Source organism: Phallusia mammillata, chromosome 3, assembly GCF_965637545.1.
Source record: "Phallusia mammillata chromosome 3, kaPhaMamm4.hap1.1, whole genome shotgun sequence".
Taxonomy (NCBI): Eukaryota; Metazoa; Chordata; class Ascidiacea; order Phlebobranchia; family Ascidiidae; genus Phallusia; species Phallusia mammillata.
Genome location: NC_137254.1, coordinates 15,962,506 through 16,031,043, shown reverse-complemented (window position 1 = coordinate 16,031,043; position 68,538 = coordinate 15,962,506). Strand labels below are relative to the sequence as shown.

The 68,538-nt window shown below is 38.9% G+C and overlaps 3 protein-coding genes, 2 long non-coding RNA genes and 1 pseudogene across 10 annotated transcripts; 4 read left to right on the top strand and 2 right to left on the bottom strand.

Moving 5' to 3' along the window:
• The first annotated feature begins 10,084 nt into the window (after window positions 1–10,084).
• LOC145219253 (uncharacterized) lies at window positions 10,085–14,767 on the top strand. Its single transcript, XM_080086637.1, has 6 exons — window positions 10,085–10,170; window positions 11,913–12,076; window positions 12,303–12,440; window positions 12,522–12,697; window positions 12,940–13,090; window positions 13,777–14,767. Exons 1-5 carry the CDS (start codon window positions 10,110–10,112, stop codon window positions 13,043–13,045), a joined length of 645 nt encoding a protein of 214 aa, XP_079942763.1. The 5' UTR covers window positions 10,085–10,109; the 3' UTR covers window positions 13,046–13,090; window positions 13,777–14,767.
• A 12,454-nt stretch (window positions 14,768–27,221) lies between these two features.
• LOC145218686 (uncharacterized) lies at window positions 27,222–28,006 on the bottom strand. Its single transcript, XR_013857693.1, has 3 exons — window positions 27,671–28,006; window positions 27,539–27,598; window positions 27,222–27,475 (listed from the first exon to the last, which is right to left on the bottom strand). It is a non-coding gene; the product is annotated as an uncharacterized LOC145218686 (long non-coding RNA).
• Window positions 28,007–34,947: 6,941 nt separating this feature from the next.
• LOC145220362 (uncharacterized) lies at window positions 34,948–37,533 on the bottom strand (annotated as a pseudogene).
• Window positions 37,534–39,330: 1,797 nt separating this feature from the next.
• LOC145220424 (uncharacterized) lies at window positions 39,331–48,912 on the top strand. Of its 6 annotated transcripts, XR_013858164.1 has the most exons (6): window positions 39,331–45,950; window positions 46,006–46,138; window positions 46,365–46,394; window positions 46,457–46,486; window positions 48,158–48,248; window positions 48,405–48,912. It is a non-coding gene; the product is annotated as an uncharacterized LOC145220424 (long non-coding RNA). The 6 variants fall into 6 exon arrangements; XR_013858163.1 differs by having other exon boundaries at window positions 46,365–46,486; XR_013858161.1 differs by having other exon boundaries at window positions 39,331–39,640; window positions 40,065–45,950; window positions 46,365–48,248; window positions 48,405–48,907.
• Window positions 48,913–57,928: 9,016 nt separating this feature from the next.
• LOC145218066 (uncharacterized) lies at window positions 57,929–62,081 on the top strand. Its single transcript, XM_080085454.1, has 3 exons — window positions 57,929–58,203; window positions 58,284–58,362; window positions 58,427–62,081. The coding sequence occupies exon 3, from the start codon at window positions 58,674–58,676 to the stop codon at window positions 62,079–62,081; it is 3,408 nt and encodes a 1,135-aa protein (XP_079941580.1). The 5' UTR covers window positions 57,929–58,203; window positions 58,284–58,362; window positions 58,427–58,673.
• A 3-nt stretch (window positions 62,082–62,084) lies between these two features.
• Window positions 62,085–65,093, top strand: LOC145218065 (uncharacterized). The gene is made up of 4 exons (XM_080085453.1): window positions 62,085–62,108; window positions 62,150–63,450; window positions 63,515–64,753; window positions 64,834–65,093. Exons 1-3 carry the CDS (start codon window positions 62,085–62,087, stop codon window positions 64,377–64,379), a joined length of 2,190 nt encoding a protein of 729 aa, XP_079941579.1. The 3' UTR covers window positions 64,380–64,753; window positions 64,834–65,093.
• Window positions 65,094–68,538: the final 3,445 nt, after the last annotated feature.

Sequence of the window (68,538 nt, the reverse complement as noted above, 5' to 3'; positions counted from 1 at the left end):
CTCTGACCTTCGATGTAAGGAATATACACTGCACGATAAAAATACTGCGGTCTAGATTCTGCGTTGACGTTGTCGCGATAAACTTGTTTCTCAGCTATTCTGGGTGTAGTCAGCTGTTGTAAATTTAATACTTCGCAAGCTTCTTTGTAAATATCCAACGCAGTGTCCGAGTTTATGCGGTTTTGCGATAGAACGTTCTGAAGAGAAGTGACCAAGTTTTTCACATCTGACACACATACTCCGACAATGAGTGCCGAAAATCGCCCAATCAAACACACGGCGTAAGTAACTCCAGACTTTTCCAGAGCACATTTTAACGAAAATGCTTTTGCTCTTGTATCACCGCTGGAATCACGCTCCAAGGTGCCAAGTGATTCGAGTATACGTTTAAAATTACATTTGAAGATTCGGATGCTTTTGTATTTTTCGGACCATCTGGTAGGGCAGAACAACGGGATGTTAAGTCCTAAACATGTGCGTCTTTTAGGACTTTCTCTAAAAAAACGGATAGTCTCTCTAATAATATCGCAGGAGTTTCTAATGGTTGGAACTTTACTTTGATCATTTATAGCCAAGTTTAAACAGTGCGCAGCACAGTGAACAAATAATGCACGCGGGTACTTGTCGCGAATTCGCTTCTGCACACCACTCACGTGACCTGCCATTGTTGACGCTCCATCATAGCCCTGTCCGACAAGTTTCTGTAAATCCAATCCTGTGCTGATAAGGTGAGACAAAATACTTGTAGAAATCGATTCTGCTGAAACCGAGTTCATTTCAACAAAACCGATAAAACTCTCATACACTTCTGTAGCTTTCGTGTATCTCAACACAATGCTTAGCTGTTCCTTTCCTGATATATCACAAGACTCATCGGCTATTACAGACAAAAAGGATTGGTTGGCATCAGTGACTATGTCTTGAACAATTAGAACTTTTGCTAAACCCAGAATTTCATTTTGTATGGTCGGGCTAGTGTATTTAGCATTACCAGCCATGTGAGTAAAATGCCTTTTTAAAGTTTCGTCCCCGGCGTCGATGCGAAATTTAAGAAGGTTCATAAAGTTTCCGTTGTCTGCCGAATGGCCTCGCAAAGATATGTTATTTGAAGCACAGAACATCACCGTTTTAACGATGGAAGCCATTATGTTTCGATTTTCCTTTATTTGTCTGGAATATACTGAATCCAGGCTCGCAGATACATTTTGGTTAGTTTCCATGCTTCTAAGAAAACTTTTTGCTTCTAAAGTTGCTTGTCGATGGTAACTAGCATCTCGATGAGCAACAGCCTTTTCGATGAATTATTTGAAGTGAGTGCAAGGTTTGTTAACAAAAGCAGCGTTAGTGAGATTGCCATGTTTTAAACGTACTTGCATTAGAACACATATCTTGCACAAACCTCCCCCATCCATGGGCGTCCGCAGGAAAAAATACAGGGGAGGGCAATACTATCGTCACATCGCCGTTCGATAAACGGTATTTCAGAACAAAAATCATCTGACTGTGCTACTCATTCTTGTCAATCCCAATGTAGCAAAATGATACAATAAACATAATATTAAACATCACTGAAGTATGTGGTAGGTTGGCAAATACTTTTTTAACGGTAGGATTTACATACACGAACCTTATCAGATGTAACAACAGACACAGTGAAGGTATCACATAATGGCTTTTTGACACATCCATCAATGACGTAATAATATGCTTGTCACCGAGCTATTGTTAAGTAATAATGTTCGATTCATTTAATCTGTTGTAAAACATCATCCTGTTCTGTTACAGTTACAGCTTGTATTGAGTGCGTTTATCGGGGTGGAGATCGGCCACGACGTCTTCAGTTTACGTTCAAGGAATAGTTTTTGTATAACACTGTGTGAATGTTGATTGTGTTTTGTTTTAAGGTGCGAATTTTGCGACCGTTTGCGTTTTTCTTTTTTCCAGGGGGGGGCACGCGCCCCCTCTTGCCCCCCGCTGGGGACGCCCATGCCCCCATCAGAACATTGAGTGTAGACCAACCAATCCGAAAACCTATCATCATCGAGCCAAACTTTGAGAAACTTGCGGCGACCTTGCCTAATAGTATCAAGAAGCGGGACGTTTTTTATACCATCAGATGTTAGAAGTCTGTACCTCTAACCGCGAATGGTGTTTCATAATAAATCCAAGATCGTCTGTTGTTCTTATTTCCTGAGTAACTCTAACACTGCTAACACTGGGCGTAACAGGTGTTTCCTCTAAGGACTGCTGATCTTTATTTTTGGAAGAAAAAAATGCATCCAATCTTGCTTGTTTTGGTTTAGACATCGCAATATACTATAATACTTGGTATTTACTAATAATACTATCTTGCTATGTCTCGTATGTTTTGCGAAATTACTTCAACAAGACTATCACCAAAGCCAAAAACTGTTTGAAACTAAATACAAGTCAATACTACACTCATTAATGCCAAAGCCAATGTGTAAATGACCATTGTTGTTCGATAATAACCATTGTTTGGCAATTTAGTTAATATTCCCTCGGTTATTCAGTCATAAATAAACAATCAAAAAATCGAAATAGCACATTTATTTTTGAAGAGTACAATTTCAAAAAAACTTTGGGGGGGGCCATGGCCCCTTTGCCATTTCATTTCCATTCAATATGCAATTTCCTGCAAAAAAAAAACATGCCTACACAACACTCCAACACTTAAATTCTTTCTTGCAAAACAGGAATGAAGGCAACGATTACAAATGCACTATATAGCCAAGTTCATACAGATATCCTGCATTTATTGTCAGATGCATCACTATTATTGCTGATCCCATTATAACAGATGGTGCATTCACCAGATAAAAAACCCTCAAAGTTGTTAATTAAGTTTAAAATGTGCAGCATATCATGTTACAGGCTATGTTTCAGAGATGATTACAAGACATACTTAGTCCTAGTAAAAGAGTATACACACAAAAAATATTTAATGTAATTCCAATTCCTTCATAGTGTATTTGTTGTAGAAAAAGGCTGTATTGTAATCTTGCAGTGTCGTGAAGCTTGAGGGTGTGGGAAGAGACTAAAACATTTCCAGTGGACTTTACCTAAGACAATTAATGTTGCTTATTGGAGAAACATAAACCCGATTGTGTCTGAAATGTTTAGAAACAACTTCATGAGAATTTTTAAATTTTATAATAACACCAATTTTATAATAGATAATAAACATCCAAATCACATGCACTCAATCAAGAAAAAAAGTCAAATACTGTTAAAAATATTTTGAGCAAAATAGTTGAAATATTGTATTATTATTTTGTGTTTTTAATTAAAACGTTCAAACCACTTGTTCCTCAAAATTTCCTGGAGTTTGATGACAGTCAAAAACAGCAGTTTGGATAAGCAAGGTAATGTCACACAAAGTATCACATCACCTCGCGTGAAAAAATAGCCATCTTGTTGGATTTAAGTCCTAAATACTTAAAAAAGCACGGAAATTACTTATATTGCACAAGAAACATTGATTACCACTCAGTAAAGATTTATTTCAACACTAACTTAAAAACGTTTTAATTTCCAGTACACATACATGCACCTCACAGTCAATCTACCAGTGGCGGCTCGTGCCTGAAATTTGTGGGGGTGCTGCCCCCCCTCTACTGAATATATATGAGTTGGCAATATATTGAAAAGCTACATTTCTAGTTTTCTAGCCATTTGTTTTGTGCAGAAAAACAAGTAATACAAATCTTAATTAGCAACTCCATTGTGACGTAATTTTTGTTACGCAATAATGTACACGAGTGTAAACAGCAGACGGCATCATTTGTGTATTTTGTTTACTTGCACAGCGACGGGCCAAACACAATAACGTTCAGTAATAATGTGAAAAACAAAAGCACACGTGGCACAGCTTCGAAACGAAGCGGTTGTAAATACGGTAAAACACAACAGGAATATAGAAAAAAAAGTAATAGAAAAAATAGATATAAATGAGTCGAAAAAGGTCGAAGTATTTCAGTTCGACAACAAAAATTGTCAGGTTTCATTTAAGTAAATTTAGCCACAGTCAGCGTTTTCAACATATTCTATGACACTTCACAGATTATTGTGACAAAAAAAAACTAGCCATACAGCTTTTTATTGGTATCATAACTAACAAATTTAACAACCACATTACATTGGTTTCAGAACTTGTTCATTTAAACATCTTTCTTGAATTTTTGTGTACAGACTATTAATTGTATTTTAGTTTCTTAACTGCTATAATTGCTGCTTGCTGGCAAATAGCTTATAATTTCTTTTTTAAGTGCAAAACGCCTTCAAGCTTTAAAATTTACAACACTCTCACTTAAATTTAAACCATATTATTAAATCTTGTGCTTCCTTTTTCCAACCAAAATGAATCATGAAGTTATAGTTTGGGCATGATAATTGATAGCTTCTTCCTTAATCCCAAATGATAACTAAGAAACTGTTTTTCTATTTAGTACTAGCACTGCAAGTGCAAGTCTTTTGGAAATATTGGTGTTCCCCAGAAAAATTGGCATCTTTTTCAGTGTTAAAAAGAACTGTTTTGCCTTTGAAGGAATTATGAAAACAGCAAAAAGGATTTTTCATCCTAGTAATTTAACTTGTCAAAACATCATCTCTAGATTAATTATTTTCAAAGTAATCATGAACATCAGATCTACAGAAACATTTTCATTTGAGTAACTAGCTTTTCTTTGTCAACAATAGGACGTGCTTGGTGTCACTACTATCTTGTCTGTAGAATGTTCATTCTTAAGAAACACTTCCTGTGAAGCAATTTAGCAGCTACTGTTTAGATTAGACAAACAGTACATGTCCATTATATCAATACACATGATTGCACTTGGTTGCAAATACTGTCCACATGGTGTGTTAAGAAATCCACACTTTAAATTGTCTTCACTCTTTTTTTGTCTTCATTTCAAAATTCCTGTTGCTTGCAGTTGTTTGTTCTGCATTTGATATTGCCTGAATTTCAGTGAGGCATTTAACTTCACAGTCACAAATTTAATTTTTTTTGGTAGCATTAGGAACTAAAACTGAGTATTTCTTGTTGTTGCTTATTCCTGCATGACATTTGAGTAGCAGATTTTTTGTCCCATACTTTCATAAATCTTTTTAATTCAGTTATTTATTATAAAGGTTAATTGTGACTTTAAAAGGTGTTAGATGACCTTTTTTCTTTTTCAAGGTGTGAGATACACTTATTCAATTCAATGATAACTGTAAAAACTGAAACCCACTTACAGTCATCTTAAAAAGTCACGACTAACAGTCAAACAATAAATTTAATGATAGCAAAATAATTATTTCACTGCACTCACTGTCGAACTTAAAAACACAGTACACGGGTTTGGCTTTGGAGCTCACTGACGCGAAGCAGACAACACAACTAGCGCTACGTCACGGGAGGGGCTGCGCGAGCCACAGCCCCCTCTCGCCTATTTCGCCCGGCATGTAGCTTTTTCAAGTGCGCATGCGCACAACTGAAAACGTCATGAAACGTCACGAAACTGGAGCTGCAGCTCCGCCATAGATAACTTATTATTATTATTATTATTATTTTTTTAATTTTTAAATAATACAAAATTTTTATTAATTTTATTTTAATAAAATGCCAATTAATGCCATAAAAGTTATTCTTAGTATACACTGATCAAACATAAAAACTATATGTAAAGATTGTTTGGTATAACAACTTGGAATAGGAATGTCAAGTAAAAATACTGGGGGTGCTGCAGCTCCGCAGCCCCCTCGCACGAGCCGCCCCTGCAATCTACGCATATTTATTGGTTATTACACACTGGAAGACATGCGTCCTATTAAACTACTGATCATATCTGAAAAAATCGGTATAAAAATGCCTAAAACAAAATTTATCGACATTTTTCCACTCTCTCCCCATTGCCCGCAATGCATTTTTGGGGCTTCCTTTAGCAGCCGCCATTACGCTTCAATTTGCTTCAACCGTGACGGCCAGTAGCGCAATCCAGGGTTAATAGAGATCAGTGGTCGCGACGCCCTGGTGCGTCGTTTAAATTTTCCAAAGGCGTCGCAGAATATTTCCGTTTCGTGGCTGAACTCAGTTTATCTCATAAAAAATGAGGTTTCAGTGCGGTTGACGTATATCTACGTCCAAATACTCTTTGCGCAGAGTGCGGATTGACGTAAATTTACCTTAAAAGTTTTTGAGCAAAAATGTGGGTGTCCGTCAATGTACGTCGAGACCAAACAGTACAAGCAGCAAATGCGTGATAGGCGCGTGTCTGGGGCGACGCTTGGCGGGCATTAAACTTGATTATGTGAACGGAGTCTTGCTTCATAACAATGTAACAAAGGCGACTTTTCTAGCAAAGGCTTGAGGTAGGTATATCGTATATTCGTATAATTGTTAGCAAAGTTTGAAGTAGTTATTGTGCGTGAGTTGCAGCAGTAAATTTTTGTGCATCAGTTTATATTGTGCGTAAGTTGAAACATTACTTTGATTGTAATTCGTTATTGATGCTGTTGAGGCCTTGCAGCAGACAAGACAATGCAATTGTGCGCAATAATTGAAACAATTAACAAAAGCCCGCACGTGATTGTCGGGTGCACTGAAAGTGTTGAGTGCAGTTTTATAACTTTGTCGAAAAACAGTTCGCTTAAAATTGTTCTCTAAGTGCTGTTTAATAGATTTAAATTAACTGTTTATTGATAAGTTTCCTCATTAACTTTTATTTGCTGGTGCGTCGCAAGTCCAGAAAACTTTTCCAGAGGCGTCGCAACAAAAAAAAGTTTGAGAACCACTGCTTTATACTAATGCAACAAACTCTAAAGCAGTGGTTCCCAACCAGGGCCCATGGCCCCCCAGGGGGGCCACAAGCTGTGTTCCGGGGGGCCACAGGTGTAGGTTGACCAGAAACACCCACCAAAAGTCATTTCCTTTTTAACTTTATTACCTAATTTAATCGACTATTTCACATAATATTTGTCTATATTGAGTTTTTTTACAATTAAGGATTCTTGTTTACTCTATTTGACCTTATTAAAGTCGAAATTAGTACCGGATTCCAACGCAAGATTGTCGTTTACATTTTTAAGGGGGGCACAGGTCCTACAGAGTTACTCGAAGGGGGCCATGAGGCCAAAAAGTTACTTTTAGGGGGCCATGGTCCACGAAAGGTTGGGAACCACTGCTCTAAAGCAATATTTACAAAAACTTTAATCTATCACAAGCAGCCGTTTTAAACCTCGTGTGTAACTTGAAACGCAATCAACAAACACAATACGAAATCTTATGGTCTCTGCGTTTACCCTTTTATTTGTGATTATTACAATGACCAAATGACTGAAGGAATTTAGTTAATATCGTACGTTAAATGTGTAGGTTGGAGAACTGTTCAGTCTTATTCTTTCTCTCTAAACTTCATCCAGTTTCGTTGCACTTTTTTCAAGTAGCGCATATTGATTGCTCTAGTACAATAAATTTTAACCTTATATTAATCACGTATCACCTGACGACTGTTTCTATCGCTGTGTAGCCACGAAACCCTGTTTAAATTCTAAGACCAAGATATAGGCCTATTTATGTCGACCAGGCTAGCATATTTCTGAAACCAGCAAAGTTAGCGATTAAAAAAAAATCTGCAAGACACGAGTTTCGCCTCAACCAGGGCTGACATTTCGTAAACTAACTTGCATTAGGTACATTACTGTGAAATAAAACCTGGTCCCGCAGGTGTTGTTAGAATAATTGCCCTTTCTTTCCAGCGTGCACTCTGTCGCATCACCTCGCGGACAGAGTTTTAAGGCATTTTTCTGACATGGACTACAAATAGTAAAGACAGAATGCCTGATTCGTAGTGTTGTGCCGAATTTGTAGCTCTTTCACCTTTCTTTAATATGTGCACTATTCGAATATTTTATTTTTTATGTCTTTAATCGTTTTACCTAAACCAGGCGCCCCATAGTGAAACCAGCTTGTGATCTATCTTTGGCTTAGTGGTGAGCCGTTATTGCAGTGTTCTGGCCATTTCCGATTTACCGAGGCAGTTTTGATGTACGATATAGAATTAGACTTAATGCGTCGATTGGAATTTAATATCGCCACTCGAAAGATCTTTTAGCCGAATTCCCAAAACTGCCGAAATAATTCCGTAACAGTGCTACTGCACATATTTAATTATTTAAATTGAAAACCAAAATCTAAAAACTCAGAGGTTGGGAACCAATGCTTCAATTAAACAGTTTTCTCCAAACTGTAGCATCACAGCGTTTTGTACCACATTCAAGGGGCCTAATTAAATGATTTGGTTGGTTACTTCATTGGTTAAATACCTCGTACTTTTTTCGCAAGCAAGTTACCGGGTCAAGCAAATTTCGAGTAAGATCCCGACACAAAGGTGCCACGCAATGTGTGATTGGAATGGTTTAAGAAACGGAATGTTAACAAAAGCACGTACCACGTAATCTGCTACATCGACGCCTCTAATGCACACAAATAAATAACTTGATTGGAAAGGAGTTCCTCGATATAAAATACCGCTAGCATTTAACTTAATGTCGTTTATTAACCTAATATAAATTATTAGCTTTTTTTCTAGTGGCACATGTTATTCGACAAGTAAATTATTTGCTGTTAGTTCCATGTAATCGGTCCACCAGATGACGAAACGAAAATGTTTGTGTGTTGGGATGTTTTTGATTGTGTAATTTTTCCCTCTACTTCAGATTTTGTGATGTTATGCGTAACTGTTTTCTGGTTTTCTAATTTTTCATCCTTAAGCAGACAACGGTTACAAAATACTGTCTGGCAGATTAATTGTTAAATGAATTATAAGCTGTTGTAAACGCCAGTTCATACAGCGGATCTAACAGTTCTTATTCTGATTTGATGTTTAGTGCATAAATATACTCGAAGTTTTTCATGTAGCAAAATACGTTACCACAATTGTCAAATACTTTAAGGTTGACCAAAGGGAATAACATAATGATCTTTACAAAAACAGTCAAGTTGCTACAGGTTTACGCGACGACACTGTATCGGTTCAGTTTAAATCACCTGCATTTGCCATGGCATGCACCGGCAAGCTCTAAGTCAGGGGTAGGCAAACTTTTCAGTGCAAGGGTCGCATTCAAATGTTTCCAATTTTATGAGGCCGCATGGTTTATTTAACTCAAAATATTAACATAGCGTGTTTTTAGCTAAATTGAAATACGTTTGTTGTCACTTTACTGATCGTAGAAACATTGGTTGAAACGCAACAGTTGTAATTGTTTCAAAATAAACTGACATTTGTTGCAACATAGGCTACACTACGTTTTTTTAATAATTTTTTTGCGCGAACATAAAACACAGATACCGTACAATGTACATGGTATAGGTATTGGTAAGTCGCACTCTGGTATCTTTTAAACTTCTATGCCTTTGCTCATAATACTTTTTAGCGTTGCTTTGTCTGTCAAATTTACTAACATTTGGCGGGCCACATGAACTCCTTTGCCGGACCGTAGTTTGACCGCCCCTGCTCTAAGTAGACCACAATGTGTTCGGATGTATATGGAAAACTTAAATTATACGAAGCATTTTAGTTGAGAGGCACCATTTGTAATGTTGATGTTGCTGAAGCGATTTTAAGTAAATGTACATTGTCTGCATCCTGTTTCAACACATTGTATCGAAAAGAACGTTAGAGACTCCAACACAGTTAGATATAGCGGAATCTTCACACAGGATAAGCGATGCAGCTGATTTGTTCCGGTTTGAATCACCTGCATTGTGTTACGGGGCTTGCGGTGTTTCCGGCAGTAAGTCTTAAATAGGCCGCAGTGTGTTATAATGTATATGAGGGAACCCGCTTGCCGCATACGAAGGGTTTTAGCAGGTAGGTAGGATTATAATATCAGCTCTGCCGAAAGCAAATGTATTTAGTTGTAAGAAATTAGATATTACCTTTTATACTGTAAAATTGGTATCTCAGTTATATATTCCAAATCATTTGCAATTGCGCATCATAATTGAAGCTTTTGTAGTGTAAAATTGAAATATTTTTGTTATATTCTGGTAATATATTCGCAGTTGATAGTTAGTACAGTTAATCATTTTAAAAAGGTAAAAAATGTCATTTCCACTTTTAAAGTTTGCTCTTTTTGTCTGCTCGATGAGTTTGCTGCACAAAGGTAAGTGGTTTTCAAATTTTGTTTCATCAAAAAGTTTTCTCGTTTTAAGTGTAGTTCTTATCGTTTAGATCAGCGGTTCCCAAACTGGGGTCCGTGAGGCAATTTTGGGGGGAGCGCGAAGCGGTTGAAGCAATTCTATAATCTTATTTGGCGTCAGTTTGTGCCACTAAATAAGTTTAAATCTAAGTAGAATTGAGAATCGACTGTTTCCATTGCTAAACAATGACCTTTATTGAATGACAACTATCAAAAATGCAACTATTTGCGCACAATCGCAATGTTTTTGTCCTGTTTGTGATGTCACAAGCTGTCTTTGGATGATTGTTATGCGCAATTTTGCATAACTAGCTAAAATCCTTCAATCAACTTTCGTTTTTTATGAAATGCACATTCAGGCTTAAGGACCGCGAGCCCTCGAAATAATGGCAAAGGGACCGTTTTGAAAAAAATATGAAAAAGTTTGGGAACCACTGGTTTAGATTTAAGTAACTTACATGAACAAAATGATGAAAAGTCTTTCGCCGTTAAGATTGTAAGCTATATATGTATATGTGTGTGTATATATAACATCACCACTATCTACAAAAAAACATAAAAATAATAATGGCATGAGCATTTGCCAAAACGTTTTACCATAAAACATAAAATCCCCGTGGTAAAACAATACACATAATATATCTTACCATGTAAAATAGATAACAAACAAAAGACTGCAACAACTGAAGTCAGTACTTGGTAAAACTTTACGCCGCAAACCGTACAATCAGTTGAAAACATGTGGGTGAAACAGTTGAGTTGAGTTTATTTCGCTTTGTCAAATAAAACATAGCGACACAATCGCACTGAATAGACGCGTAACGTTAAAACCTTATGAAACGCAAAACAGTATAGGGAACAATCGGTAGATAATGTCTGAACGCGCTGCAGCTACACCGTGTAATACGGGCTCACAAGAAGGAGGTTGGTGCATTGTGGGTATGCACGAATGGGGGAAAACGTTTGACACTCATTTAAATTTGTTAGATTGCAGTTAACACTTGCCATATGTTTTCCGTTATAACTTACGTTAAAACAAGGGGGCTACGTTAAGCAAGGGCGAGCCGACTTGTGAAAATTGCCCTTTTTGTCTTTAGTCTAAGTTTATTACACGGACGTAAGTTAATTTGTTGCAATTAAGTTGCAAAATGTTGATCTACTACATTATAATGATACTTTTTATGGTTAAAACTTGGGTTGCCATAATTACCATCTTTGTCAATGAGTATCATAATCCGATCAAACTTTTCGCACTCCAGAATCTTGACAGATTAACACTGAAATAAAGTTCTGGTTTGGCATTTAAAAAAACTTTGAGTATTGGCCTAATAATTGCTTTGAAATAAACTGAATATTTTAGGCAAAACAGCTACTATATTTTTTTGCCACCGAGTAACCGGTTATTTATTCCTTCTAAGCAGCGGCATTTGAAGGTTTTTAACCTCCCGGTTGTGTGGCTTACAATCGAGTAAATACGGTACATTTTAACAAAAATCGTGTAATTCGGTCGGAATCGCACCGTGAAGTCACATTTGTTTCGGTTGATTAGACAATTTTAGCGAAGGTTAATGTTCATACTAAACCAGTCAAACTTTAGATAAGTTAATGCTTTGAAATACGTGTATGCTTAATTCACATGAGAGTTTAATGAAATACTTGTTTGTAACATACATCATGCTAATTCCCACATTGTAAATACTTTTTAGATTCTGATGCTCAATGCGGTGGGACGAGTATAGCCAATCAGTATGGGGGCTACATTCAACCATCATGTGACAGTTTCATCCTTCGATTTACTTCCACGTATGGATTAGCCAGAATGGTCGCTTATATACGAGAAGCCGATTTGGCAGCAAATAACTTCTGTAAGGTAAATTTCCCTCTAATGGAGTCCAATTGCCTATACATTTTTTTGTTAAGTTTCGACTTATCTGGGGTTAATAAGAATCTTATTTTTAAAATGCCATACATGACATGAGTGACTTCATATAGCTGCAACTGTACTTTTACTTTTGGCGCTCATCGAGACCCCGTAACCCCCGCGAACTTGTGTATAAATCCAATTTAAAACACTAATCTCTTTTCTTATTATGCAGGTTGCAACTCAGGCAATTTGGCCGGGATTTTGCAGGGAGGAGGTCCGTCTTTTCCAGTGGTCTTTAGCGGCCCGAAAGCCTTCATCCAATGTGCAACAAACTATACAACAGAAAGAGTACATTTCAGAATTATTCGAGGTAAGCAAATATATAGTAACAGAGTAAGAAGTTAGGTCCAAATCAAGCCCGTTTCAGTCAGTTTATTCTGTTATATTTCAGCAACTCTGTGTGGCGAAGATGCAACCGGAACAGTTTTTAATTTCATGTCTCCAAACTTTCCGAGCAACTACCCATCTAATCAAGTGTGCACATGGAATTTTCAACTCGATACCAGGAAGTCTTTGTTGTTCCAATTCTCAGCTTTTTATCTTGAATTCACCTATGACATGTTATTCGTAAGTTCAGTTCAAATAATGAGAGCGGTTTCTTTACCAATAACTTTCAATTTAAAAAGCATACTTTATTTATTTGTGATATCTGGCCTAAATCTTGTTTGTATGAAACAAGAAAGACCTTACATCAAAATAACTGTTATTTCAAAAAACGCACCGCAACTTGGTTACAAATTGCAGCCCAATTGGGCAAGAAAACCGCCACTTTGGCAACTAAGCTTTCTAATTCGCAACTTTTTAATCAGTTCAAGATCGACAATAATCGTGTGGAGACACTTAATGGGTCGCTTCAAGGATTTGAACACCGTGTCGACGCAACAAGTCTCACCGCTATGTTTCTCAGTGACATAAATTCTAATAGAATGGGGTTTAATGCAACAGTGGTCCTAGAAGAAGGTATACAAAAATTGTTTGTTTAATTTAAAAAAAGATAATATGTGCTTACAATAATTACCGCTCTATAAGCTGTAGGCATTGCATTACTTGGAATGCAGAGAAAGGGATTTGACCATCACGTAAGTTTATTGTGTCGTTAACTTGTAACAATACAGATAAGACGTTGTTTACAAAAACGCAAATTTCCACTTTACCGGCTAAATCAACGTTAATGGGGCGCTTATGCACGGCAAGAAAGCCATGTTTTGCAGAATGAAACAGATAAAATGTTTCACTTGAAACTACATGTCACTGCAGCGCAAAGTGTGACGTCATATTTCGTAACTGTCGTGGAATGGTCGAGATAAGTTAATAAAAAAATGCATAGCGACACAATTGCACTAAATCAACCAACTAGCCGGAAACAGCTGCGCAAAACAGCGGAGGGCACAATTGGTGGATGAGCGCTAAACGCAATGCAGCTCAACAGTGGCTACATAATGTTTAAAAAAGAATAGCGATGCACACAACTTACAACATGGTACACATTTAAAGTAATAGCAGCGCCACCTTGTGCTTAGTCATTGGTTCTCTCTTATTTTTAGTCGTAAGGTTCTAATGCAGGTATTGCTATATATTCCATAAAAAGAATTTTAGTCATGTTGAATTGAACTGATCTGCAAATAGCAAATACCTGATCCTCGCAGAGTCACAGCTGATGAACAGACGACATTAGATTACGAACTCGGTGACACACTGTACATAGCATTTGGCAGGGAAACTCCTCTTTCTCAACTCAATGACAGCTGCAAGGTCACGGGGTCAGATCCGATGTTCGTGTTTGACATAAGCCAATGCGAAGGGCTCTATAAGGTAACTTATATATTATCAAAATATAAGTTGTTCAAATATATTACGAAAGAAAAATCAAAATGCGATAATGAAAACGTCACTTTCAAAAGCTTAGAGACATTACATGGTAGGTATACTGAAGACACCGCACAATGTTTTGATCTGTGAGGTCTTATCAGCTCGTGGGGTTTTAGCAAGTTACTCGCAACAAACTGGAGTACCGTAATTTGACTACACTAACCTATTGAGACAATGTCTTGTCTCCAGCTGCACTGATGAGAACACTTAGGTCGGAAAATGATATATTGTCTGCAGCTTACTAAAACGCGTCTGTTTGTTTGCGAGTTGCTGTATATGAACAGACACTGCTTCTAAATTTGCATATTTTGCAGAATGACAACGGAATGGTGTCGGTGTCTTTCTTTATCTGTAGCAGTGGCGGCTCGTGCCTAAAATTTGTGGGGGTGCTGCTCAAAATTTTAGCCTTTATTGAACATATATAAGTTGGCAATATATAGAAAACCTACATTTATAGTTTTCTAACCATTGTTTTGTGTAGAAAAACAAGTAATACAAATCTTAATTAGAAACTCCATTGTGACGTAATTTTTGTTACGCAATAATGTACACGAGTGTAAACAGCAGACGATATCATTTGTGTATTTTGTTTACTTGCACAGCGACGGCTAAACACCATAACATGCAGTGATAATGTGGAACAAAAACACACGTGACACAGACTCGAAACTAAGCGGTTGTAAATACGGTAAAACACAACAAGAATATAGAAAAAAAAGTAATGGGTCGAAAAAGGTCGAAGTATTTCAGTTCGACAACATTTAAAAAAAATGGTATCATTTAAGTAACCTTATGGTCACAGTCAGCGTTTTCAACATATTATATGACACTTCACAGATTATAATTGTCACACAAAAAACTAGCCATACAGCTGTTTATTGGTATCATAACTGACAAATTTAACAACCACTTTACATTTGTGTCAGAACTTGTTTATTTTAACATATTTTTTTAAATTTTTGTGTACAGACTATTACTTGTCTTTTAGATTTTTAACTGCTATAATTGCTGCTTTATTTGCTGGCAAATAGCATATAATTGCTTTTTTTAAGTGCAAAACTCCTTCAAGCTTTAAAATTTACAACACTCTCACTTAAATTTAAACCATATTATTAAACCTTGTGCTTCCTTTTTACAACCAAAATGAATCATAAAGTTATAGTTTGGGCATGATAATTGATAGCTTCTTCCTTGATTCCAAATGACAACTGAGAAACTGTTTTTCTATTTAGTAGTACTAGCACTGCAAGTGCAAGTCTTTTGGAAATAATGGTGTTCCTAACAAAGGTTTGCATCCAAACTGCTTTGCCTTTGAAGGACTCATGGAAACAGCAAAAAGGATTTTTCATCCTAGTAATTTCACGTCAAAACATCATCTAGATTATTTCCAAAGTAATCATGAACATCAGATCTACAGAAACATTTTCATTTCAGTAACTAGTATTTCTTTGTCAACAATAGGATGTGCTTGGTGGTCACTACTATCTTGTCTGTAGAATGTTCATTCTTAAGAAACACTTCCTGTGAAGCAATTTAGCAGCTACTGTTTAGACAAACAGTACATGTCCGTTATATCAATACTCATCTTTTTCATCATGTCCACGTAAGGGAGTTTCAAAGTTTCCACAGAACAAAATGCAGTCTATTATTTTGCACAAAATTTCACGATTTTTTTCCACTTTTTTGTTGTGTTCAATAATTGAAAGTCTATATAGGCCTCACTAAGTTTTTCCTTAATATTTACAGTTCCCAAAAGTGAAAGTGAAACATCATTGTCCACATGCTTCTTTGACTTCTCATGTTTTTCTGCTTGCTCACCTATTTTGGCTACATTTGTAAAACCATCTTTTGTCCAGCATTTTTCATCACCTCCAAACAGCAAACATGGAAAACAGAACAGTGCATTTTTAACTTCACAACCACAAAGCCATTTTTTCTTTTGATACCATTCAGAATTAAAACTGCGTATATATTTCTTGTTGTGGCTCATTCCCGGCTGACAAAGTTGAATATCAGGCGTTGGACGCCCTTTTTTCTTTATACTTACCTTTTCAACACTTGATAACTGCTAAATCTTAAGTTGCTGAAGCTCACTTACAGTCACCGAATTAGAATCTTGAAAAGCCATGATTAACCTTTCAATCAAAAACTGTAAAAATTAATTAAAAAAAGAATAACTGTCGTACTGTACTCATTGTCGAACCTGGTGGTACACGTGATTTGCTTTGGCACACAATAAACGCGGAACAGACAACTACTTCCGGGTGCCCAGGTCACACGCTACGTGATTGGTGGAGCTGCGCGAGCCGCAGCACCCTGGCTCCTATTTCGCCCAGCATGTAGCTTTTCAAAGTGCGCATGCGCAGAACCGCAAAACGTCACGAAACGTCAGAAAACTGGAGCTGCAGTTCCAGCATAGATATACATTAGTGTTTCCCCCAAAAAAATTTTTTAATGAAAAAAAAGGTGATTAGGGCGGAAATTATGCTTATCATATATTGCTAAGGAATAAAAAAATAAAAATAATGAAAGTTATTTGTAATATTATGGTAGGTGTATTAAGTAAAAATATCTAGGGGGTGCTGCAGCTCCGCAGCACCCTAGCACGAGCCGCCCCTGATCTGTAGATACCTGGCTCCATCCTCTGCCGTGATTCAATGCGACGTTCAAAATAAGTTCAATGTCACTTGTCTGTTTGATGCAGACCTACTTCTCTCGTCATCCAACATCCAACCACAAGCCGGGTGAGAAACTGGAAAACAAAGCACACCACATCTGAAATATGAACATGACACATGTCATTCGCTGCGGGAGCCCATGTCACATGCCACATATGTCACACATCACAAGCACATCATAGGCGCCGAGTGGGCGTTGGCGGCCGCCGTAGATATTTTGATTTGTTTGTAGCGGTATAGTACGAAACATCGTAAAATCTGAAGAAATTTGGGAATAATTTTGATTTAAACAAGCATGCTGGCATTAGCGCTTTGTTTATGACGTCAACACACAATTGTTGGCAGTGCATGTATGGCCATTATTGTGTACAACACGATTGTACTGTAATATGGTAAAATATATTTTAGGTGATACAAGAGCAACAATTTGAAGAAACATTTTTTACTTACCATTAACAGCGTAAAAAAAGCTAAACCATTTAATAGCGTTAAAGCAAAGTGTTTCAAATGAACATTAGTTAAAAAAATTAAGAATTTGACGAACGTTGCATTCTATTGAAAGTTTATTGTGCTTTGAATTGGAGCTCATGTGGATGCACGCATCAGTGACGTCATAATTTACGTCCGCCACCTTGCATTTTTTGTAAAACTCGGCGCCTATGAAGCACACAATATGCAAAATACAAACATGACAAACGTCACTTGATGCGAAAAACATGCCACATTATTAATACAATTTGGCAACCTAAAAAATGTGGTCGCGGGCCGGACGAAATGACCTCGCGGGCCGTAGTTTGGTGACCCCTGGTCTACACCAACACAATCCTTGTCTTGTTGTAAAAAGCCTTTACCTCTTCTTCTAGTTCAGAAATTCTATAACATAGTTAACTAGAAGGGTGGCTTAGCACATATTGCCATTGCATATACATTATAACCTATTTTAAAACAATAATATATTACCTATGCTTATTTTATATTGGGTCCCATATTGGCCACCGGCTTTTTTAACCTTAGTTGTTTCTGCAAGCAGAAACTCATGGGTCCCCACACATGCAAAGTTGTAAATAATGCATTTCAAGAGATAACTATGAGAAAGTTTGGTATTGTACCGTCAAACCCAGTGATCGGACCTGTGCATCAACAAATGTGCTATATGGAGTACAAACTATTCAAATTCATTCCATTCATACATTTTTGACGGTTTTTCTATTATATGGTATATCTGAGAAAAAATATGAAATAGTAAGAAAATGGGTTAAAACACAACAATCAGCTCCCAATGGCGAATTGCTCATGATTGTCGGTGGCTAGTGCGGTAAATGATAGGGCTGCAGGGTGAAACATAACCATCGACAATTATAAATAGCACACTCTAGAAGTTTCAAAATTTCATTCAATTCAGGCATTGTATAAAAAATTCACCCTTTTTAGGGGGCTAGAGGGGTAAATAGTGGGGCTACAGCGTTAAACAAAACAATTGACACCTATAAATGGCAAATTGTACAAGCTATCCAATTTCCAGTCAATTCCGACACTTTTTATAAATTCACCCATTTTAGGGGACTAGCGGGGTAAATGCTGGGGCAACAAGGTTAAAAATAACAATCAACAATTATAAATAGCACACTCTATAAACTGTCGAAATTTAATCCAATTCGGACATTGTTTAAAAAATTCACCCGTTTTAGGGGGCTAGAGGGGTAAATAGTGGGGCTACAGCGTTAAACAAAACAATTGACACCTATAAATGGCAAATTGTACAAGCTATCCAATTTCCAGTCAATTCCGACACTTTTTACAAATTCACCCATTTTAGGGGACTAGCGAGGTAAATGCTGGGGCAACAAGGTTAAAAATAACAATCAACAATTATAAATAGCACACTCTATAAACTGTCGAAATTTAATTCAATTCGGACATTGTTTAAAAAATTCACCCTTTTTGGGGGGCTAGAGGGGTAAATATTGGGGGCTACAAGGTTAAACACAACAATTGACACCTATAAATGACAAACTCTACAAGTTGACAACAATTCATTCAATTTTAACACCGTTAAAAAACTCACCCATTTTAGGGGGTTTGTGGGGTAACTGATGGGGTTCAACACCCAAAAGTATAAAATATGAAACCACAATGATCCAATATACAGTCATGTTAAATTTTATCCAAATCGGACAAGGTTTAAAATTTAGACCGCTAGAGGTGTTATTAGCAACATTTGTTAACCCTTCTGACGTCATAAGGCTGTTAATACACCTCTGATTGGCATGTGCAAAAACGTCCTCAAGTAATGCACCAACACAACTACCAAGTACTATGTTGTCTTCATTATACTATTCCACCAGAGAAATCTTTCGTTTGTGGTGCGCAGCAACTTTCAAAAACGTTTTACATTTTGGGGGCTAGCGGGGTAAATATTGGGGCTATCAAGTCAAGCGAAGCAGATGGCACATCTACATAACTATATCTACCATCTGTGAAAGTTTTATCCAAATCCACCAAAGATTTCATGCCAAAAGTGCATGGACAAACTTCGGCAGAAAAAAGAAAAAAACAGAAAAAAAGAAAGAAAAAAAACAGAGTGAAATCAAGATGCGTCCCCTTCAGGGAAGGGGACCCATAATTACCTGTGGTAAACTATCAGCTTGTTTTCAAAAAAGTGTTACCTCTTGGTTTTTACTCTTAATGTGCTCTGCACTCTTTCTTTCAAACAATGTCCTAATTGCACTTTTTGTAATGTTTACGTGTTTTTCAGATACTTCTGTCTTCTGTTATTGTTATGGTTATCGTTCATATCTAAGGATGAACAGTTGGAACACTGCGTTGAACCAGTAACAAAAATGGAGCAAGCTGATGAACTGCAGGAAAATGTATTTTAAACAAGGCAAGTTTTAATGTTCTACACAAAAGAGAATATTAAACCTCACCGATTTGCTATAATTTTTACACAGGGAATCAAGCTTGTACTTAGTGGGTCTCCCTGTTTGGTGGTGTTATGTGGGCGAGAACCTACTCCTGTGCTTCCTTGACAAATATTTGATGCTGCTATACTTTCAAGAAGTTGGCTCATGGTTACACTCCTGACACACTACTTGTAACGCAGTCCTTTCGGAAAAGTGGCCAGCTTCTTCGGACGGCGTAACAGGTCACCTCTGCAATCTCCGTAATTACCGCATGTACGTAACTACTCCCCGTGTACTTCACCAAAACACCGACAGCACACCCTCAAATGAAATGCTTTAATCAGCGAATATGAGAAAAGTCAGTCACGTAGCAATGCAGTTTTTTAACTGTGAGAAATGGCCCACAGAGGTAACTCAGTGAGTGGCAAAGCTGAAATAACATATCACACATGAATAAGGCATTATGACGTCACAGCACATACGATTCACTCACCAGCAATATGTACTTGCAGTCAACACGACTGTGCAGTTTATAGGCGATCGGATGTCACAACTGTAATATTTACATTCAAAATTAGATTAAATTCGAACACTTTAAGTTAGAAACATATGCAAGAAAGCTTATCACGACAGCAATGCACAGAATCACAAGATCGCCAATCGAATTTCAGTTAATACAATCCAATATTCTTTACAGTTTGCCACTATAACTTACAGCTGCAATAATGTATAGACTAGGTTAGATTACACAACTACGACAGCATTATACATAAATCCCAATCGCTAACCAGTCGACACGGGCAGAAAGAGACAAACCCTGACACACAAACTTGGAAATGATATCAACCACGCTACAGTTCGCGCATGCGCAGGAGTGACGCAACAATCAAACGCTTGTTGTGCAATGCGCAATGAAGCGTGTAACATGAGGTTCTATAAACAACTTACAAGAGCGCAGAGAAATTCTTACACTCCCCCCCAAAATTGACAAGTGGTTCACATTCACGTTCAATTTTGCAACACACACAAATATTTTGACGCGCTCGTCGAGTAGACACCACAACCGCAAAATGTCATTTACAATTCGTTTACAGGCGAAGCAACAGCCATTGGATCGTCATGCGTTTGCGCATGAATTTTCTCATCAGCAGGAACGATTAAACACAACTTGTGTATAGGCCTTCGAACACAGTTTCCCTTGGATCGAACCATGACGTTTCGTACAACTCCATGCTCATCAGGATGGACGGCGACGATTCTTCCTATCGACCACGACGATCTCGGGGATGCGTTGTCCACCAAAAGGACAACGTCGTTCAATTGGAGATTATTTTTCTCATCATGCCATTTTTGACGTGAGATAATAGTACGCAAATATCCTCTCGACCAGCGCTTCCAGAACTGATCCGAAAGGTATTGGACGTGGCGCCAACCTTGGCGGGCATAACAGTCACGGTCATTCGTAGCGGCCGGCGGAAGGCCGCCAAAAGGGTTTACCCTGAGCAAGTGGTTCGGGGTAAGTGGAGTTTCATCATCAACGTCCCAGGTGACCGGTGTCAGAGTACGAGAATTCAGAATTGATTCAACTTCCGACAGCAGAGTTTGCAGTTGATCATCAGTGAGCGTCCGTTCGTTTGTCAAGGCTGAAAGTATGCGTCTTGCCGAGCGGATCATCCGCTCCCAGGCTCCTCCCATATGACTAGCACTGGGCGGTTTAAAGTTCCATTGTATTTCCTTCTGCTTCAAGTGTTCTTCGATCTGGTGCTGGTCCCAGTTTCGAATTCCATCCTTTAGAACACGTTCCGCACCAACCAGGTTGGTGCCGTTATCCGAGTACATGTGCAAAACCACACCTCGTCGCGCAACAAAGCGGCGGAGTACGTTGACGAAGGCGTCGGTGCTCAAGTCACATGTAACTTCCAAATGAACTGCACGTGTTGTGAGGCAAGTAAATAGACATCCATATCTTTTCACTTCGCTGCGCCCTCGTTTGACTAGCAGAGGGCCAAAGTAATCAACACCAGTATAAGAGAATGGGTGGACGTTCATTTGTAAACGAGCAGGTGGGAGTTCAGACATCAGCTGCTTCGCGGGCTTGGCATCGCGGTGTCGGCACTTCAGGCAACGACTTAACGCGCGGCGAACGGCAACTGCTCCCCCCACGATCCAGAAAGGTTGATTCAGAGTCGTCAATGTGTGGTTTAATCCAGAGTGACCAACACGCTGGTGGAAATCAGTAATGATTAGATCGGTCAAACACGAGTTGTGAGGGAGAATCGCTGGATGGCGTGCCTCGTACGAAACTGGGGCTTTCTCCAGTCGCCCACCAACGCGTAAAACTCCCTCAACAAGAAATGGATCCAATCGAAATATTGGTGATGCCTTAGTCATCTTTTTCAACCTCCCTTCTCGGGACATGCCAAACATCCATTGAGCAAAGTGACATCTTTGCACACACTTGACCAACTCCATCTCAGCAAGCTTTAACTCATGAACTGTCAAAGGCGTGTTTGAAACTGGCTGAGGTTGGCGTCGCACTTTTTGCAACAAATAAGATTTAAAGCGCAGCATCCAAGCGACTGCAGACTTTAATTTGTACAGAGAAGAAAACCTCATTAACATTCGGTCCATTGGGCAAGCAGACTCCACAACCGTAAATACATCAGCAGGTTTCTTCTCAAAAACATTAGCATTGACCTCGACGTCCTGTTTCTCGAACATATTCGGCCACTTTGCAGGCTCATCTTTCAGAAACATTGGACCAAAAAAACACATATCCGACTTTGCAAGAGTATCAGCTGGTGCACCCCGAGACGCCAGGTCAGCCGGATTCTGTTTTGTCGGCACGTGCTTCCAGTTCCGAGCGCACGTATTTTTCTCAATGAAAGCAAGCCGACGGGATACAAAAAGCGGAAATCTTCGTCGATCGTTGTGTATGCTTTGCAAGACCACAGAAGAATCCGTCCAAAATATTGACGGACGCAGATCTAACCCTAGTTCCCCCTTGATTGTCTGCTCCATCTTCACAGCAGTAACAGCAGCCATTAGTTCAAGCCGATTAATGGAAACTTCTCCTTGAGGGGCCAGTCGAGATTTACTCATGACAAGAGTACATGTGACAGAGTCCTTTCTTGTAGATCGCAGGTAACACACTGCGCCATATGCCTCCTTCGATGCATCGGAAAATACATGCAATCGGCTTTCTTGTACATTGTCGTACGCGTGCAAGTTAAATGAACGCGGGATACTGATGTCGCGTAGACTTGACAACCTGAATAACCATCTTTCCCATTTCCGTAGGTCCTTTGGGGGCATTTCCTCGTCCCACTCGATTTCTTGCTGACATAAACTTCGGTAGATCAAACATGCTTCCACTAACACTGGAACAACAAACCCCAGCGGGTCGAACAACGAATTCATCGTTGACAGCAATCCCCGACGAGTGCGCGGTTTCACCGGCAAAGAAACCGTGAAATTAAACTCATCGGCTTGAACGCTCCAATGTACACCAAGCACACGCTCCTGTAGATCTGCATCTAGAGCAGGGGCGGGCAACATACGGCCCGCGGGCCGGATCCGGCCCGCGACGGGATTTTGACCGGCCCGCAGACAGTTTACGGGTCTTACATGGTAATGTGGCCCGCGGCCACAGTCTGCCGCAATCCCCACTACTTGCATACTACGTCAAATTATAGTTGTAACGGACAGTAACGCTCCCCAATAGCAAAAAACTTTCCCGCCGTTACTATCTAAGCAAAAAAAAACTATCTAAGTCTGTGGTGTATGCATTAAATTGGTGTATGCACTATGTATGGTGACCGGCTATACCTTTTTAATATAACGGTAACGAGCTTTCCCTCAAACTTGTTTCACTTTTACACTTTCTATAGGTCTGCTAGCGCTTCAAAAACTGCGAGGTTTTTGTATCATCCTTAAATTTGATAAATCTAGTGTAAGTTATTAATGAGGAATGTATGGGTTTCTCTTTTGCCGAGTAATGCCCCATTACTTTTAATCAAAATAACAAAAATAGCTATAGTTTGCGCATAATCGTATGATGTTATCTTGTCTATGACGTCACAAACTTTGCTTGGATGCGTTAGAATTGCGTGAAATTGACCCTCAGTGTTGTTGTAGCAATTAAATTGGGTTTTAACTGTTAACATAAGCATTCGTTGGTGCTGGGTAAATCTAATTGCACGCAAATGCTCAAGAGTCAAGAACTTAAAAAAAAAACGATATAATGGGGGGCGATATTGAGTCAGTGCCCTAGCAAGGGGGCGATTTCGCTAAAATGGTTGAAGACCACTGGTTTAGGTGGTCAAAAATCCGTTTTAAATCACTGGATAAATACGCGATTAATGTATCGATTCGGGAATCTGGCCCGCCAAGTACTTTATTTTCCCATATCAGGCCCGCCGACTGGAGAAGTTGCCCGCCCCTGATCTAGAGGGTGCGTCAACAGAGACTTGGACAGTTCCTCAGTCGGTAAACTATCCAAGATTTCCTTGCTGTTGGATAGCCACTTGGTCAATCGAAACCCGCCTTTCGCAAGCAGGGAGCGCAGTCCTGCAACGAGTTCCAGACCAGTGTTAACATCCGAAACCGACGTGAGGCAATCGTCCACATAAAAGTTTCTTTCCACAGTAGACGCGACAAGCGGTTCAAATTCACTGCCAAAGTCACTGGCAGCTTGTCGCAAACAAAATGCAGCACAGCTTGGAGACGAAGCTGCGCCAAACAGGTGAACCTTCATTCTGTGCGGAGTTGGGGCCCTTGACAGATCGCCTCCTGGCCACCATAAAAAACGTAGGCAAAATACAACGCGGAGTTTACCTGGCTTGTTGGGATTTACAACACCGTGATGGGGAATGTACCAAACGCGTTGATTAGTACTTAATTCCTCTGTGGAAATTTCTTCAGCATACCCCTTGTCAATTGTGGTTTGCATTTGCTCTCCATATTTCGACATCATCACGTCATCCCTTGCTAGACGGCGTCTTAGGCAGCCTAACCGTTTTGTCGCCATTTTGAGGTTGTCGGGCATGATTTGGTGGTCGTGTCTCCACGAAAGTGGCAATTCATAGTGTCCATCAACAAATTTAACAGAATCCTTCATCATCCGAAATGTTTTTCTATCCTCAGTCGAAAATGGAGTACCCAACACTTCCCCATCCGCTCCGTCAGTAGGCAAAAAATCTCCTTCATCGCTCAAGAACATGGCGTGAGCATTTTCAACAGCAGATGCGAAATGGACACGGGCGGTGGGATTTTTTGATTCAAAGGTTTGTCCAAGCAAAGACCAACCCAAAGGCGTCCTCACTGCATCCGGGCAATAATCGTCTCCCGGGCGGACAGACTTCACTCGATGTGCGACGGGGATATTGGCGCCAATCAGTAATGTAACCGACCCCCCTGGAACGCTGCATAACCTCACGTCTTGCAAAGAACGATGCGCCCTTAACGTCTGTATGTCGGGCACAACGTTTGGCATCACAGGAATTTTGTTGACCACAACAACGTCGGGAAGGTCAATTGGTTCTCCGCCACCCAGCGGTTCAACTGCAACGGATATAGCAACAGTGTTCAAATGACGGGGCGTCGTTAGAGTATTCAAGACTATTTGTTTAGGTTTGCCACAGGCTCCTAATTTATCCATTAATTTACGTTCACAAAACGTAGTAGTGGACCCCTGGTCCAGAAAGGCATATGTCGCGATTGCTGTGTTTCCATGTCGCACAACAACTGAAACCACATTCAAGTATACGCTCGCAGCATTCACACTGGCACTGTACTCCTGCGTCTGAATCGCAGTACAAGTAGGATTTCCGTTGTCGATGAAATGCGGCTTAGCACGGAAGGCCGGATCGTGTAAGAGATGGTGATGGGACGTTGCATTACAACCCTCAACCTTGCAGGTACTTGTTGCGTTGCAATCACTGGCAATGTGATCTCCCTTAAGACATCTAAAACACAGTCCCTTTGTTCGAACAAACTTACGCCGCTCTAAGTATGTCTTTTCCTTGAAGGCAGGACAGTCGTACACTTGATGTGGGTAGCCGCACAATACACATCTTACAGAAGACGAGGGTTCCGAAGTGACGGTATTGTGTACTGTAGCCTTTGTATGTTGATTCGCGGCCTTGGATTCCTTTGGGGTAAACAGAGCCTTCCCAAATATTGAATTCGCTTGTTGACTCTTTTCACCAATAAACTCGGTCAACGCAGCAAAGTTCGCTCTTCTCCTGTCTTCTTCTCTATATCGGTGACCCTCGCAATCCATTCATCACGCAGTGGCACGGGAAGCTTTCTTGCGACGGTTAGCATTATCTCCATCGAGTCTACACTAGACGCATATCTTATATCATGCAAGGCCGTGCAACATTTATCTAGTAACACAGATAGTTTCATCAGTCCTTCCGGATCGTGGGTCTCAACGACCGGAGACGCCTTGAGATGTTGCTCGCATCGTTGTGCTATTACATGCGGTTGGCCATATTCTTCGTGTAGAGTTTGCCACGCCAACTTATATCCTTCAACGGGATCCTTGGCATTAAAACGTTCTAATTTTTCGCAGATATGCGGTTCGCAGTGCTGCTGCAGAAACAACAAACGCATATCATAACTTCGTGACTTTTTTGCAATATACACGTCAAACTGGCGCACGAACGACCAGTAGTTCATGGGGTCTCCATCAAATTTCTTCACTACAGGCCTGGGCAAAAAGCGTTCACATTGTGAGGGCTGCTCGTGGGATGGTTTGGAAAAGCCTACAAATGGCTTTTCGCGTTCTAGCGAGTGCTTATTGCCGTGAGGTAATTTAGGAAATATTTGGGGCGACGCACCCATGTACTGCTTATCTTCTGTTACAGGTATTGGTGACTGCGTACTGCCTGATTTCATCAGGGGGAACTGCGAATTTTGAGGAGATTCGCACGTTGATTCTTCCTCCCAAGCATGAGCTTCAACCTCAGCTAGTTGAAGTTGACAGCGCCTATCTTGAGCATTTCTTCGAGCATCCTCTTCGATACGATCAGCCTCCATTTTCATCCTTGCGACCTCTTCCTCCGCAGCACGCTGGACTTTTGCAATCTCTTCCTCATCAGCACGCTGGGCCTTTACAATCTCTTTCTCATCAGCACGCTGGGCAGCTTCCCTTAGGCGACGCGCCTTGTCTTCTGCGTCGCAGTCTTTCAGCTTCTTCAGAAGCTCGTCGCTGGTTTGCTACTTCCTGATCATGGGCGAGTCGTGCAATTTTTACCTTCACGCGACTTCGGCGAATCTCACTTCGAATCGAACTCGTAGTTGAATTTCGACTCGATTGAACAGACAATCTGTCATCGGGAACATGGTGACTCGGTTCTGGCGTTGGAAATTGCTGCACCCTTTCGTCAAATTCTTCCTTTTCCCAACGGCAATCGGCTTTACGACAAACTGTTTCGGGTAACGTATCCGAATCTGACATTTTGTCGCACAAGTCCATGACGACTTTAAAATCCAAATCAAGCATAGGTAGAAAATCCTTTAGTGGAATTGCACCTTCGGGTTTAATCATTAGGTTTTCAGCACGCAAATAACTATTTTGCAGCGCCTTCAAGGCGGACACAATTTTCGACTTGTCGGCAGACATTGCGACAGTCACAGTTAAAAAACGATGTAACGCAGTCCTTTCGGAAAAGTGGCCAGCTTCTTCGGACGGCGTAACAGGTCACCTCTGCAATCTCCGTAATTACCGCATGTACGTAACTACTCCCCGTGTACTTCACCAAAACACCGACAGCACACCCTCAAATGAAATGCTTTAATCGGCGAATACGAGAAAAGTCAGTCACGTAGCAATGCAGTTTTTTAACTGTGAGAAATGGCCCACAGAGGTAACTCAGTGAGTGGCAAAGCTGAAATAACATATCACACATGAATAAGGCATTATGACGTCACAGCACATACGATTCACTCACCAGCAATATGTACTTGCAGTCAACACGACTGTGCAGTTTATAGGCGATCGGATGTCACAACTGTAATATTTACATTCAAAATTAGATTAAATTCGAACACTTTAAGTTAGAAACATATGCAAGAAAGCTTACCACGACAGCAATGCACAGAATCACAAGATCGCCAATCGAATTTCAGTTAATACAATCCAATATTCTTTACAGTTTGCCACTATAACTTACAGCTGCAATAATGTATAGACTAGGTTAGATTACACAACTACGACAGCATTATACATAAATCCCAATCGCTAACCAGTCGACACGGGCAGAAAGAGACAAACCCTGACACACAAACTTGGAAATGATATCAACCACGCTACAGTTCGCGCATGCGCAGGAGTGACGCAACAATCAAACGCTTGTTGTGCAATGCGCAATGAAGCGTGTAACATGAGGTTCTATAAACAACTTACAAGAGCGCAGAGAAATTCTTACACTACTTTTCAATGTGACTGGCTTTACCTCCCCATCCATAATAACTGGCATTTACTGAAAATTTTGAATTAACAGCAACTAAATATTTGGGCTGATCATGGTCATCTTTGAAGACTAAACAAAGTTTGTCTTCAAAAACTTTTTTCCCAACCATTTGGGATTTTTGCTCTTTTGAAAGCTGAAAAGTTTTTATAATACAACTGAGGAGTCACTTTTCTTTCTGATGGTGGTTGCCTGACACTTTTTTCATATTTAAAACTTTTCTGGGGCATATTTTGTGTTGAAAGGCTTCCAATCTTCAGCTGGTTGCGGCTGGCTTCTATTAAATAAAGCAACCATTTTTTGTAAAAAAAATCTTTTAAAAAGTGGATTTGACAAATTCGGGCGCTGTCTTTTTTGTACAGCTCCTTGATGTGTTGATCGCTTCTATACCCAAGAATAATTTTTTCAAGGCTATCGACCCATTGGAACTGTGATGAATTTGTATATTTTTTGTTTGAAACATGAAATAATGTGAATTGTTGTGTCCGGTTGTGGCATTGCGGCAGACAGCAAAGCTTAGACATATTTTATGAATAAATTATTACCTACAAATATAAAGTTGTAGAACTTTTTCGCTCTGTTAGAGCTCATCAGATTGCCTGGCAGGCAATGAAAGTTCAAATGAAATGGTCAAAAATACACTTACCTTTGCTGCTTTCAGTGATTTGTAGCTATTAAAAACCATAGCTGGGTTCCATTGAAAATAAAAAATGCTTCTTGTTTTTGGTCGGAATTCTAAAATTCATCGGTGAAAACTTTATGAACCTGACAAATAGGCTCTGGCCAAATTTGCTTTTTATTCACAAAAAAATTCTCTTTCTTGTTGCACAAAACCTGTTTCAGTACCACTGTGAACAATCTTTTATAGTTTGTTTCTTTTGCAACAGAGATGGAAACATGCGATGACAATTTCGTATCGTTTTGCGCGCTATACGCTTAACCGTTTACATTTTTAAGCAAAAATAACCCATAGAACACAAGCGAACTACAACAAAATGCTGACAAAACTTCTATGCACTGAACCGTGACGCAGGACGAAGGAAAAGCCCTAAAAGTCCATTGTTACGTCAGAGGTTCCACTCATGTATTTAATACTCTTTGAGCAGCTGCACTGATGGAACACTATAGGTTGTAACCAGTGGTTCCCAACCTTTTTTGGTGTCAGGGCCGAATTTCAAATTTCAGAGTACGTTTGGAGCCGCACGAATATACTCATTAAGTATAACAAAAATTATAAAGCATGAAAGCACGTACCAACGAATAGCAACACTAACAAGAAAAAAAAACACAAATCAATTTAATGTCCAACTTGGCATTGGCTTTGAGAAGTGTGTCAAAGCGAGGCGTAATTGCAGAGGATGCAGTACGCAGTAGCTGCTTGAGGTGGTCATCGGTCAATCGATTGCGATATTGATTTTTGATTACGACCATTTTGCTGAAAAGTGCTTCACACACATAAGTTGATCCAAATAGAGAGGTGTTTTTCTGGGCATTGGTTATCAAGTTGGGATACTTTCCCTCTGGAACTTGACTCCAAAATTCAAGTAAATCTTCACTTTTAAATAATTGCTTGAGCTCGATATCTGACTGCATGTCTAGCAACTCCAATTGAAAATTGTCAGGGGCAGTGGCCACATTAATTGCAATAGGATTTGAAAACATTTTCATCATGGGCAAAAAAGCATTCATTCCGTCAATGCGGCGGTTGAACTCATAAATCAAGTTGCTGATAAGCCTGTTGTATGCATCAAATGATCCATTGGTTTGATGGTCAGATAGCGTTGGAAAATGTGTTGTAACACCACCTGCAAGCTGCGTTTTCCAAAGACAAAGTTTGTTAATAAAAGCAGTTGCTGTGCTATACAAATCATGACAAAGCTTGTTATTGCCTTGTAGAGTGCGATTTAGAGAAGAAAGGTGTGCGGTGATATCCACAAAAAACGCCAAATCAGCAACCCAATCTTCGTCGCCAAGCTGAGGAATATCTTTCTTTCCTTCAGCAAACATTTTAATCTCTGGAAGAAGATCATAAAATCTTTTGATACATGAAGCGCGGCTTAGCCATCGTACGGCTGTGAACATGGCTACGTCACCATACTCAGCGTCAGTATCTGCTAAAAACTTTTTGAACTTCCGATGCTTAAGTGCGTTTGCTCTAATCCAGTTTACTGTTGTTATTACCACATCCATCACATTAGACATGTTGAGTGACTTAGCAACCAGACTTTCTTGGTGTAAAATACAATGATGCCATGTCACCGGAGCAAGATGATACTCGTCTCGCCATTTATTGATGAGCCCTTGAAGCCCTTGATTTGCTCCAAGCATGGAAGGACAGCCATCCGTTGCCACTCCAACCAACTTTGATGGGTCCAAATGTGCTTCTTCAAGAGTAGCATGAAATTCACGAAACATATCTGTTCCTTTAGTTGAGCCATGAATAGAACGCAAAGTGAGATATTCTTCACAAATCGTAAAATCCGGCATGACTCCCCTAATAAACACAGCTAATTGCTCTGTGTCGGTGACATCTTTTGAGCTGTCTAGCGCGACAGAGTAGCACACAAAATTTTTTGATTTCTCAAGAAGCTGATCATGTTGGTCGTTTGCTATACATTCAATGCGCCGTGTTACTGTAGTATTACTCAGCTGCAACTTTTTTGCCTTTTCTTTTACGGAACTTGAACAGCATTCTGTTGCAAACGTAACTATAGCCTGCTTCATAATTTCACCATCCGAGTATGGCTTCATATTGCGAGCAATTAGATGGCTCACCTTGTATGATGTTTTGGTAATATCTTCAGATTCATTACTAGCCTTGAACATATTTGTTTGCTTATGCCGTGCCGACTTAAGAGATTCCAACTTCCTTTTCCTTGATTCTCCTTGGTAGCAATCATATTCTGAAGAATGAGTTTTGTAGTGCCTCTCAATGTTAAAAGATTTTACGCTACTTATCACCACAGGACAAAGAAGGCAATGGGCTTTGTTGTCTACCTCAATTTGAAAATACTTTGCTTCCCAATCACTTTGAAAAACACGATTTTCCTGCTGAAGTGTACGTGCTTTCTTTGAAGGCTGTTCTGACATAATTTAAAGCTTGAATATACCTAAAACTTAAGTAAATGACTGATTATCCTACTGCAGTTTTATAGCGGTTGTAACTACTTTAGATCAAGTTCAATAAAAAGTTCACAAAAATAGAGTATCGAGAAGAACTGGACAGCTGCTGCTGGGTTTTGCCTTAACTATAGCTGCTGCTCGTTCAAATGGAAAGTTATGACACATTGCTTTGAAACAACAGTGACGTAACAATAGCAGTCTATTCACAACTTTCCTCTCATCTTAATTATAAACTCCAAGCCAAGCAAGGGTAATTTTTGAATATGATTTTTATTTTTTTGTTATAAATAGATTTTTTTAAATATTTTTGTGGGATTTTCAAACGTCAATGAGAGCCGCAAGAAGGCTAGCTGGGAGCCGCGGTTGGGAATCACTGGTTGTAACAGTTAGCACTGTCTTCAGCTCAAACAAGTTGGACAATATGGCGCTGACGACTTATGTAAGTTGCTCATTACAAGAACGTTGACGACTCACTTGTTACGCGTTTAAAACTGTGGAATAGGGCGTTTAAAACTGTTGGATAAACGTGTCATTTACACTCGTTTTTTGTCGATAAGGTTAATAAAGATAAAGTTAACTAATAATAAAAATAACAGGAAAACTACTTAGTCAAGGTTATTCAAACTTACGGATTTAGGCAGTCCTTTTCCAAATGCAAACACAAAATACGACATAACTAAGGTTAGACAAAGTTCTTCTTTTTTTAATAATATTGAAAAAAGTCTTTTTTCAATAAGTTTTCAATAACAGACAAAAGTTCGGATCTTCACATTACGTTTAGGACGCCGCGCTTTAATGGAACATCATCTTCTTTACCACAAGGTTACAGAGCCGGCCCACATCAAACAAAGATTAACATCAAGGTGGCCCTTTGCACTGGCTGCTCTCGAGCTACTCGGCGACAATAACACCTCAGACGCAACCGTCTGGATGACCACCAAATGGAAAAAGAGATGGGGAAACAGTAGCCCCCCCACTTCACTTCTACTGCCCCGATCCATCAAACAAGCCATCAGGGTTCGGTCTGCCTCGGCGGGCCTGGACCCGCCTGACCAGGCTGAGAACGGGGTTGGGGCGCTTTAGGTTGTCTATCTACAAGTGGGGCCTGGCTACACCTGCGGTATGCGAGTGTGGCGTGGAGAAGCAGACAGTTGACCACATATCATCACGGTGTCCGATATACAGTCCATTAAATGGAAAGAGCGGCCTGGCGGCCTTGTATGATAAGATTGTCCGCTGGTTGGTCGACAACTGCCCGGACATTTAAACGGCAATAACAACGTCCAACAGAAAGAAGAAGAATTCAATTTATAGCAAACCCAGAAAAAAGTTTAGGCGACCTCACTTGCGGTCGCGACCCACAGGTTGACAACCACTGGTTCAGAATATTACATGTGCGTTAAAGTCCTGTCACTGTCGTTTTGCTGACAATCACACTGGTTAACAGTGTAATCATTACCTGTTTTTGAGGCTAAAACTAGTCAGCTATATTAGTATCTCAAACAATATGTACGGTCAGCAAGTTGATATATTCGGGATTACGGAGACGTACATGCGTTAAAACAGCGGAAACAAGTGAAGGCATAAACAATACTCACCAAATAGCGGCTTGATAGAAACTTCACCGCCTTTATACAATTGTTAAATTTAAATTAATATTGATTCCAACATAAAACGTTATGATTATTTAAAGCAGATATTAAAATATACAAATTAGTAATTTGCGTGAGATGACATCTCTCATTAATATTTTCGTGTTACAGACGATTTCTTTGGTCACATAAGGTTTCCATTAGCAACGTTATGCGTTTCTTTTGAACCCCATTTTCTAACTTGGAAAAACGCACACACAGACAGATTTAATTCAAGGTCATATGTTTTTGAAATATGTTAAGAGAAATACAGTTCTTTTTGTGTTGACTTATTTAGTTTGTTAAATGATTTTTTGTACCATTTTTTTCTTTACAACTTCATGTCATACTTTATACTAATGCAACAAACTCTAAAGCAATATTTATAAAAGATTTAATCTATCACCAACAGCCGTTTCAAACCTCGTATGTAATTTTAAATGTGGTGAATATTACAATGACTAAATAACCTGAGGAATTTCAATTACTGGGTCAAGCAAATTTTGGGTAAGATCCCGACAAAAAGGTGTCACGCAATGTTTAACAAAAGCACGTACCACGTAATCTGCTACATCGACACTTCTAATGCACACAAATAAATAAATTGATTGGAAAGGAGTTCCTTGATATAAAATACCGCTAGCATTTGACTTTATTAACTTAATGGGTTTTATCCACTAGCAAATCTTATTCTCCGAAAGAAATTACTTGCTCTTCATGCCATTTAATTAGTCCACCTGGTGACGACACGAAAATATATTTGTATCTCGCTTTTTCTGATTGTTTTTAAATTATTTAAATTTAGTGCACAAATATAATGTTTTTTAATTATTTAAATTTAGTGAACAAATATACTTTTTTAAAGTTTTTTATGTCGCAATATAAATTACCACTATTGTCTAAAACTTTAAAGTTAATCAAAGGGAATAACATAATGCGCTTGACAAAAACAGTCAAGATGTTACAGGATTACGCGAGGACACTGTATTGGTCCAGTTTAAATCACCTGCATTTTCCATGGTTTGCACCGGTAAGCTCAAAGTAGACCACAGTTTGTTCGGATGTATATGGAAAACCTTAATTATACGAAGCATTTTAGTTGAGAAGCACCAGTGGTATTGGTGATGTTGCTGAAGCGATTTTGAGTAAATGCATATTGTCAGCATCCTGTTTTAACAGTGTATCGAAAAGAACGCTAGAGACTCATGTCAGGTACATAATACGCGATTAACACAGTTAGATGTAGCGGCATCTTTACAGGATAAGCGACGCAACTTTTATCATCCGGTTTGAATCACCTGCGTTGTGTTTTCGGCTGTAAGTCTTAAATAGGCCACTGTATGTTATAAAGCGGATGAGGAAAACCGCTTGACACATACAAAGGTTTTTAGTAGAGAGCATTGTGATACCAGCACTGTCGAAAGCAAATGTATTTAGTTCTAAGAGACTTAATTACCCTTTATAATGTTAAATTAGTATTTTAGTGATGTGTTCCAAAACATTTGCATTTGCCCAAAATAATTGAAAGGTTTGGGTGTAAATTTGATATATTTTTTTGTGATATTCTGGTCATATATTCGCAGTAGGTACAGTTAATTATTGAATAAAATATGTCTATTCAACTCCCCAAGTTTGCTCTTTTTGTCTGCTCGATGAGTTTGTTACACAACAGTAAGTGGTTTCAAAATTTTGTTTTGTCAAAAAAGATCACCAGTGTCAAGTGTAGTTCATATCATTTACATCTAAGTGCATTAAAAAACTTTAGTCATTCGCCGTTAAGATTGTATATATCAGTTGTGGCCAACACGTCGATCGCGATCGACTGGTCAATCGTCTGCTTTCGACAGGTCGATCGCACTAAATTCTCTTTACTCATTAAAAGCTTGTTAATTGATAAACAAATTAAATATATAATATAAATACCACTTATGACCAGAGTTTTTTTAAAGGTGTTTTGGGGGACCGAAACGGTCCCCAAAATTTCTCCAGCGGTTTCCCAAAATTTTGACTTGCAACTACAACTACAGTTTTTGGTATTTAAATGAAACACTTCCGGTCTCTTAAAACTACTTAGCGGTCACCCAAACCAAACCTTAAAAAAACCTGCTTCTGACATTTTAACACAACGCACACAAGTGGAATGAGACAATAATTATATAAATGTCACTTTCTTTGTTGCGTAACAATTGTTATTTTGGCACCAAATTTTGTCGAAAAAACTGCAATGTTTGTCGTCACAACTGGAGTGTTTGCATTAACGAAGCTGTTGCAAATGATTGGGGAGATTTAAAAGTTCTTTCTGACTATCGCATAAACAGGCGACGAGTAAAAAAGGACAAGAACATCACATAACAACCAAACGAAAAAAACAGCAACAACCGTCGGTAAACAAGGATGAATACAAAACACAAGCAATAAATTCCTGTGCCGCATTGGATTGTTCGCAAATGTGCCCGGACATGTTCTAATATTATACTTCCACCAACATATTTATAAAAAAACATATTTTCATCCACTTTTTGCTGCAGTGACTACAATTAAACGCCACATTATAAATAAGTCTCGAAAAATGATTCCACATAATTGCAAATTATAATACCGCAAGAAAACACGTCGTTTTTCACTAACTACATATAAGTGGACGAAAGTATGTTTTTTTACAGCCGCAATGTGTTTTTTTACTTTATTGTCCTTTTTTCACATTGACCACATTACCGTTGATTTCTTTGATGTGAGTCATGTTTTAATGTATCTCTACGGCAGAATCGATTCTTACAAATCTCACAATGGTGGGGTTTCTCTTTCGTGTGTATCAACATGTGCCTTTTCAAATTTCCGCTTAAGCCAAATCTTTTCTCGCAGACATTACATCGATAGTGTTTTTCGTTGGTGTGAGTCAACATGTGTTTTTTCAAATCCCCACTACGACCGAATCTTTTTGTGCAAAGGTCGCATTGATACTTTTTGACATCGGTGTGGGTCAACATGTGTTTTTTTAACAACCCGCCCGTGATAAATGCCTTTTCACATACATCACATCGGTGGCGTTTCTCATGCGTGTGAGTCAATATGTGCGTTTTTAAATTTTCGCGGCGATTAAATCGTTTATAACAAATGTTACATTCATGCGGTCTTTCGTTACTGTGGATCAATAAATGTGTCTTTAAATAACCCGCCGAACTAAATCTTTTCTTACAAACTACACATTGCTGAGATTTCTCTTTGGTGTGAGTCAACATATGTCTCTTCAAGTGACCATAGCGTCCAAATACCTTCTCACAAACATCACATCTATAAAGTTTCTCTTTGGTGTGAGTCAACATATGTCTTTTCAAGTTTCCGTAGCACCCAAATACTTTCTCACAAACATCACATCTGTGAGGTTTCTTTACCGTGTGAATCAACTGTGGTCGTTCGAACTGATCAGCTTCTCCAATATGTTCTTTTAAGATCAGTTGAGTTTTAAAGCGTCGCGTTGAGTTTTTATTTTCAGAATGACGTTTGTATTTCAAAGAGGAGAAACCTGTACACTTCGATTTCATTTCCAGGTTTGCCATTATGATCCTGCAAACTTTTTGAACAATCAATCTTTTAGGTCTCTATATAACTCCTTATACCTCAAAAAGTTTTTTTAAAAAAACATGTAAATAATATTCTACCACGGTCCCAATGATCACAGCCTGAACAGTAGTTTTTGGCTCTGCATGTTTGCTAACATTCACTACATCTGATATGCAATAAATTTCTTGTGTCTTTTATTACCACAATCAACTGCTGCCCTCATTCCTTCTATTTCTTTGAACTCCACTTCTAAATCAGTTAAAGTTTGATTTGTAAAAAAATCGAATGCAGAGACAAGTGGTGCGAAAACAACACAAGCCTTTTTAGCCTCCGAGTTTCTTTTTCCCCTACCATCTTCTGTGTTTGAAGACAGGGGTGCAAGGAAAATGATAAGGTGTTAAAAATGTTTTGCGTCTGTTTTGTTGCAAGGAAAAAAATGGCACCCACTAAATGGAACTAGTTTGACTGTGCCTGTCTTCCTCGAGGGTTAAAACTTCGATTTTTCCATACACAGTACCAGTCAACATTACAAGAGTTTAGAAGATTTAGTTTTACGACATTACGAGCTACATCCTATTCTGAAGCGAGCGATACACCTCAAAGCGACATGGCATTGTTAATTGTCATGTGGCCGATCTGATAAACTTGTATATAGCAACTTACTACACATCTCACGGGAGATAATTTTGAAGTCTTGTCCCACCAATAGCCCGTAACTTTAGGGAAAAATCTGGCTACACTCTCTAACAATCCCCTAATGTAAACTGGTGGTGCATGAGTTTTTGGATGGTCTACAGGACGTCCAATAAATTTGGTGATAAACATGTTGAAAGAGTATCAAAATGTTATTGTATCTCACTTCTTTAAAATCGGTTTTAAACAATTATGTCTCAAGTCCAAATAGCAGTTTTGTATGAATACTTCGATCTTGCTAAAAAAATGGTCCACTATATTATTATGGCTGGGGCTGTGGTCCATGGCCTGGAACGTGTTGAGAACCCTGACTTTTAACTATAACTTTCTGTAAGAGCGCACAGTACTTCACTGAAACAATACCTTACCGTCAGCAAGATTGTATATTAGTTGTGTAAGATCTATTGTTTCAGAACGCTTTAAAACATCAGTATTAAGTAACAAACAATTTACCAACTCAAACCTCAAAGGGTAAAATCAAACAAACGCGTAAAAAAGGTGCGATAATCCTGTGGAGAATTAGAACGTAGAGAGGATGTTGGCTTGCATCGTTATGTGTTTGATCTTCCATATCACTAATTAGTTGACACCCATTCTAAATCTTTTTGCTTTGCGACAAACAGATAATGTAACATTTTAACACCCTTATCAAAAAGAAAATGAAAAAAAAGAACTCTAAAGCTAAAGTGATGTTTTTGTTTTGGCACCAGCTGTTTCTGAAAATGCCTTTCTATTACAAGCTAAAATTACTCAACAGAATTATGTGACTGATGCTTTAGCCGTCATAAGTGTTAACAAACATATGCGCCGAGTAGGCGGTGGCGGGGTGGCGCCGCCACCTTGCGTTTGTGAAGCACGGTGGCGGGCACCGTGGATATTTTCGTTTGTTTTCAGCGGTTTCTTACGGGACATCGTAAAATCTGAGAAAAATTAGGAACGATTCTGCTTTTAAACAAGTGTGCTGGCGAACAAGCAACAAAACACTCCAACCTGTTTGGGTTATTGCCTTGTTTATGACGCCAAACACACAATTGTTGCCAAACAACAAAAAACTGCAATCTGTTTGGCCATTATTGTGTACAATTCGATTGTGCTGTGATAAATGTTTTTTATGTGAAACAAAGCAACAACAACGAAACAAAAAATTTTTTAAACGCTGCTAAACCAATCTAAACGTCACAGCAAAGTGTTCCAGATCAATGTTATTTAAAACATCTTTATTATGATTTTGACAAACGTTGCATTCTATTGTAAGTTAGTTGGACTTTTAGTTTGAGCTGATGTGATTGCACGCATTAGTGACGTCACATAAAATGACGTCATACTTTAAGTCCTCCACCTTGCATTTTTGTAAAACTCGGCGCCTATGTTAACAACATTTTTCGACATCTGTAATGGCATTTAAACATCGCGGAAAATGAAATCTGCAGTCGATTGCAGTTCATATTACATAGGCTGATGTAAACATAATATAACAGAACGCTAGGGATTTCTGCTGTTACAGAGTTGGCGAAGGAAGCTTATTATCACAAGCGAGGTTTCATGAAGTCCTGGCATTTCCACTCGCAGGACAGCAACATGAACGTTAGAACAGACGTTTGATAATATCATGACTTTAAAAGTGCGTGAAAAGGCCTACTACATTATTCGGTGAGTGTGACGATGTATACACGAGCGGGACGGTTGATTACATTGTTATTTTATTTCGTTGTTAGCAAAAGAATTATTAGAAAAGAAATACGAATAATAATAATTAAAGTTGTTTTTTAAATAGAATGTGGGGGCAAATGGTAATTAGATATTAACGCAAAAGTACATAAGAATCTAAAACTTCAATTGAATATTTGAAGATATAGGTAATGTTTCACAAAAACGGTCAAGAACATAATATTGATTGGGCAGGATAAATTTGGCGCATATTGCACCAAAGTAGTATGTATTATCGGAAGCTAGTTTTCTAGCCTGCTGAACGCGGCTGTGCCTTTGTTCTCGAAAAGCCATAAAATATTGCGGGTATTTGGCTGGTTGCCCCTGCAGATAGAACCGTTACGCTAGTGTTAATTCGTCACAATCACCGAAAAGTGTAGCATGTAGTTGATATTTTCTGTGCGACAGCATCTCACGTAGGTTGTTAAAATCTTTCCATCTGGATCTGCTTAGGTCTCTAGCATCCAATAGGAGAACCGTTCAAACAATGGCGGGCCTGATCTTTTCTCTTAAGTGGTACGACGAAACGTTGACTAAGTTGTTTTAATTGCCAAAATAGTTAACTGTCGACTTGTTTTAAACATTAGATGTTTAATGTTTAGTTGTTTAACTAATATGAAAACCCTGGATTCGGAATCTGAGCAACCATCTTCGCATATGAAAACCCTGGATTCGGAATCTGAGCAACCATCTTCGCAAAAGGAAAACGCGTTTTAAGTATCTTCCAACCAACAACAAACTAGCAAAAAAGGAAGTGATCACCAATGCGAATTTTGTAAAAGATGCTTTGCATCCAAAAATGAGTTTGCTCTTCTCATCTTTAAAAATGGAAATCCAAAAAGAAATTTCCAAGTCGCGGAGTCGCCAGGTAAATTTAACACATATTTCCTCATACATATTCTTAGTATTTTTTGTTGATTCATGTGCGGAACCTAGTAAGGCAGTTGGCTCCACGTTTTAAAACGTGGATAATGGAAAATTAAGGAAACTTTTAAAGAATTTTGATTCCTCCAAAAGCCTCATGTGGTAAGTATTCAATGAACATTATGATTGCTGAATCTGTTCAAGCAAACATGTTATCAGTGTGTAGAAGTTTTGGTTGTTATATGTGACACTTATTTTATTGTTTGTAGATAATTGCACTTGGGGGCTTTCTATTATATCCAACCATTTCAGATCTAGAACATTATAGGCATAAAAAGCAATCTTCAAATGTAGATACAATTACATATGTTAATTTTTTTGTATTACATTTCAACTTGTTTAGCATATTAACATACGTTGTTTTGTAGCCTTATAAAGACAAATGAAGAAATTATTGTGCCACTTTTAAGCCATTCACAAAAGAAGACAGTTAAAACCCAGAAACTGTGTGTAAGCCGTTGTGTAAGGACAATATCAATTAAATGTGAGTACGTTTTAGTCTTTTGTCACTACATCTTTTTTTAGAACTTATTGCGGCTTATTACACTAGCGCACACGCCGAGCTGCGTTGTATAAAAAAATATGAAGTGTCTATTGGCGTCCCAATTCTTTCGTATAAATGTAAAAAATCATTCTGCACTTCGGCAGGGCGTCAGTTTCTTGCCAGCTGGATTATTTTGGTAAAATTACAACAAGAGCCTTAGTAAACCACAGTTATAGGCTCGAAAATTCTGGCCAAATGTCTCCAATTTGAAGATAAGACACAAATTCGTGTTCAGCGTCCTCAAACAAAGAAAACCGTCGTGCGCGCCGGCTATCGTATGACAATACAAAGCCGTGTCGGGTCATAGAAGAAAACTTAAGTATGTTACAAGTTGGCAGGGTACAAACTAGAAACCACTGCGTATGAATTTTGGAAAATCTTTATTTGTTTCTTAATCTTCCTGACACACGTTGTGAAATAAAATCAACAGCAATTTTCAAGTAAATACGTTTCACACTGCCATGGAGCGACACTAATGAAATTTAAAATTAATTCTTGTCTAACACCAACGACGTCACGTCCAAAATAATTGCTCCATCGAGTATTCCAGTGGTACTTCGAATATCGTTGCGTACGCATTTGCAAAAGTAATATCGTAAGTCAACTCGGTTTTCTATATACAGTAGTAAAGTTTTCCAGAACCTTTCCTTGCCGTTCCACACAGAATAAGCCAATTGTTGTGCGGCGAACTAAGGCGTTCTTGTCAGACAGGAAGGAATTCAGTTTCTCGTTGGAAACCAGAGCACTCAGCGTGGAAGGGATTAATGTAACGGTCGAAAGACAGACCGTGTGATCTTCTGTACCTCTCAAGTCACGTCTAGGTTAACTGATGGCTTTGGGAAAAAAAATATTTGTATTTTCATGAGATACGTATTGGGAAACGGGGCCCAGAAAAGGCATTTCTTCGTTTCATCGTTCTGCTTAACACCCATGAACCGCAGAGATTTCATACACTGCTGCTGCTTTGAAATTCTCATGCCAAAATATAGCACAGCCCCAAGTTGAATGTGGATCAAATTTCGACACGCAATTATTCAACACACAAACTGTTATCAGTTTTCTCGCTTTTGTCCAATATTTGTTTATTGTAAAATTGGCCGTGAGTGCAATTTTTGCAAAACTCATTATCTTAACATGGTTTAACATAGCAGTACGTCAGTGATGCAAAACCGTAGGCTTTGGTATGGCAGTAGGTATAAAAAATCTTGGTGTTTTAAACTATGTTTTCAATAACATACGAACTTTATGAAATTAGGAGCAACTACTCTGCAAAAATAATCGATGTGGAAAACATGTTCTTCTCCTTGGGTGGCACTAAATACCGCATGTGACCGCATGTGGCCGCATGTGACCGCATGTGATTCCTCTTAAAATACACCATGTTATGTGAAATGTAAGAATTCCAGCCCCATTAGGGGTAAAATAGACCAGATTCTGGATTGATTTTAATTTCAAACCTTCACCCAACCCTAATAGCTCTAACCGGCAGCGCTTTCAAAAGTCCGCAAAATTATTTTTGGTAAAAGCATATTTAAGTCCTTCACAGATTCCTGCCGTGTGATAACATGCGGTATACCATGCGGTCACATGCGGTCACATGCGGTCACATGCGGTCACATGCGGTCACATGCGGTCACATGCGGCCACATGCGGTATTTAGTACCACCGCTTCTCCTTGACCTGCTACTCCACAGTTCGCGCCACACTGTACATGGAGTTTGTACAGCTGCTACTATGCAATCGGAAGCAATTAAGTTACTCGTTTCTAACCACCCCCTAATGCTATTTTGAGGTGTTAACTCAGTACAGCATTATGATGGCACTTATTAAAACATTCGTTTATTTGCCTCTAAGTAGATTTGCCGAGTGTGTCCACAGTGTTATATAATAACAGGAAAACGAAGAAGAGATATTATTTAACCGTAGCGATATACACATCATGTTAAACTGATAGCATACAAACAAAATTTAAACAAGTTCGTTTAACAAAAAAAGGCAATAATGAGCTTTTACCGAAAGCAACTCCTAATACACTTTTGGCGAAAAATTCAAAATTTTGACGAAAGTTTCGGAAACTTCGCTAATAACTCTCATTTAACATTGATGGCCTTCCAGTTTTTAAAAGCAGAAACTCTTGCTTTTGGCCTATACTGTACTCTGTTTGGTTCAATGAATTCCGTCAGTGTGTTTTTCCAGTTTCACTTTCATATGGAGAATCCAAACCATCATCTTTACAATTTTTACAAGACATGGTTCATGAACTAAAAGACCTCATTAAAAATGGATTATCAGTTAACGGATATTTTATGGAAGTTAAATTACATTCAGTTATATGTGATCAGTGGCGGCTCGTGCCTAAAATTTGTGGGGGTGCTGCTCAAAATTTTAGCCTTTATTGAACATATATAAGTTGGCAATATATAGAAAACCTACATTTATAGTTTTCTAGCCATTGTTTTGTGTAGAAAAACAAGTAATACAAATCTTAATTAGAAACTCCATTGTGACGTAATTTTTGTTACGCAATAATGTACACGAGTGCAAACACCAGACGATATCATTTGTGTATTTTGTTTACTTGCACAGCGACGGCTAAACACCATAACATGCAGTAATAATGTGGAACAAAAACACACGTGACACAGACTCGAAACTAAGCGGTTGTAAATACGGTAAAACACAACAAGAATATAGAAAAAAAAGTAATGGGTCGAAAAAGGTCGAAGTATTTCAGTTCGACAACATTTAAAAAAATGGCCATGTTTCATTTAAGTAACCTTATGGTCACAGTCAGCGTTTTCAACATATTATATGACACTTCACAGATTATAATTGTCACACAAAAAACTAGCCATACAGCTGTTTATTGGTATCATAACTGACAAATTTAACAATTACTTTACATTTGTGTCAGAACTTGTTTATTTTAACATCTTTTTTTTGAATTTTTGTGGGCAGACTATTATTTGTCCTTCAGATTCTTAACTGCTATACTTGCTGCTTTATTTGCTGGAAAATAGCTTATGATTGCTTTTTTTAAGTGCAAAACTCCTTCAAGCTTTAAAATTTACAACACTCTAACTTAAATTTAAACCCTATTATTAAACCTTGTGCTTCCTTTTTACAACCAAAATGAATCATGAAGTTATAGTTTGGGCATGATAATTGATAGTTTCTTCCTTGATTCCAAATGACAACTGAGAAACTGTTTTTCTATTTAGTAGTACTAGCACTGCAAGTGCAACTCTTTTGGAAATAATGGTGTTCCTAACAAAGGTTTGCATCCAAACTGTTTTGCCTTTGAAGGACTCATGGAAACAGCAAAAAGGATTTTTCATCCTAGTAATTTCACTTGTCAAAACATAATCTAGATTTCTTCAAAGTAATCATGAACATCAGATCTACAGAAACATTTTCATTTCAGTAACTAGCTTTTCTTTGTCAACAATAGGATGTGCTTGGTGGTCACTATACTATCTTGTCTGTAGAATGTTCATTCTTAAGAAACACTTTCTGTGAAGCAATTTAGCAGCTACTGTTTAGACAAACAGTACATGTCCATTATATCAATACTCATCTTTTTCATCATGTCCACGTAAGGGAGTTTCAAAGTTTCCACAGAACAAAATGCAGTCTATTATTTTGGACAAAATTTCACGATTTTTTCCACTTTTTTGTTGTGTTCAATAATTGAAAGTCTATATACCATATACGCCTCACTAAGTTTTTCCTTAATATTTACAGTTCCAAAAAGTGAAAGTGAAACATCGTTGTCCACATGCTTCTTTGACTTCTCATGTTTTTCTGCTTTCTCACCTATTTTGGCTACATTTGTAAAACCATCTTTTGTCCAGCATTTTTCATCACCTCCAAACAGCAAACATGGAAAACAGAACAGTACATTTTTAACTTCACAACCACAAAGCCATTTTTTCTTTTGATACCATTCAGAATTAAAACTGCGTATATATTTCTTGTTGTGGCTCATTCCTGGCTGACAAAGTTGAATATCAGGCGTTGGACGCCCTTTTTTCTTTATACTTACCTTTTCAGCACTTGATAACTGCGAAATCTTAAGTTGCTGAAGCTCACTTTCAGTCACCGAATTAGAATCTTGAAAAGCCATGATTAACCTTTCAATCAAAAACTGTAAAAATGATTAAAAAAGAATAACTGTCGTACTGTACTCATTGTCGAACCTGATGGTACACGTGATTTGCTTTGGCACACAATAAACGCGGAACAGACAACTACTTCCGGGTGCCCAGGTCACACGCTACGTGATTGGTGGAGCTGCGCGAGCCGCAGCACCCTGGCTCCTATTTCGCCCAGCATGTAGCTTTTCAAAGTGCGCATGCGCAGAACCGCAAAACGTCAGAAAACTGGAGCTGCAGTTCCAGCATAGATATACATTAGTGTTTCCAAAAAAAAACTTTGCTTGAAAATTGACAGATGGAAAGCAACTGAATTCCGGCAGTTTTTAATATATACCGGTAAAATTGTTTTAAAAAAGGTTTTAAGCAATGAGCTGTATGAACATTTGATGCTTTTAAGTGCAGCTATATCAATTTTTATTTCTCCATCTCTTTGCAAAACAAATGCCTGTTTGGCTCATTCCCTTCTTTGTACATTTGTCACACAGAGTACAACACTGTATGGTGAAGAATTTTTGGTTTATAATGTACATTCATTATTGCATTTGATCTCAGATGTAAAAGAGTATGGGCCACTTGACAATTTTGGTGCATTTGCATTTGAAAATTATATGCACAAAATTAAACGCTTTGTTAGATGTGGCAAAAATCCACTTGTTCAAGTAATAAAGCGAGTGCAAGAGATTGGTTTTTCTGAGCTCAACTATCAATCAGTCCCACAAGTTACTTTCTCCAAACCACCAAATAATGCATATGTTGTATGTAAAAGTGAAACTGTGAAATGTGTCGAGATGGTGGAAAGCAATGATAAATCATGCCTGTGTAGAGTGTATAGTAATGTACAACCTTTGTTCATGGAACCATTTAATTCATCTTTAATTCATGCATACAATATAAATATAAACAAAAGTTGTATGGAAACTCTTGACATTACAAGTGTCACCTTTAAGAGAGCTGTTTGCATTAAACAAGGCAACTTTGTCAGGTTTATGTGTGTACTGCACCACTTATAACTATTTTTTTGCTCAGGTTAATATTTTATTGCTAATTGTTTGGAAGCATGTCATTTGCTATTGTTGAATTTGCTGAAGAACCGAGCTGGTGTTTCCGTTTAGGCGGGTTTCATTTGGCCAGCAGAACCTGCGGGTTCAAACACCGTCTTATGCAACCGGACGTACCCCGCCAGGTTCGTGCGGTCGGTTGCGATCCTACGGCAGGACATACCCAAAACGGAATTCAACCACAATTCAAATAACAGGACACTTGACTCGATAACCTACGGTTTTTTCGGTGTCCTTGCTGTTTACGTATCCGTTCAACAATGGAACTGTAATGATGAAGTGACTATGCAAATAAAATTTGACTTGACTTGACTTGACTTGAAGATAGCAGTGTGGAAGTTATACCTTCCACATGGATTTTTTCAAAACATGGGTCAACAGAGAAGTTCAGCTATTGGCCAAGACAGTCACAACGCCAAAAGGTAAAAAGAGGTGAAACACCAGATGAGGAGAAGTGGTTTGTTTACAAAATAAAACGTGTGTTTGGATATGAAGGTAAGTTTTATTACAAGGTTTGTGTTGAGAAGTTATTAATTGGATTTTCTTGCAGATGAATATGAGATAGCACACAAAAAAGCAGGTCTTGCTGTCGACACATCACACATCAAACATTGACAGTTCTGATACTGAAACTACTATCACTAGGCCTCATAAAAGACCTGCCAGATATTTGTCGGACGAAGGTCAGATATTAACATTGCTTGACTTTGATGCTGCTTCATGTTCATCACAATCCTATAAACTAAATATTATATACTCTAAAAATTTAAATATTGTCCTGTTTACAAACTTAAGTCTAAACTTGTCAGAAGACTTTAACTGTTAAAAATTAAATATTGTCAGAAATTTAATTGTATGTAGGCTCTACACACACTGTTCAAATTGAAAGTTATAATGTTTTCGTTACAGGAGAGTCACCAAGCAAATGCACCAACACAGGTTTGTAGTGTGACATTTATTATCTACTTGGATAAAAATCGTTTGTTCTACTTTTTCACTAGAAGTGGGGGATGAGACAGCTGCTGTGGCAGGTAGGTCTTCAAGATTATGCATATTCATGCCTCACTGAAATTCAGGCAATATCAAATGCAGAACAAACAATTGCAGAAGCAACAGGAATTTTGACATAACTGAGTGATGACCAATTTAAGTTTTGGTTTCTTAACACACCATGTGGACAGTATTTGCAACCAAGTGCAATCATGTGTATTGATATAATGGACATGTACTGTTTCTCTAAACAGTAGCTGCTAAATTGCTTCACAGGAAGTGTTTCTTAAGAATGAACATTCTACAGAGGAGATTGTAGTGGCCACCAAGCATATCCTATTGTTGAGCTAGTTACTGAAATAAAAATGTTTCTGTAGATCTGATGTTCATGATTACTTTGAAAATAATCTAGATGATGTTTTGACAAGTTAAATTACTAAGATGAAAAATCCATTTTGCAATTTCCATGAGTCCTTAAGGCAAAATGGTTCTTTTCAACACTGAAAAGGATGCAAACTTTTCTAAGGGACACCATTATTTCCAAAAGACTTGCATTTGCAGTGCTAGCACTAAAAAGAAACAAACAGTTTCTTAGTAGTCATTTGGAAATCAAGGAAAAAGCTATCAACTATTTTGCCTAAAAGCACTAGGTTTAATCATATGGGTTAAATTGAAATGAGAGTGTTGTAAATTTCAAAACTTGGAGGGATATTGCACTTTAAAGTAGGAAGCACAAGGTTTCATCATATGGGTTAAATTTAAGTGAGACTGTTGTGAATTTTAAAGCTTGGAGGAGTATCGCACTTTGAAAAAAGGAATTATAAGCAAACTGAAAGACAATTATTAGTCTGTACTCAAAAATTTAAAGAAAAGATGTTTAAATAACCAAGTTCTGACACAAATGTAATGTGGTTGTTAAATTTGTCAGTTATGATACATATACAAAAGCTTCATGGCTAGTTTTTTGTGTGGCAATAATCTGTGAAGTGTCATGAGATATGTTGAAACAATGACTGTGACTATAAGTTACTCAAATTAAACATGACCATATTAATGACTGAATAGCAAGTGTGTTAGTTAGTGGTCATTGTTATAACCAGTTATTCTTAAATGTTGTCCAACTGAAATACTTTTTGACTCATTTATTACTATTTTGTTCAATATATTGTTGTTGTGTTTTACCGTACTTACATCCGCTTCGTTTCGAGTCTGTGTCACGTGTGTTTTTGTGCCACATTATTACCGCATGTTATTGAGTTTGGTCCGTCGCTGTGCAAGTAAACAAAATTCCCCAATGATACTCTCTGCTGTTTACACTCGTGTACATTATTGCGTAACGAAAATTACGTCACAATGGAGTTACTAATTAGGATTTGTATTACTTGTTTTTCTTCACAAAACAATGGCTGGAAATCTGGAAATGTGGCTTTTCTATATATTGCCAGCTTATGTATGTTAAATTAAGGCTAAAATTTGGAGCAGCACCCCCAGAAATTTTAGGCACGAGCCGCCACTGCCTTTGTGTAAAATTGATTGCACAATGCGGATACATTTTTAATGGTGATAGAAATATTGTGTTTTTTACCATAAAATTGTTTTGACAACTTTTTTATTGTACTTTGGGAAAGGTTTATATTGCTTAATATATACATATTACATAATATACTTTTTGTGAAGTATACGTGACTCTTGCCTGTTCATTTTTTCACCAGGAAAAAGGTGAAAGAAAAGGGACATATGGGACAACTATATAAAAAGAAGGCAGAAAATCGAATGGTTCAAGATTTATACACAACACCACAGGTATGTAAAATAAATGATTTATGCTCCATATTTGTAATAAACCCTACCATATGTGTTATGTTTTGTAAGGTTTGGACTTAAACAATAGGCTATCAGAGTACTGTAGGGAAGAAATTTTGATCAAAAATAACATTTATTTTCACATTGTCATTGTAGTTTTGTAACCAAGGTTTGTGTTTCACATGAGAGATGGAAACCGAAGAGTCAACTGAAATGAAAGATTACACTTGTGGATTGAACAAAATACACTCTCAAAAATTACGACCAACAATACATTCATTGCAAGATTTTGTTTGATTAGTTTTTGCTGATCCAAAACAACTAGACTTCTAAACTAACTTTTGCGTATTTGCTATTTGTAGAAGACCTGCATGCAACAACCAGCACATTGTCAAATTATAAGAAGCCAGCTGCTGATGTTAGGATTGCCTTTTATTTTCCAAAAAGGCTGGGTGCAATCAAAAAAGTGTACATGTTTTTAAAAAAAAGCAAATGAAATTCGTTAGAAGTATGAAACAGTGTGTATACATACACAAATAATCCTTTAAGTGTTTGTTCATTCCTGGATTTACTATTCATCCATATTGCTCATGTGCACTGTGTGTTACTTTGACACATACAAATTATGTATGTACTTTTATATTGTGTCTGCTTTGAAACTGTGTTTCAGGAATAAAATACAAACATTGTGTGACATTTATTTTCCACTAGCCTTATTATTGTCCTGACATCATATTTCAGCAAGGTTAAGGACCAGCAAATACAAAGGGTTGGTTGGATAATGTTGATTGTAAACATTTTGATTTATTTTATTGGTCGGTGGGTTCGAGTTATATTAAAATCCCACCAGCACCGTGAAGACCCAAATGCAAGAAATTAGCGGCCTTCCTTCATCAAACACCCACCCTTTACAGCCAAACAACTGATTTGAGCTTGGACGCACTCAAGGAAAACGTCGCATCGTTCGGATCCTGTGCATACCACCGAACGCATCCATTTTCGGAACGTAATTTACGGACCGTTTTTCGCATGCGTTTACGCACGTTGACGCAATACGCAGTCTGTGTACAGCCACCCTAACTGTCAACTAGATATTTACGTTGGTTCTATCAGTTGTAAACAGTAAAACGTGTACGCATCAAAGCTAAAACAACAGCTGACCAACGCCATTGTAAGAAGTTGGTACGAGGTGACGTAACAATCGCTGCTGCAATTTAAACCAAGGTGTCGCTCGAGAGGTCATTGTTTGATTGAATATCTCGAAAACGACAAATCATACGACAAACAAAAATTAATGATACAAAGTGTGGCAATTCTAAATAGCTAAAATGTAGAAAAAGTCACATCGTCGCTGCCGGGGCCCTTTAATAGGTTTCATAAGATCGATGGCGGGGATCTCAGATGTTGCTCGGTGTCGAAGTGGAAGGGTATGACAAAACAAACAAACATTAAAAAGCGATAACAATAAAAGCACACTGGGATAAAACTGTGGGAAAGAGAATAAGAAACGAAAAATCAGTATATGTGGAGAAAGAAACAAAGCTATGAATTAATTGTTCTGGGGCCACTGGGGCCTAGAAACACAGGTGTTGAGAGCGACTTTGTGATGCGAGGTATCTCTTCCCGTACGACTTTGATGGCATATTGACTTTGAGAAAAAAAACCCAAGGTATCTTGACAGTGCACTGTTGTTTTTGACACGCCCTATAGTTGTAATTTCGCGTATTCTCTAGTGCGCTGTTTGAAATGGTTCGGTTCCAACCCAAACAAAATATAGGGTTCAACTCCGGTTCGGGTTTTTAGGAAAGCGTAATTGGTGGTTCCGGTTTGGTTCGGGTTCAGTTCCGGTTCAACTCACTGATTCCATGGCACCCCTCAACAAGCGGCGGAAAAGTAGAAAAAAACTATGGCCAGCCTGTGTATGTGATTAGTGAAAAACGTTTATGTGCTGCAGCCGAACATAATAATAATTTGCAGCGAATGAATTGAAAAGCGTTACAAGATAAATTACAAAGCATGTGCGGTACACATTTTATCTAGTTTTGTAGGATCACTTTGGCCATGATTCAAAATTGAGTTTATTACGTTAAAACCTGCCACATAACTTGTAAAGTCGCAGCAATTTTTCATGATAAGGAAGGTCATTGTTTACTTCTTCTTAGACACACCGACAGTGCGACCACGTCGTCCGGTGGTTTTGGTGTGTTGACCGCGAACACGGAGACCCAGTAGTGACGAAGACCCCTGTGAGCACGAATCTTCTTCATGCGTTCCAAATCCACTCTGAGCTTGTTATCAAGCTGATTGGACAAAAATAATCGTGGTTAGGGTTGGGTAAGCTTACCTTATTTAGTAAAAGTTAATCATCTCGCTTTTCCCAAAACTCCTAGGCCAAATTCGGGATCACCTAACTAATTTCGGTCACATATAATCAAATATGGTAACCCTACTGTATGTCCACTATGTAATTATATAAAATATTCCAATTTCTACCGAATAAGTCATTTAAATACATTATCAAATTCAAAGAATGGTATGGAAAACAAGTATAAATAGTCCGATAAGCCCATATGCGATCGTCACTTGCAGCAACACATCGACTTGATATTTGTTTACCAATATCTCCGTCAACTGAATACACAAAACAAATTCATGGCAACGGAGTCATTTATGCACTCCGTAACTAAAGTTGTAGATGTGTTTTAATAGTTTTGCCCGAAAAAGGTATGTCACAGTCTGGAAGTCCGACTGTTGTCGTCTGATTTGTAGCAAATTTTAAATATATGGACAACATTTTTAAGACCGTGTGTATTATGTTAATTAGCTTTAATCAACACATTGAAATGTATAAGTCATGTAATGCAAAATAGAAGTGAACACAAATTAGCAGGCAAACGCAAGAACTGCAACTGGAACTTGAAATGTAATTAAATAACGCAAAAACGTAAACAAACTCTTACAGCAAAAGAGTGCGCGAAATACGGAGTGGAGCCGTCAAACGTAAATTATTAGCTCGCTGCAGGCCGCTTCAGTTATGCCCATGTTGTTGCTAGTTTTGTAAAATAGGGTACGTTGTATCTGAACAACTGCTAGGTCTCTGTAGGTGCGGATTTGCAAAACTTACCACTGAAGCAAAATACATTAGTGACATAAAAACGATAGTAGTTGTTTGTTGCTTTTCGTTTGCTCCCCGATAGTCAGCAATCATGTCAGCACATGCCAATCCACACAACATTGCAAAGCCGTACTGTAATATAAAATAATTAAGATTACACTAGCAAAAAATAGTAACTTGAAAAATTGCGTATTTTAAATAGGAAAAATACTTTAACAAAAGTGGTACTTTTGGGGTTGGTATCATGTAACAATATGCCATATAACGCATTGTAACATAATTTGGGTTTATTTTTTAAAACCGTAAGAAATTTTGCGCAGGTGTGGCATACCTAGTCCACGGTAATGTCTTTAGTACAGTGGTTCCCAACCTTTTTGTAGTCACGGACCCCTTTCATAAATTTTATGCGCCTGCGGACCACCAATGTAATATTCCGGAAGTCTTCCTATGTTTTTCGTTTCTTGCATAATGCGTTACTTTCCTTTTTGGGCACAATCAACTTTCACATTCCTTATCTCAATTTTCTGTACTGTAGCATGTTGTCAATGCAACAAAGAGATAAACTGCAAAGCTTGAAACAGAGCACCATAAATTCTATTGTTCGTGTGTGTTGTGATGTCACAATGGAGGTAATAATTACAAAAAAATATTTTTTCCTGATCCAAAGACTTGATTACAGTTTGCACTAGTATACAAGATTTAAAAACGGTTCGAAAACTTACAAATATTCGACTGTTGGTTACTGTACTGGAAATGTTTGCCTTCACGGACCCCTTGGAGGTCCGCGAACCCCAGGTTGGGAACACTGATCTCTATAAACACTGGATTGCGCTACTCCGTTGAACGGTTGGGTGATTTTTGAAGCAAATTGAAGCGTAATGGCGGCTGAAAAGAAAGCCCCAAAAATGCATTGCGGGCAATGGGGAGAGAGTGGAAAAATGACGATAATTTTTATTTTAGGCATTTGTGTAGCGATTTTTGCAGATATGATTTGTAGATTAATAGGACGCATGTATTCCAGTGTGTAATAACCAGGGGCGGCTCGTGCGAGGGGGCTGCGGAGCTGCAGCACCCCCAGTATTTTTACTTGACATTCCTATTCCAAGTTGTTATACAAAACAATCTTTACATATAGTTTTTATGTTTGATCAGTGTATACTAAGAATAACTTTTATGGCATTAATCGGCATTTATTAAAATAAAATTAGTAAAAATTTTGTATTATTGAAAAAAATTTAAAAAAAAAATCAAAATAATGATAAGTTATCTATGGCGGAGCTGCAGCTCCAGTTTCGTGACGTTTCATGACGTTTTCAGTTGTGCGCATGCGCACTTGAAAAAGCCACATGCCGGGCGTAATAGGCGAGAGGGGGCTGTGTCTCGCGCAGCCCCTCCCGTGACGTAGCGCTAGTTGTGTGGTCTGCTTCGCGTCAGTGAGCTCCAAAGCCAAACCCGTGTACTGTGTTTTTAAGTTCGACAGTGAGTGCAGTTAAATAATTATTTTGCTATCATTAAATTTATTGTTTGACTGTTAGTCGTGACTTTTTAAGATGACTGTAAGTGAGTTTCAGTTTTTACAGTTATCAGTGAATTAAAAAAGTGTATCTAACACCTTGAAACAGAAAAAAAAGTCATCTAACACCTTTAAAAGTCACAATTAAGCTTTATAATAAATAACTGAATTAAAAAGATTTGTGAAAGTATGGGACAAAACATCTGCTACTCCAATGTCATGCAGGAATAAGCAACAACCAGAAATACTCAGTTTTAGTTCCTATAATGCTACCAAAGAAAAATTAAATTTGTGACTGTGAAGTTAAATGCCTCACTGAAATTCAGGCAATATCAAATGCAGAACAAACAACTGCAAGCAACAGGAATTTTGAAATGAAGACAAAAAAAAGAGTGAAGACAATTTAAAGTGTGGATTTCTTAACACACCATGTGGACAGTATTTGCAATCAAGTGCAATCATGTGTATTGATATAATGGACATGTACTGTTTGTCTAACCAGTAGCTGCTAAATTGCTTCACAGGAAGTGTTTCTTAAGAATGAACATTCTACAGACAAGATAGTAGTGACACCAAGCACATCCTATTGTTGACAAAGAAAAGCTAGTTACTCAAATGAAAATGTTTCTGTAGATCTGATGTTTATGATTACTTTGAAAATAATTAATCTAGAGATGATGTTTTGACAAATTAAATTACTAGGATGAAAAATCCTTTTTTGCCCTTTCCATGATTTCTTCAAAGGCAAAACAGTTCTTTATAACACTGAAAAAGATGCCAATTTTTCTGAGGAACACCAATATTTCCAAAAGACTTGCACTTGCAGTGCTAGCTCTAAATAGAAAAAAGTTTCTTAATTGTCATTTGGAAATCAAGGAAAAAGCTATCAATTATCATGCCCAAACTATAACTTCATAATTCATTTTGGTTGGAAAAAGGAAGCACAAGATTTAAAAATATGGTTTAAATTTAAGTGAGAGTGTTGTAAATTTTAAAGCTTGAAGGCGTTTTGCACTTTTTATAATAAGTGTTTTATAAGCTATTTGCCAGCAAGCAGCAATTATAGCAGTTAAGAAACTAAAATACAATTAATAGTCTGTACACAAAAATTCAAGAAAGATGTTTAAATGAACAAGTTCTGAAACCAATGTAATGTGGTTGTTAAATTTGTTAGTTATTATACCAATAAAAAGCTGTATGGCTAGTTTTTTTGTGTGACAATAATCTGTGAAGTGTCATAGAATATGTTGAAAACGCTGACTGTGACTAAATTTACTTAAATGAAACATGACAATTTTTGTTGTCGAACTGAAATACTTCGACCTTTTTCGACTCATTTATATCTTTTTTTTCTATATTCCTGTTGTGTTTTACCGTATTTACAACCGCTTCGTTTCGAAGCTGTGCCACGTGTGTTTTTGTTTTTCACATTATTACTGAACGTTATTGTGTTTGGCCCGTCGCTGTGCAAGTAAACAAAATACACAAATGATGCCGTCTGCTGTTTACACTCGTGTACATTATTGCGTAACAAAAATTACGTCACAATGGAGTTGCTAGTTAAGATTTGTATTACTTGTTTTTTTACACAAAACAAATGGCTAGAAAACTAGAAATGTAGCTTTTCAATATATTGCCAACTTATATATGTTCAGTAAAGGCTAAAATTTTTGGGGGCAGCACCCCCATAAATTTTAGGCACGAGCCGCCACTGGTAATAACCAATAAATATGCGTAGATTGACTGTGATGTGTATTAGTGTATGTGTACTGGTAATATATTATTCAGTTAATGTTGAAATAAATCATTATTAAGTGGTAATAAATGTTTTATTGTGCAATATAAGTAGTTTACATGCATTTATTAATATTTAAGACACAAATCCAACAAGAATGGCTATTTTCTTCACACAAGACTATGTGATACTTTATTTAGCATCACCTTGTGCTGATCCAAACTGCTGTTTTTGATTGTCAGCAAAGTCTTGGAGCTAAAATATGGCTGTTTAAAAGTTTTTTTGTAGTAGGTTCAACATTATTTTGCTTCTATGTTACAAACCATAAATCTAATTAGCTCATTTAATCTACCCTTTTCAGTTTGCAACCAACATGTGTTGAACAATTTTTGCTAATGTTGTGAATTCTCAAACTACAAACTCTCAACAAAATTCTAATATCTCAAAGAGATACATGTGCATAAAAATGCATTTAAGACATCATAGCAGTTAGGGTGGACAAGTTTAACTACCCAAATGAGTTGCCCATTTATGTATTATTTCAGTCAGAATCATGAAATATTGTTTTTATTGTACTTAATAAACAATTTTCTGCAAAAACACACCTGCACACCACTTAACACCAACACTATAGGACTGAAGGCAACAAAAACACCAGCCAAGTTCACACAGATATCCTGTATTTTTTTGTCAGATGATCATCATTATAACAGATGGTGCATTCACAAAATAAAAAAACAACAACCTCAAATTTGTTTAAGTTTAAAATGTGCAGCATATCATGTTACAGGCAGTGTCAGAAATGATTACAAAACATACACAGTGGAAGTAGAACAGTATACACACACAAAATATTTAATCTAATTTCAATCCCTCTGTAGTGTATTTGTTGTCGAAAAAGGCTGTATTGTAATCTTGCAGTGTCATAAAGCTTGAGGGGTTGGGAGGAGACTGAAACATTCCAGTTGAATTTTACCAGAGACAATAAAGGTTGCTTATTGGAGAAATATAAACCCTATTATGTCTGAAATGTTTGGAAACAAAATTATCATAAATGTAAAATGGAATTGCAAAATTTCATAATTTCACCATGGCAAGACAATAAAGACCCAAACCAAATGCACTTAATCAAGAAAAAAAAGTCAAATAGTGTTAAAATAGTTGAAATATTATTTTAGTTTTTGTGATTTTAATTAAAACGTTATTCCACATGTTGGTCAGAATTTCCTGAAGTTTGATAACAGTCAAAAACAGCAGTTTGGATTAGCACAAGGTAATGTCACACAAAGAATTACATCATCTTGTGAGAAGGAAGTAGCCATCTTGTTAGATTCATGTCTAAAATGCTTAAAAAAGCACGCAAACCACTTATGTTGCATAATAAAACATTTATTTCCACTTAGTAATGATTTATTTCAACACTAACTTAATAACGTATATCCAGTACACCTACACTAATGCACATTACAGTCAATCTACGCATATTTATAGGTTATTACACACCCGAATACATGCGTCCTATTAATCTACAAATCATATCTGCAAAAATCGCTATACAAATGCCTAAAACAAAAATTATCGTCATTTTTCTACTCTCTCCCCATTGCCCGCAATGCATTTTTGGGGCATCCTTTTCAGCCGCCATTACGCTTTAATTTGCTTCAACCGTGACGGCCAGTAGCGCAATCCAGTGTTTATAGAGATCAGTGGTTGGGAACCACTGCCTTAGTACGTCTGATGTCAGACAAATAAAAGTCACCACGCCACCACATCCATCTAACGATTTACGTAGTAATTAAAATTAGGCTTTTCGTTTGGCCAATTGTATTTTTTCTTAATTCTAGAAAGTGGCAACTATACGTCCATTCAACGACATTGAAGTAATAATCTTTTCAAATTTTTCTAAACGTCGCTGTCATTTTGTATTAGTAAATACACACTCTGCTTATATCTTACTTGTATTTTGAGTTTTCATAAGCTACATTGACAGCGTACAGTGTTATAACGACTACCAGTGTAACCACTTTCCACACAAGAAACGGTTTCATCAGAGAAATGCAATTGTTTTGAGATGCGGATCGCTTTGTTCCAGCACTGTTTCGAGCTGAGAAAACTGCCTGAACCTTTCTCCGCATTTATTAACAAACTAATAAAAAACTATCTTGTGTTCATAACTACTGGTTTTGCGTTTTGTAAACGACCTGTGGCAGCAGGTGTTGCACGAAACTATCACTCTGTATTCGTTTATGTTCAGTCGCAAACTTTGCTACGTGCTGAAGTAAGTTGGTGGAATGTCAGCAATCAACAAACATAGCCGTGAACGAGCCATAACGTTTGCTTTGGGTGGTGGTGCCCTTGGTTTGGCAGAGTAAACAGTCTCTATAAGTTATACTTTAACTAATCTGGCCTCACATGAGCAACCTATAACTATTGTTTTCGCTTATTTGATTGGATTTCTTTGCCACTGGTTATCACATTTACGGATTACGTGGTCACATCTAGGAACCGTTTTGTTAAAATTTCGTTAATGGTGTTAAACAATTTATATTTAATATTGGTTTTCGCTAATATAGCAACAAAGGTTGTAGAATTTATTTAAAACCCTGCAAACATACACAAATCTAAACACAATATTATGTTAAAGGTTCTTCGTCAAGAAAGAACCTCAAAGGAGGTTGACGTCACTGAGATTGGTTTATAACCTGTATGTAATAAAAAGATTGCTACTAAATGCTAAGTAACTTAGGAATACAGGTATATCTATTTCATTACTACCTCGCTTCACCCAGGAGTGAACCGTCCATTTTCTGAGAAGTATTGGGTTGTAATGATCAAGGCTAGTGATCGCTTATTAACTACATCGGTCAGGTAACAAACAATCTATACAAGCAAAACAATCTCATTTCGTAACTTTGTAATTTTTGACGGCGCGTTTGCCGGCAAGTGTCCTATTGTCCGTTTGACAGCAAGTGATGGAACGGTTACAAACCACAATTTCTCTTTAATCGAGTCTATGTTTTGTGTCAGGACACTAACTTTGTGAATGAGATTGCCCGATATGTAAGGTCACTCTTGTTCTATTCTCTTTTTGTTGGGTATATTCCTGAAGAATTACAAATAGTATTACCTGATTTGTGTGTCAACAGTATACCCCACGCTTGACATGCCTCCTGTAAATTCCGTACAGCTATTGCGTGGACGCTTCGGGCAATATTAGAGATCGCATTATCTAATAATATCTATTAATAACGGCCAATAAATGTTACGCTAAAAAGCCGAAAACTCTCGTCTTTATCCTTTATGCATGTTTTGTTACATCTCCACGTTCAGTTACGCATGATTAATTTGTCTCAATATTCCCCGGCTATGACGTTACAATCGCCATGTGCGTAACAGTAAAATTAGAAGGCCTTTGTCTGTATGTTGCAATGATTAGTTCATTTTACTGTACAACGTGGTCGAGTAAGGTGATTTATTACTGCATTAAGTAAATTCGTTTGTGTTGCATTTTTAGAGACGAATAAGGCTAAATTAAATATTGTGCCGACTGACTAATTAATCTTCAAGTGAAGGCTGTTTACCGTGATTGTCGGTGAGTGTTTAAGTCGATTTGTGACCTAAATTAATTCATGGCTTTATGTGTGACTTATGGCATGCTGAATTTTCCTATAGTGCTTGCAGCGATTGTTTCATCGTCTTGCAACTGTTGATACGTGTACTGTACCAGTTGACCTGTGTCGCAAAATAGTTGGTAAGTTAGTCATTGGCATTTTTGTGCGTTGGCATATGTCAATGTGTTTCGTTTTCTTGTTTAGAAAACCGTTCCCGTTTCGTTCTCAACCCTGTTTCTGCCCGTTCCTGATTGTGTACGACGTTGTGGTTGTTGCCGCTGTTGTCGCTGTGGATTATTACACGTGATTCGGGAAGTGTGATTTGTGTGGGAAAGGGCGGGGCGTGTTTCAACGTGACAAACCCCTTTGTGAGGCTCAGCCTTGCAGGTCGGCCGTTCAGAGTCTACATAAAGAAGTTTTCAACTGTTGCTCGTTAGCTAGGTGAAGAAAAATGATTTCCGACATGATTGAAGAGGATAAGGGTGAACAGCTCGTCAAATTGCAACGTTCATTGCAAGAAGCCTACACCCGAACGGAATGTTTAATGGTCAGTCTCAATAACTTAGTTTCTGTACATACATCGGTGCGAATTACAAATGAAAGATACCGACTTCTTGTGGAGCATATAACTTCAAATTTATCTGAAAATGAAGATCTTGATAAGGATTTGTTAAAGCGATACACTGAAGAGAAGACGGAGTTTGATAGCAGGGTTGCTGAATGGATCGAAAAGGCCCAGCCTGCTACGTCCCCACCGCCACAAGCTGGTTCAAAAAAGTCGGCAAAAAGTTGCACTTCTAGTTGCCCTACTTCTGCGAGTACGAGTTCCAGCGTCCGCAGAACTGAAGCACGAATTAAGTTTGAGATGGCTCGCGCAAAACTTCGTCAGGCCAAAGAAAGACAGGAGGAAGAGAATGAGCGACGAAGGAAATTGCGTGATGGAGAACATAAGTTGCGTGATGAAGAACGAAAGTTGCGGGATGAAGAACGTAAGTTGCGGGATGAAGAACGTAAGTTGCGTGATGAGGAAAAAAATTTGCGTAATGAAGAACAGAACTTGCGCGAGACAGAGCGCCAGTTGGCTGCCGACGCCGAAATTCGCGAGGTAGAACGTCAAGCCGAATTAGCCGAAATCGAAGCTCGCGGATGGGAAGGTAAATTTGAAGCGGAATTCGTTTGTCCGGCAACCGTTGAGAGGCCTTTTGTACAAACGGTCAACGAATGTCCAAAACCTGTACCGCGTTGTGATAGGCAGGAGCTGCCTAAAGTAAGTCATCAGGCTCCTATCTATGCTACTCCGCAATACGATTGTCAAAATAGGAATAATCCCATAGTAGCGCAGGAACCTCGCTACAGCTCAGATGAACGTTTTCTACCGCGTCCGAAGATAATGTCATTTAACGGCGATCCAATGGAATACTGGACGTTCATTCGCAACTTTGAAGCGCACGTTGCCACTAAAGTTCACTCTGACGATTTGCGTTTGGTTTATCTGCTGCAACATTGTGATGACAAAGTGCGACCGAAAATTGATCACTTGACGAAAAGGCCAGTCGAGGGTTACCGACAGGCACGTCAAAAGCTTTTTCATGAGTACGGACAGCCGCACATTATCGCAAATGCCTGTGAGCAGCATTTGAAGAAGAGTCCTCGCTTGAAAGGAGATCAACCGGAACGACTAATGCAGTTTGCAGATCTGCTGGAAAAATGTCTCACTACACTGGAGGATATTGATGAATATGCCGGTCTTAATTCACTTGACACCATGCTGCAGCTCATTGACAAGTTGCCATATCGCTTGCAGGAAAGATGGATAGAGCGATCAGTCGAAGTTCTACATCGCACTAATCGTGAAGCCGGGTTTAGCCACTTTGTTCAGTTTGTTTCGGAGCGTGCTGAGGTGGAAAATTCCCTCTACGGAAGTAGGATTATGGGTTCTAGGCGCGACAAGGATCCTGGTCCACCGATGAGAAAGCCAAGAGCGTCTGCGTACGTTGTGAACCCAGTAGAAGTTCGGCAGCGTCCGGCAGAGAGGCCGACTACTTCCGCTACGTGTCTGTTCTGTGGTAAGGCTCACGATTTGTCCAGGTGCTTTGAGTTTAAACGTAAAACGTACTCCGAACGTGTGGAATTTGTCAGTCGTAAGAGATTGTGCTTCAGATGCCTTACTCCAGGTCACCGTGTTAGACGATGTAAAGCGAGAACTGCCTGCGAAGAAAACGACTGTTCGAGTCACTATCACCACACATTGCTGCATAGGCCTGCTCCAGCCGCAAAGCCAGAGTCACCAGCGACACCGGTTGAACCACAAAAGGTCGCTTCATGTTCAGTAGCAACGCCCGGCGAATGCGGTTACGACGACGTGTATCAATGCGTCGTACCGGTCGAGGTAAAATACGAAGGCCGGAAGGTTTTAACTTACGCATTTTTGGATATCGGCTCTACCGGAACCTTCTGTAACCAAAGGTTGATTGAAGCCCTGGGCATGAAAGGTGAGACTAAGGAGATTGTTTTACAAACACTGACAGATGAAGCCAAAGAGCATACGGCAGTTTCAGTGAGTTTCTCTGTTTCTCCAGTAGGTGGCGGAGATGATATATTTCTCCCTAAAGTAATAACCGTTGGTGAAATCCCCGTTCGTCCTAATCCGATTCTTAGCAAAGAAGCATTAAGGGGTGCCCCACATTTACGTGACTTGAATTTTCCCTTAATCGAGAAAGGAACTGTAACATTGCTGATTGGTCTGGATAATCCAGACGCCTTGTTCATTGAGGAGATGCGTCGTGGTCCAAAAGGGAAACCGTTTGCTGTCAAGACACCTTTTGGATGGACATTATTTGGCCCTTCACTCCTTCCGTGTGCATCATCGAGGTATCAGGTAAACTTCGTGAAGTCTAGAGACAGCTCTTTACAGAAGCAAATCTCTAGTCTGTGGGAGACAGATTTTGGGAACGAAACTGCTGTTCTAGATTTCCCCACGTCGCGCGAAGACAGAAAGACGTATGGTATCATGCAAAAGAACGTGAAAATGGTGGAAGGTCACTATGAGCTGCCGTTGCCGTGGAGAGAAAGCTCAGCTTGTTTGCCAGATAACAAGCCAATGGCCGAAAGACGGCTGACGTACTTGAAGCGACGCCTGGAGAAGGATCACTCACTGAAGGAAAAGTACGTGAGCACAATGCAGTCCTACCTCGAGAAAGGGTACGCAAGAGAGATACCTCGAGAAGAAATCGAATCGGTTGATGGTGTTTGCTGGTATTTACCACACCATCCTGTACTTCATCCCCGTAAGCCAGACAAGGTTCGTGTAGTTTTTGATTGCGCTGCAAAGCACAAGGGCGTTTCCCTCAATGATGTGCTGATGCAGGGCCCGGATCTCGTAAACAGTTTGGTGGGTGTTTTGACTCGATTTCGCAAAGAGCGGTACGCTTTGGTGGCCGATATAGAATCGATGTTCCACCAGATTCGTGTTACCCTTAAGGACAGGGACGCCTTGCGATTTCTGTGGTGGCCAGGAGGGGATTTGACAAATCAACCAACAGCGCATCAAATGACTGTGCACCTGTTCGGGGCGACTTCATCCCCTAGTTGCGCGAGTTTTTGCTTGAAGCAAACAGCCTTGGATTTTGGTCAAGATTTCAATGCACAAGCGTCTTCGGTCGTCAGAAGAAATTTTTACGTGGACGACTGCCTGACTTCGGTTGCATCTACAGTGGAGGGAATTCAAATGACCAAAGAGATTTCAGATTTGTTGTCACGCGGAGGATTCCACTTGACAAAATGGCTCAGTAATAACCAGAAGATTCTGTCAAAAATTCCTGAAGAAGAGAGGTCAAAGGCAGTGCGAAACAAAGCTTGAGTGATGACGTCACAGAGAGAGTGCTTGGTGTCCACTGGAACGTGCACGAAGATACGTTTGGATTTAAGGTCAACCTTCCTGAAACGGCGAAGACTCGAAGAGGACTTCTTTCTGCATTGAGTTCACTGTACGACCCTCTTGGATTCGTTGCACCGTGCACGCTTGGAGCCAAATTATTACTCCAAGGTTTGTGCAAACGTGGAGTTGGCTGGGACGACTGCATTTTGGAATCGGAAGCAACACAATGGAGCGAATGGCTTGGGCGTTTACCGAAGCTTCATGACCTGTGTCTTCCTCGTTGTTTTAAGCCCGATGATTTCGGCGATGTGCAAAGTTGGGAGTTACACCACTTTGCAGATGCTTCCTCCGTGGCCTACGGAGCTGTGTGTTATCTGAGGATAGTCGACGTCGGTTCGCGTGTTCACTGCGTGTTTCTTGTTGGCAAGTGTCGACTAGCGCCGCTGAAAACAGTGTCAATTCCAAGACTGGAACTGACGGCGGCAGTTTTGTCCGTGAAGCTAGATGAAATGATGCGACGAGAGCTTGGCCTACCGGTGCATCGGTCTGTGTTCTGGACAGACTCCACTGCCGTCCTACAGAGCATCAGGAATTCGAAGAAGAGATTCCCTACGTTCGTTGCTAATCGAATTGCAAAGATTGAAAGGCAAAGCGATCCTTCAAGCTGGAGACATGTTCCTTCAAAGCTCAATCCGGCGGACGAGGCGTCACGTGGATTGACGTCAGAAGCGTTAGTGACGTCTGGCCGCTGGTTGCGCGGTCCGCAGTTTTTGTTGGAATCTGAGGATCACTGGCCTGTGAGTCCGATTGTTTTACCCGACTTGCCTGCTGAGTTCAGTCCCGTAAAAAAGCAGGAAGTCTCCATACATATGGTCGTAGAGAGGCAGTCCATAGTTGAGAGGATCATCCATCGGTACTCTTCGTTGCATCGTTTGAAAAAGAGTATCGCCTGGCTGCTTCGATATAAGAAGTTTTTACTGTCGCGTGTTCGCGGTAACAAGGCTGTGGTGGAGAATCGTGGATCATTATCTGTTGAAGAATTAAATGCTGCCGAACTGGAGTTGATTAAATATGTGCAGCGAAAGCATTTCAGCCCTGAGCTTGCTGCGTTGGAGAAGGGATCTCTTTCCAAGACCTCTGTGAAACGTCACATGTTCAAACTAAATCCAATGGTTGTTAACTCCGTGCTTCGAGTTGGTGGTCGACTAGAAAAGGCTTTCATTCCGTACGATGCCAAACATCCGATTCTTCTACCACATTCGTGTCATTTTACTGACTTGGTTATCGAGAGACATCATCGTCTTGTCGGACATTCTGGGATGGGCCACACTTGGTCGTCGCTGCGCCAAAGGTTTTGGATACTTAAAGGTGGAGTAGCCGTACGCCGAGTGATTGGGAATTGCCTGTTCTGCAAGAGAAGAAATGCTTCCGCTGGAGTACAGAGGATGGCAGACCTTCCTTCAGCAAGACTGCATTCGAGCTGTCCATATCGAAGTTGCCCACAGCCTATCTACAGACTCGTTCATCGACGCGCTTCGTCGCTTCATTGGTCGGCGTGGGAATCCTGTAAATATATATTCCGACAATGGGACGAACTTTGTCGGTGCAGAACGGATACTGAGAGAATCACTGCAGTCTTGGAACCAAGTTCACATTGAGGAGTACCTGAAACAAAGCGGAATTCGTTGGTCGTTCAATCCCCCGACAGCCAGTCATATGGGAGGTGCGTGGGAACGAATGGTGCGCTCCATCCGGCGAATTCTGACGTCTCTGATGACACAGCAAGTTGTTTCCGACGAAACATTGTCAACGCTTTTTGTTGAGGTTGAGTCAATACTCAACTCGCGTCCTCTTATTCCTGTCACCTTTGATCCCCGCGATGATGAGCCGATCACACCCAATCATCTCCTGCTCATGAGATGCAACTCGAATTTGCCTCCTGGCTTGTTCGACAAAAAGGACTGTTACGTGCGGCGCCGTTGGGCGCAAGTGCAGTACTTGGCGAATCAATTTTGGATCCGCTGGGTTCGCGAATATCTACCGAACATCATTTCCAGGCAGAAGTGGTTCCAGAAGAGGAGAGATCTCCAGATCAACGATGTGGTTCTCGTCGTGGATGATTCACAGCCACGCTCCAAGTGGTTGATGGGTCGCGTTGCGGATACATTTCCCGATAAAACGGGAACTGTACGCTCGGTGCTTGTGCAAACGCGATACAATCGTGTCAAACGACCGATTGCAAAACTTTGCTTGATTGTCGCCGCTGAAAGTGATGTTTAGTGTGCTGTTTTGTTTATTGAATTTCGTTGAACGTTCGATGTTTGTTTGTGTGTGAAATGTATTTACCCGGGTCATACATTTAGGTGGGGGTATGTTACATCTCCACGTTCAGTTACGCATGATTAATTTGTCTCAATATTCCCCGGCTATGACGTTACAATCGCCATGTGCGTAACAGTAAAATTAGAAGGCCTTTGTCTGTATGTTGCAATGATTAGTTCATTTTACTGTACAACGTGGTCGAGTAAGGTGATTTATTACTGCATTAAGTAAATTCGTTTGTGTTGCATTTTTAGAGACGAATAAGGCTAAATTAAATATTGTGCCGACTGACTAATTAATCTTCAAGTGAAGGCTGTTTACCGTGATTGTCGGTGAGTGTTTAAGTCGATTTGTGACCTAAATTAATTCATGGCTTTATGTGTGACTTATGGCATGCTGAATTTTCCTATAGTGCTTGCAGCGATTGTTTCATCGTCTTGCAACTGTTGATACGTGTACTGTACCAGTTGACCTGTGTCGCAAAATAGTTGGTAAGTTAGTCATTGGCATTTTTGTGCGTTGGCATATGTCAATGTGTTTCGTTTTCTTGTTTAGAAAACCGTTCCCGTTTCGTTCTCAACCCTGTTTCTGCCCGTTCCTGATTGTGTACGACGTTGTGGTTGTTGCCGCTGTTGTCGCTGTGGATTATTACACGTGATTCGGGAAGTGTGATTTGTGTGGGAAAGGGCGGGGCGTGTTTCAACGTGACAAACCCCTTTGTGAAGCTCAGCCTTGCAGGTCGGCCGTTCAGAGTCTACATGTTTATTTGAAACAACTGTAATTGAAATGTATTCAAGTGAAGTCAAAGCTAACCCAGGCGCAAGAGTAGTTCCCTATCTATACAATTACTGATCAGTGATCACTAGGGCGATTATTTTTTGGTAGAGCTACTGACGGGGTGCCTCCTAGGAGATCCAAAAGTGCTTAATTTTCGATAGGTGGCGTAAAGAGCTGAATTATTTATTTAGCGGCTAAAGAGGGTTGGTTTAGGATGCAAATGTTTAAAAATTTTACATTAGTAACTAATTTTTTGGGTTAGTTTTATTGAATTTTAAATGCTAATACCTTACCCCGACCCTAATAGCCCTAACCGTTTTTTTTAGATATACCGTTTCAAAAATTAAGCACTTTTGGATCGCACATCACGTAATCACTAAAACGGATGAAAACGCTCATATAGCGCTATTAAAGTCGGGTTTTATGAAAACGTATCATTGAAACTAGTACCTAAATACAACGTACCTAAATACAATATTCGCCTAGCACTGACTGTTCCGTGATTCATCGTTTTCCGCGCAAGCAATTATGCTGAACGTCAAAAAATTTGTTGAATCTCGTGTCGACTGAAACAGCGTTTAAATGTTATATTATTTTTAAGATCACCCAAAGCTAAATTGCACCAACGGTCAGCAATTTACCCGCGATTCAGCTATTTTATTATTAGACAACGGGTCTTAATATTACCCAACAATAAATGAAGCCAATCACTACAGAACATTCCAATCGGGGATGGCGGATAATTATTTTCATAAAAGAAAACCTATTTCCGCCTATTGTATCAAACCAGTGATTTTCGACCGCTGTTTGACATAAAACACTATTCAAACCATAGAAGTCTAAAACATTAGAATCGTATATTCAAACCAGCAAATTTCTCGCAGAACACTAGTGTTCCGCGGAACACCGGTTGAAAATCACTGAGTTAGACAACTAGCAATAAACAGGTACTGTTACGCGTGCACACACAATGCAAAACGAAACAGTAACTTTGTGCGTTAACTTGCACGCCGCCAGTTTACCTCTTTATGTTTCATGGCACAGACGCGGTTGTAGCTAACTACTAGAAACTTTCTCTGTTGGTACATTAATTTCGTAGCATATATTTTTTTTTCTTCCTAAATTCCTGACTTGTAAGATCATTTTAACATTTCTTCCTGACGCAGATTTAAACACTAAATTCCCTGACATGTCAGGGAAAATCCTGACGTATGGCAACCCTAATATAAACATAAATTAATCCAATTTAATGTAATATTTTAGTCAAACAATAACACACATGAAGGTTTTTAATAATAATTGCTCTATGTCAGTGTTTCTCAACCTTTTTTGTTCTGCGACCCCTTTTAACGTTTTAGTACAGACCGCGACCCCCTTCTGGAACTATACATATCGCACTACAGTACACCTCGAAAACATTTATTGTAAATGACTGAAAATAATTAATGGGAGGGTTGGCGTTGTATCTGAATGGCCAACTTTGCAATCCGTGGTTCTGTGATTGACAGTGCCAGTCTCATATCATCTTCAACCATCATTCGATTTCGTGCCTTCGTCTTGATATGTACAAGTGCCGAGAAACCACTCTCGCAGAGATACGTTGTGGCAAACGGAAGCAATATCCGAAAAGCTTGTTCAGATAGTTGGGGGTACGACTTATACATGCCGCACCAGAACTGCGAAAGAGACATTTCATCAAAAGCATCTCGTGCTGACGAATCATTTCGAAGATCACAAAATTGGTCTTGTAGTTCATCGGGAATATCGGCAACATCTAAAGTAGCTGAGAACGGATTTCGGACAAGTAAAGCATCTTTTTCTCTGAGCTCAGGAAAGTATCGTTCAAACTCAACTTCAAGGGATTGAAGATGCTGTGTAATTAATGTCTTTAATTGCTCATCAAGCTCTTCAGATTCTTCAAAAACACTGGACAAATTTTCGAACATGGCAATGTTCCCTTGTATTACTTTTCGACGCCAATTCTGCAGCTTGGACTGAAAAGCCATAAGATTGTCTCGGAGTTGGATAATGTACGTGTCTTTACCCTGTAACTTCAGGTTTAGACTGTTCAATTTTTCAAAAATGTCAGCTAAATAAGCGAGACTTTTAATCCAGAAATCATCATTGAAGTAGAGCAAGAGGTCTTTCTTTTTAATTTCTGCAAATGACTTAATTTCGTCCCTCATCTCAAAAACGCGGCTTAGAACATTTCCCTTTGACAGCCAACGCACAGACGTGTAAAATAGCAATACCTCATGGGTGGAATTCATGTCTTTACAGAGTTGTTTAAATAGGCGCGTGTTAAGACTTCCTGATTTAATCCAATTGACAATGTGTATTACTGACTTTAGTACGTCGTGGAGAGAGACAGGCAGAGTTTTGCTGGCAAGTGCATATCTATGAATGATGCAATGTGTTCCTTTTGCCATCGGAGAAAGTTCCTTAACTTTTGTTTGAAATCCAGAGTGCGAACCTAACATCGCTGGAGCTCCATCAGTGCAAACTCCGCAAACATTTTTCCACTGCAGCTTTGTTGCAGCAAAAAACATTTTTACTTTTTCCAACACATCCACGCTTCTTGTGGTGCCTTCGAGTTCACTACAGAACAAAAATTCTTCTTTGATGTCTCCGCAGTGAATGTATCTGACAAAAACTAGCAACTGGGCACATGAAGTCACGTCGGTCGATTCATCCACTTGGAAAGAAAACATTGGGGATTCTTGTATTTCGTTTACAACTAACTCCTTCACATCAGTGGACATGTCTGCAATGCGCCTCCGAATGGTATCATTGGAAAGGGATATTTGTCTTATTTTTGCTTCACTCGCAACTCCAAGAACGAGTTTTACCGTTTTTACCAAGCAGGGTTTAATAAGGGTTTCTCCAATTACATGCGGTTTTTTATGCTTCGCTATTTCTAGTGCCACTTCATAAGATGCCTGTATTAGGGCCGAGTTGTCTTGATAAAACTTTCCCGTTAAATCAAGTTTCTGGCTTTTTAAAGCGGACTCGTGACGCCGAAAAAAATCTAAATCTTTCCCTGATAGATTGGAATGAGTTGTCTCCAAATGCCGCTTCAACTTAGAAGGCTTCATAGATTCAGCACTGAGGACACTGTGGCACATAACACACTGATGCCTTTCAGTGCCATTGCTAACTATGGATGTAAAGCCGAACTTTAAATACTCTTTCAAATATTGGCGTTTTTTGCTCATGTCTACAATTGAAGCAAAAGTACTGATGGGACTGCAGATCTTCGCTTTCTATGACACTGCTCAAAACATTACAACAATTATAAGATAACTAGTTTCTTATTCACTATAAATAGCAATTGTCTTTC

Excerpts from the sequence above, each read along its gene's own strand:
- LOC145218066 (XM_080085454.1), top strand. The coding sequence starts at position 58,674 with ATGATTTCCGACATGATTGAAGAGGATAAGGGTGAACAGCTCGTCAAA.
- LOC145218065 (XM_080085453.1), top strand. The coding sequence starts at position 62,085 with ATGACGTCACAGAGAGAGTGCTTG. Across the intron at positions 62,109-62,149 it reads CGTCACAGAGAGAGTGCTTG|GTCAACCTTCCTGAAACGGC; the intron begins GTGTCCACTGGA and ends TTTGGATTTAAG. Across the intron at positions 63,451-63,514 it reads TGGTCGTCGCTGCGCCAAAG|AGAAGAAATGCTTCCGCTGG; the intron begins GTTTTGGATACT and ends CTGTTCTGCAAG.
- LOC145219253 (XM_080086637.1), top strand. The coding sequence starts at position 10,110 with ATGTCATTTCCACTTTTAAAGTTTGCTCTTTTTGTCTGCTCGATGAGT. Across the intron at positions 10,171-11,912 it reads GATGAGTTTGCTGCACAAAG|ATTCTGATGCTCAATGCGGT; the intron begins GTAAGTGGTTTT and ends AATACTTTTTAG. Across the intron at positions 12,441-12,521 it reads ACATTTCAGAATTATTCGAG|CAACTCTGTGTGGCGAAGAT; the intron begins GTAAGCAAATAT and ends GTTATATTTCAG.